The 72,089-nt window shown below is 34.5% G+C and overlaps 1 protein-coding gene across 1 annotated transcript; it reads left to right on the top strand.

The window, feature by feature from the left end:
• The first annotated feature begins 21,070 nt into the window (after nt 1-21,070).
• LOC120636154 (dipeptidase 1-like) lies at nt 21,071-67,955 on the top strand. The gene is made up of 12 exons (XM_039907485.1): nt 21,071-21,141; nt 49,161-49,208; nt 54,462-54,603; nt 55,339-55,495; nt 59,583-59,715; nt 59,930-60,086; nt 61,618-61,672; nt 65,166-65,342; nt 65,775-65,859; nt 66,665-66,740; nt 66,903-67,041; nt 67,452-67,955. The coding sequence occupies exons 1-12, from the start codon at nt 21,102-21,104 to the stop codon at nt 67,557-67,559; spliced, it is 1,317 nt and encodes a 438-aa protein (XP_039763419.1). The 5' UTR covers nt 21,071-21,101; the 3' UTR covers nt 67,560-67,955.
• The last annotated feature ends 4,134 nt before the right edge of the window (nt 67,956-72,089 follow it).

Genomic DNA, 72,089 nt, shown 5'->3' with positions numbered 1-72,089 from the left:
AACAGAGAATATTGTCTTTTGTAGGGAGTTCCGACATTTACGATCCAGGGCCGCTTATTTCCAGCGGGTCCCCGCGACTCGCTTGAAGACGCTTGCCCACCTCTTTGGGAGCTGAACTACGCTGCGTTTACCGATGCGTGTCGCCATTCCAGCACGTTAGGACCACAACATCTATGTGTTCTCCGAGCTATTTGCCCCGTCCATTGTCAATTCAGCTTCGCGACTCACTGAGCGATATCGGTGACTCTAGTTCTTCTACGGATCTCCTCTAGTTTTTCATCTGAACACGTAGACATACTCATACAATAGCTCTCTTCATGAGGCACATCGTAAAAGATCACGTTTCGTTACGTATTAATGTAATGTTAACTGATCTCATCTGATATTAGCAGACAGAAGCAGAAGATTGACTTATTTTATTATTGTTGCAAAATTAAAATATAACGTTTCTAACAAAGAATATTGCCTTTATACAATACCGAGAATATGAAATTGAATATGGATCCGATCATTCTCATTGTGATTCGGATATCTGAGAAACGTGAAATGAAAAGGGAATAGCCATAACGAAATAAGGAAATTCGGAATCGATTCTAACAGAAAGGTTTGCGTGTTAAGATTTATTATTTCCGAGAAGTGGCCTCGTATTCCAGCACCTATCTAATATTATTCTGATGTAATTTATGACGCAGTTGTCAGTTAAAGAACAACTTTTAAATAAATAAAAAATTTCTACAACTTTTTTTGTCAGTGTCTGTAAAATTTATAGTTCCTAAAAAGAAAAGTACCTAGTTATTTTTTACAATTAATTTGGCACCGAGTTAATAATGTTGTAGAAAATATTTGATTCTTGCCTTTTAGTTCGTGAACAAATTTGGTTTTTTTGTCAATAAATTTTATTTCTAGCTTTTCAGTGGATAGTTTAGCATTTACCTAAGTTATAATTGTAACATGTCAACTGCTCATAACCCTTTACAAGATATTGCTTTTCCAGAGGCCGGGGCTATAATGGTTGAGGAGTTCTCCCAGCACTTCACCATCAGCTTTATTATTGTGACGAGTATAAATTGCTTAGCAGCCATATACCATAATCGCAACCAACCTCGCAGTAATATAACCTGCGAAGTATAATGCACCAAACAAAAGAAAATTGGTTTATAATTGTCGGAGTGATAGAGTAACAAATATACAAAAAAAATTACATGTAGGCGAATTGAGAACCTCCTCCTTTTTTTTAAGTTGTTTCAAAACGCGTTTGCCAGTTCCAAAGTATTGTCAAACTACTGACAGTGACCCCCTAACCTGAAAAGACCGATACAGGTGGAATCAGGAGGTTTAGCCAGGGCTATATGGCGGATGCATTTACCTTGCAGCTTAACTGTCTTAATTCGTGTCTTTATGAAAGACCACCCGGCTGGTTCTGTTTAGGATGGTGGAATAACGGTCACATATTATTAACGTTCACACTCATCGAGGCACGGTTGCTGTCGATTCCAATTAAACACCGGCCAGGATAGTCAGTTTAATTTAGGGATAGATTTTTTGCTATCGTTTGTTAAAAGGATTATTTTAAAACTATAGTAGCCAAATCATTACCTATTAAAGTCCTTTACCTTCTTACACGAGCAATAAGTTTACAAATATAAGAAAAGGTTAAACATCTAATACGAATTTTATAATATCAATTATGCACTGAAAATAAAGCTTTTGTGAAAAAAGAGAACTGAATCATGTAAACAACATCTGCTGGCCACATAAATTTGTTCGTGCGTGCTCAATAGAGTGCACTGAATCAATAGCCTCCATGAGAATATTGTAGAGCGTTGCTGGAAATTGACTCTTGAGTTAATACGTGAATAGAGCAACACATTCATGATTGAACAAGTTTGCTGGGTGAATATATGAGAATAATAAGTAAGTCACGTATACCTACAACCACTTAACCACACAACTTTATGCGATGGTTTATTAGTGCCAGTACTAATACTAATAATTCTTTATTTGCCAACTCTGACCCATCTACACTATTATATAACAGAATAATTAAAAGCAGAAATAATCAAAAATAAATCAAAAACCTTACTTCAGGTATTAATATTACATATACAAAATAGTTACAAATTAGATTGCCTCCACGGAGCCCTTCATGGAGTTTAATATGTAGCTTGTAGAAGGCATTGATAAAAAGAGTCGTATCTTTTTATCAATGCCTTCAGAATGCTGTTACTGCTTCTTCACGTTCTTTTCATCAAGGATGCTAATCGTTTTCTTCTGATGGCAAAAAAGTCATCAGTATGAGCCCATATAAAAAAATAAAAGTTTATTTGGGTAAATAAAATTACTGTAAACACTAATGGCTGGAGCCTTCTTTTAAGGGTAGTATTACTAACCCTGTGTCAGAAGACACCGAAATAATATGAACAGCAATAATGTGGTAAGCCCAACAGCATTCTGAAACCATCATTATACTGAACTAATAGGGCGTTTAGCGATGCCTGTGTATAGCTGGTCCACAGGGATCCCGTCTAAAAGGTTTGACAAAAGTCTTGAACAGACTAACTTTTGCTTCCTAGCTACAACAGGTAAACCTGTCGACCAACATATTACAGGGCACCGCCTAAGCCCTGGTTCTATGTCAATCAATCATCCTTAAGGTCATCGGGAACAACATGGATATTTGAAATGCTTAACAAATTTAAGCGGGTGACCACTCAGTATGATACTTTATTTCACACTATTTCGTCGTCTGAAATTAATATTGACCTTTGGCTGTAAAAATCATGTATTAGCTCTTTTATAGATAAGTTATATAGAATGAGAAAAATTATAAATAAACTAGCTGTTGCCTTCGACTTCGTCCGCGTATGATTTTGTTTTTTGATGTGGCATTCAATTTAGTTCTAAAAACATTTAAAGTATTCAGTATCGCTTAGCCTTCAGGGGTTGCTATGAGGGGTTTGTTGCTGTCCGCTGAGGATTTCTGTCCTCTATCTCCAACTACAGTTTGGGCAAAATTAAACACATATTATAACTCACAAAAATAATTATTTAAATCGGTTATAATTTGTCAGAGTTATGGTGTAAAATCGTCAAACACTCATTCCCTCTCCCAAGGGAACCGAGCTTAATGTCGGGAGAAAAAGTATCCTATATTACTTCTAACACTTTCAAGAATATGTGTACAAAGTTTCATGAGGATCGGTTAAGTAGTTTTTGCGTGAAAGCGTAACAAACAAACTTACATTGACATTTATCATATTAAGTAGGGATTTCAAATACTGTTGTATACAATACGTTAAATTAAATTGAAATATGAGGTTTATGCGCTCGCTGGATATAAGCTTAAACTACTTGTATTCTTTTGTTTAGTTTAAAGATAATAGTACTACATATTTTTGTAGAGTAATATCTGATGGGTTACGCAGATGGCCAACCTGTTGTAAGTGGAAATTCATCGCTTAAAACACCTCGTGTTTTGAAAAGTTTTATTAGTCAGTTACATATTATTATACCAACCGTCAGAGCCCGCCAAACATTTGAGCAGCGTGATGGAGCTTGTTATCTCTTTACATTATGGAAGAGGAGATGTTTACTCGACAATAGTATTTTAATTCTTTGAGCGACAATTGTCATTGCCCTGGGAAGATAAATGTCTGCTGCTTATGCTAGTCGTGTTGGCCTAAGACAATTTCGAAGTAAAGGGGTCATACCCCCTTTACCCCACGAGCCTTATAAAACCACTGCGCACTATTCTTTAAGAAAAAAAAAACTATATATCTTTTGATCTGACTCTCCCGTTGCAATTAATTTCAAACTATAAGTATAATAAAAAAAAACCTTGCCATGGTGGCTTCAGCTTACGAACTTTTACCCGTTAAAAACAAAAAGTATACAGCGCTTTTGTAACCGTGCCACAGTAGGAACAATTCGTTTTACTTTTAATCGCATTCGAAGGCACGCCGAGTTGAACTTTTAACTTCAAATTAAAAAGAAAATTCAAATGTAATACCTGGATTCTCATTCTTTATGGAAAACCGTAACTTAGTGCAATGCATGTTTAAAAGTAACACTATTGTTCGCACACCACTGAAAATAGTAAAAGAATAACGGCACTAATAATGAAATAGACACAAAAAAAGCAGTGTTACAAGCAGATGTTAAAAATGTGAACAGTAATTGTAGGTGGTATTTACAAAACTAAAACATAGTGGTTAGCTTGTTGGTCACTGGGTCCTGGATTCGTACCCGGGTCGGGCCAAAAATGTTATAAATTAGGAAAAAGGTAGTTAGGAAATTGGCGGAGTCAACCCGTACCTTGGAGAGTACGTCAAGCCGACTTTCTCTTTTATTATCAATCAATTGTGGTAACAGTTGTTAAAATCTACCAACCCGCATTAGAACAGCATGGTGGGTTGAACCTCTAAAACCGTATCTCCTATGAGAGACGCCTGTTGATTTAAACATGTCAACAGTACGATGCTAATAGGCTTCGAATTAATAATGTATAAATATTAATTTTTGGTATGATTTTTTTCTTTCCAATGACGAATCATGAGTAATACTTTTTTGAATGATAAATTGTTTAATTTTATGTCCCGAATTATAAATTGTTCTGAGGAGGATTACTCAGAACAATGCAGGAACTCGGGTAGGTACTGAGGGAAGGTACAATGGATAGGAGTATGGTATGATTTGAATATCAGAAAATCCGGAAGCCGACACAATTTGACGGCCTTGTCAATAACAATCACGACCCCATCAATCTTGTGGCGAATAAAAAGCAAAAGACCAAAGTTGCGGCTATACCTACACCCATTTTAAAGTTTTATAATCTTTATTTTAAATGCAGAGTGGTGATAACACATGGAGTACGAGTTCGACAACCGGCACGCCTTTAGCTTTTCCAAGCTATTTTCGTTTTAAGCAATTGAATATAATTTGCTTTAACAGTGGAGGCAAACGCCATGAGGAAATTTGCATGGTCTCCATAATATTGTAAAATTTCTGTGAGTTCGCTATGCTGGCCAAAGGTGGACATTGCCTAGCATGGTGGATGACCCTTATCTCAGTAATTGGCTCCCGCTTCATTACAACTTCCATATTAAAATCATCTTACATTACTGAAATTTGCAGAACGCCAATATTTAAACTGACGCAAAAAAAGGCTAAGTACTCGTAAGAGATGGATTTGCGCTCAAAGGGCTCCGTACCGAAGTGCGATATGAAACATAACATAATATCAAACAATCCGATATTTCAACCGTCTTCTCTGTACGGGTCATAAGACACAAAACGCTGACAGACAGACTGACAGACGGATATATGAACAAAGGAGGCTTGGTAATTGGTACTCTTCGGGTATGGAACCCTTAAAATATTGGTGACACAAATATGTTCGTATTCATTAATATTTTTCCTTTGTTATGAGTTGATGGTTTTGATGGTGATTGACGGCCGACTGGCGCAGTGGGCAGCGACCCTGCTTTCTGAGTCCAAGGCCGTGGGTTCGATTCCCACAACTGGAAAATGTTTGTGTGATGAGCAATAAGTGTTTTTCAGTGTTTGGGTGTTTATATGTATTTTCTAAGTATTTATGTATATATAATTCATAAAAATATTCATCAGTCATCTTAGTACCCATAACACAAGCTACGCTTACTTTGGGGCTAGGTGGCGATGTGTGTATTGTCGTAGTATATTTATTTATTATTTTACTTATAATTATTTTGAAGTCCGCGACTGCAATCTCACCTTGTAGTAAATGATGATACAGTCAAAGATGGATGGTTTGAGGTATGAAACCCCATTCGGTTTCTATGCGGCTTCAAAACGGAACGCTATAGCTTGGTGGCACGTTCTTTATAGCCACGGCCGAAGTCTTCCACCAGACCAGACCAGAGGAAATTCTTAGTTTCAAAGTAATTCCCGCCGGAGATTGAACGGCAATCTCCACTAATAAGACTACAGCACTCACTTCTGTGCCAGGAAGATCTTCAAAAGTATCCATACAAGCTTCTTATTCTGCATGATGCAAACGTGTTTTGTTATGATTTGCGATAAAAGATTCACACGGAATTGTAATATGAAAGCGTAGGAGAATAGACGATGTAGACAGAAAACGTACTGTGAATATTCTCTTGTTCGACCTTAGTGACTTTAGACGACCTCTGCGCGGCTTTATGAGCAACGACCTTGTCCGGCACAAACAAGTGGGTCAGTCCTGCGTTCTATTCCCGACAGGGACTGAGCTAATGTTATTATTTATCACCTTGCCGGAAAAGCTGTAACGCAAAGCAATCTAGCGTTCTCAGTACGATATAAAATTAATAACAATTTCTTGAATGTTACAAAATAAGATGAGATTGCAGAGTGCTTACAATGATCTCTTAAAAAAATTGAAACCTAAAATATTTATTAACTTATTTCTTTCTCTTCTTGCTGTTACTTATTTGTATGCATTTTGTATATATTATTAAGCTTTATTTTTATCTCCATTATTTTATAAACCTAATATCTAGTATGAAGTTATAAGTGTGTTTATTTGCTCTCTCCCAAGTTTCACACTAGCTCCGTTTGCAAAGGAAGCCTAAGAACAGATAAAGCGTTTTTCTAGTTACGCAATTTTTCGTCTTCATCATTGGAATGCAAAATCACTTATGACGCATAGAGAGAAAACGTTATAGAGAAGAGTTATGAATATATTCTGAATATAACAGCAAGATTGTATGTCTAGAACGATTACCTACATTTCAACCCTCATTCCGACAAGATTCTATTGTAATTTCCCCCTATAAATACCCTTGATAAAGCTATCTATTAAAACAGTATGTATTATACCGAGCAGACAAGCCGGAGCCACTTAGGGTTCATGGATAAAATGAATATACCTTATATACCTACTTCTTGGATAAAATGCTATGTTCTGTTTTCTAGTTACTACCAATAAAAATTACCATCATCACATCAACCGATAGACTGTGGGGTATACTCGTTGGTCATTAATAGGGAGTCTCAAATTCTGTGCCGCTGGACGCCGCGCTTGACATCGTCGGTTCACCTCGTTGGGGGTCGACAGTGTGGGGTCGCCATTCTAGCAGCTTGGCTAGGCTATGTAGAGATACTCCGAGCATAGCCCTCTCCATCACCCGCTGAGTGACTCTGGGCCTTCTTATAAGGCCAACAGTTAGCGACCATATTCAAAACCATATGTCATGTGGCAACACGCACTGATAAGTCTTCGAACAGTGCATTTTTGAAGATATAGTTGTGAAAATTCGCCGATAGACGATACCGTGCGCTAAATAACAAAACCCCAACCGACAGATAAACGGACCAATGCCGAAAGACAGATTGCTGAAGGACAGGAAACAAAAGGAAAATAATGTAATACATGTTTCACCCGTTTGTCAGAATTGTATTGTCGTCCACTTTGTTTTTATAGATCACAACTATAATACATCAGACTATCGGTACCTTTTGATGTCAGCGATAAAATATTCTAGTCACAGTAGCGCACTAAGCAAATTTCAGGCAATATGCATATGAAAGTGTCGATTTGCCAGCTTTTAAAAAGTGCTTTAGGTATTGGCTTTAAAATTCGCAGTTCTAGCCCGGAAATAGGTTTAGCGCTATTCATCCCCGTGCTTCGTTAAATTCGTTGTCATCGATCCCGGTTATTATCACTCATCATCCGACTCACTCATGTCCCGCTGCTATGCACAGGGCTCCTCTCTCATAGTTGAAACGTTTTTAGTACCCACCACGCTGCTCCAATACGGATTGCGGTTAGTAACTCCTATTATCACAGGTTCTTGGGAAAGGCCTATGTTCAGCAGTGGACGTCAACAGGCAGATATGATGAATGATGAATGATGATCACTTGTTACTGATAATACCCGGCGGCTTAACGCGCTCTCCGAGGCACTCGGTTGATACCAACAATTTTCCAACTCCAAAATTCTACGAAAAAAAAAAACACAAAGTCTAACGATTTTGGGAGTGTGCCGGGTCGAACCTAGGACGGTAATTGAACATACTAAACATTAGACAAACGAGGCAGTTTAATATCATTAATAAGTGATAGAAACTGTAAATTTTCCGATAAAATGCAAAGATTTAAAAATAGGCCTTTTTAGTTTGGACCGCATTCTAATAAATAAACTTTCGACCCCCAAAAAAACCCCTCGAGGGCTGGAATTTTTAAAAATCATTATAAATAAATCCAAGCCTAGTATAAGCGAGGATTCTTCACTAACTTTTCTGAAGTGCGTTTTAAGCAATTAAAACATCACTTGCTTCAGAGGTGAAGTTGAGTTGCATGCCTGAGAGTTATCTATAATGTTCTCAAAGGTGTGTAGAGTCCATGAATCTGCACTGGGAAAGCATGTTAGACTACGGCCTTAAACCTTCTCATGAGGTAGATCCGTGCCTACTTGGAATGCCTACTAGGCCAGTAATGGCTTCATATAATGCAGTAAATACTGCAATAAATAATTTATACCATTTTGACAGTCAGACTTTATTATATCAGTTGTAATCTGTTGTTTAATTTGTTGTTTATGGTTATCAATATAACAAGCAAACCATTTATCAAAGGTCAAAGGTTGTTTGGACTCGCTGCTGTGAGTGATAAGAACACGAATTGAACAAAATTTTATTGTTAAAATGCTGTGTAGTAGCATCACTATATAGCTTAAAACAAAGTAGCTTTCCGCGTATATCTGTTTAACGTTAAAGCAGTTTTAAGGATTTTCCGTCGTGTTTATATTTTTTCAAGGATTGTTTATACAATGTGTAAATGAAAGTTGAAATATTACTTCGCAATCTTTAGAGGTACGTTATTTACTGTCTCTGAGACTTATTTATCAAACCAAAATGCTTATCGTTTTTGAGTAAACCACTGCTATAGTTTTCTTTGAAAGAAATCAAATGCAGCCCTAACATCACATGCAAAATTAAATTAGTGACTCTTGTCACTTTGTTAGGTAAGATTACGTGTTGTGTAGCGTAGGTACTATGCACGTGTCTTATTTATCTTCAATAGGGTTGTTATAAGTTAACACTTAGAATGCTTTGAATTTGTTTGAATGTACTTATGCACCCTTCAACTACCTTCTAGTTAACCCCTAGTATTTCTTGATTCGGTTACACGTTGTAAAAGAATATTTTGCAAAAAAAAAAATTATATAAGTTTTACCCTTTTTTCTACTAAACATATGCAAAGAAGGGCGGGTCGCTAGTCAAATATAAAGTAGTAATATTTTTATTAGGTTCTTAGAAACAAATTGTTTGGATTGCAACTATTGCTGACGAATTCTATCAATCATAATCAAATCCTTATTAGAAGTAACATATGAAACAAAACTATCAATATTGATATAATCGTCCTCGGCGAACCCTCCTAGCTTTAGGTTTAAGTTTGCGAACGAAGTTATCAGCATCCCCTTACAATTATGTAAACATATATGTATGAACGCTTCATAAGTGCCTGTAATAGGCCTACATGAATAAAACAATTTTGGATTTGAATTTGAAATGTGAGTTTATATAAAACGTAAGCTTACAGAAAAATCCTATTATGATTAACCGGCTGCTCCCTTGAATTTTTTCTAATTTCCTTTTTTTTAAAGCACCCAGCCAGCAAGGGCACCTAAGGGGAAATAAAATGTGCATGCAATCATCATCATCACCTCCCCACTACGCAATTTCAGGCCTCTCTTTCATAGAATAAAGTAACCCATTTGATGGGCTTTAACATATTCTATGGAATAATAATATGAATTTCGGAATAAAATGACGTTTCGGATTTCGCGCCAGTTTTCACCAAACACAATATGAAAGCCAGACAGTTGAAGTGGCACCAAGTAAACGGAACTAAACTGCGCCTTTTGTGACTCAATTTCCTGCACATCTGTGTTCAATTAAATGATAAAAAAACAATATCCCTGTCACACAGTTCTAACTGGTCCAAATTGTGCCCGTTAATCATTTGAATATCAATTGCTTTATCCAAGATAACTTTGCTTTATTAACAGAAAACTGAATGACTAAGAGCTCTCTAAAATGTTCTCAATGGCTTGTGAATTACACAAATCCGCACTTGCTCAGTGTGACGGAATACGGCCCAAACTCATCTCATTCTTTGATATTCATATACAAATCAAACCGAAGTGCCTCTGATTTTGAAATAATTGTTTCTTATTATGGCATAATAAATGAGATTATTTTAATGCTAGCATAAATTAATTATCTTTCTGTTTGTAGCGCTCATCTTCAGAACCATATAACTGATATGGATCAGAATCTCACAGGCCAGTAGTTGATGATATAATCCCTATCCCTATCCATATCCCTATCCCTACTAATATTATAAATGTGAATGTAAGTTTGTTTGTTAAGCTTTCACGCAAAAACTACTAAACCGATCATCACGAAACTTTGTACACATATTCCTGAAGGTATTAGAAGTAATATAGGATGATTTTTATCCCGAAATAAAGCTCAGTTCTGTCGGAAGAGGGGACCAAAGTGTTTGACGATTTTACACAAGGCTTAGCTATCTTAAATACATAAATTGCTGCCACATTTATAAGGCACATGTCTTTCGAAAAACAAAAAAAAAGGCGGACGAAGTCGCGGGCAACAGCTAGTAAGTAATAAAATGTGATTTTTGGATGCGTTTCAAAAATTCCTGTTAATAACAATTGGTAACTCAACCGTAAATTTAATTGTACCTAATGCTGTTTACTACACTAACAACAATCGATTATGTAATTACTACGGTTCTTTCCCATGGCAGGAAGTTAATGACAGGCTCTCTGCTGTCAAAAGCTTGTATAGCTTTGTGTGTTGATCGAGATTTGGGCAGTGCGCGTCGTACAACGTGTGCGTGCTACGAATAAAAAGTATATTCGTTATGTAGTTATAGCTCAGTGTTTATGGCTTATGCTTCCCTATCGGGGGTACTGAGCTCAATATTTTTAGGAGTAACAATTTTAATTGCCTTTAGTTTATGGTGAAGCGAAAGATCGTGAGGCATGCATGCCTGAGAATTCTCTATAATGTTCTCAAAAGGTGTGTGAAGTCTACCAATCTGAACTTGGCCATCGCCGTCTACGGCCTAAACCCAATGCCTACATGTCATAGGAAAGTACTACATGGTTTATTCTTAACAGTGTGACATTATCGTCTCTTTATTAGGACCAACAAAGCAGCAAAAATTTGACGCAGAAATGGTGAAATATTGCCAAAAGGCGAATGCTTGTTTAAATTGAAATACAGAGTAGATGTAATTTAACACATACAGTGTTGAGAGTCTATATACAAAATCTTCAGATCTTCATAAAATTAGAATAAGATCGATCCCCATATCGGAAAGAATAAATAGATAAAACAAGATAAAGATAAAATAATTTTACTTTATTCTGAGGTAGAAGGAGGTTTTAATCGATCAATACCTAATATTAGTTTTTGGTATTAATATTGAATAAACATCATTATTTATTCTATAAAGGCCGTTAGCTGACAGCTTACATTTATCAAACTCTGCCAGCAGACCATGGTAGATTTAATTAAAATGTTCATTTATCGGTGTCGGATATTCGCTGAGTACAATATCCGTCGCGAGGTTCATGATTGACAGTATCGTAGTCGTCCGGATGCAGAGTAGTTCTGCACAAAGCAGTTATGTTCTTAATTAATTAATTTATACCTTTATCTGTGCTTTAACAACTTTTTTGCTCCAGAGGTTAGCTTGGTTGACTAGGAAGTAAAGTTCTTGGGTACAATTCATGGGTTAGGCGTTACATTTAATTATTTCATTGCTCGAACAAACCGCAGTAAAAGCCCGCAGTAAAAAAAGGGCACTGTCCACAGAGTGTAATAACGTTATCATGATCATTAAGAGCGTTATAGCCTAGTAGTTAGAACTACGGCATGATTTTCCCAGAATCCCAGCAAGTAACCCTCTAACTTTTCCAAATTGTGTGCGTTTTAAGCAATTGAAATCACTTGCTTCATCGGTTATGGAAAACATCGTGAGGAATCCTGCATGCCTGAGAGTTCTCCATATTTTTTTCAAAGGCGTGTGCAGTTTTTAGTATAGCACGCACTGGGCTAGCTTGGTGGACTACTGCCTAATCCGGTCAAGGTGCGAAAAGACCCGTCGTACCCAGTAGTGGGCCGGTAATGGGTTGATAAGATGAATAGTTAAAACCCGAGAAAGGTCAAAGGTCTTAATACTGTCTCCGAATTATAGACAGTATTAAGACCTAAGATTTCTGAAAGTAGCCGAGTTACCAGAGGGGCATTAATGTAAATAAATAATAAATAAAATTTTGTCAAAGTTTATGCATAAGTGTTTTCATGTCGTAAATAAAATTTTCAAACGTGCCGTTATATATTTTGACACAGGCTTTGAGGTGAATAAATTGATATTTAAATGTAATTTGGAGAGCATGTTTATGCATCTATAGTTGAGAAAGGATCGGTTTTACATTTTATCGATGCATCAAGAATTAAAATTTTACTACAAAATGTGGCGGTGGTGTGGTGGTGGTGATAATATGTCTTGAATAATTACACAAACTACATCGTACGACCTAGGACGATTAGATAGCAGTTATAGGATCGAATAATTTATTTTCTTAAGTTTGCTACCAAAACTACAAGCAAGGCAAGGTTAGCAATAAAGGTACTCTTACCTAAGTTAAGGGTAACCTATGAACCTCCTTCGACCCCCGGGACGTTGGCAAGTTGTTGTGGCATATGTTGCTGCCTGCCAGCCAGGCACATAAGGTCGGGGGACCGTTCCTCCCGGGACACCGGTGTGTTCCTAGGAGATCCCGGGGCTATAAGTATGTTACATTGAGTAGGTATCAACAAAAAGCGCAAGTTTTATTGTGTTACGGTCTAATTGTGAAAAAACACCTTTATTTAGTTTGGATATTGAGGATTGCTAATTAATGTTTTTCACGATGCGCTTCTTTTGAATTTATCTTGTAGGTATGTTTTGCAAAAATTCGACGTATGTAATTTGTTCTATGACAGACAAAAGAAAAACATCATATAGCGAAATGTTATAAACCATAAGTTTGGTTTAAAAAAACGGTTCGATGGGACGTGAGGACACTCCGTCGAATATTAAAGATAATCACCATTTACGACTTCCCTGGAGTAGCGGTAGCGCAGTTTAAAGTGGGAGGTCCCAAGTCCCATGCCTGGCATACGCAATATGGGAATTAATAATTTCAGCATTTTCTCTGGTCCCTTCTGGTTGGAGCCTCTGGCCGTGGCTAGTTGCCTTTAAGACGTGCCGCTAAGCGATTTAGCGTACCTGTACAATGTCGCGTAGAAACCGATTATGTTTACAGGTTTAAGATAACTGCCATACCCCTAACACATTTGCCCGTTACCATCTTAGACTGCATCATCACTTACCAGCAAGTGAGAATTCAGTTCAGGGTTAACTTTTAGAGGAATACAAAAAAAATTAATTGATCTTTTCGCCAATGAAAAATGTGAAAAGATAGGTTTTTATGGCATGGATATCTCTGGAAAAATCAACACACCGATGACGATACAACTACTAGGAAATCCAAAATTTAACATTATATAAAAAACTAGCTGTTGCCCGCAACTTCGTCTGCGTTTATTTGTTTTTTAAAGTATTCAGTATCGCTAAGCCTTAAATGAGTATAGTAGTATATATATATATAACATGTGACTGTCAATTAATTATAGACAAATAATTTGCAATAAAATAAAATTGTGACTATAATTAAAGATCTAAGCTATCCTATCTCTTAAGTTGGACCAGACTGCTCATGGTGTGCCAATTTAATTTAAAATCGGTTAAGTAGTTTAGGAGTCCATCGCGGACAAACATCGTGACAGGAGATTTTTATATATTAAGATTAAACATTATATAAAAAAGACAAATAAGTTTCATATTTCAAAAAGTTTTAATTTACTTTTGAAATAACAGCCATAAATTTAATACCATGTTCACTCTAGCTACTGTTGAGGCTGCGTCGCTCGCTCAACGCCGTAATATTGTTATTGTTAGTAGGTACTGATGTGAAAATCCATCTTCATTAGGAATAATGGATCGCTATTTTTAATCCCCCTAGGAGATAATTTTCATTATTAGTTTTAAGTTAAGTTTAATGCTTATTACGCTTTTATTTTATTTTTTAAACTGTTTACTGTATGCGCATTAATATTTAATAACTTCCATCAATAGGTATTTGTAAACTTATCAGGCTAACCGTGCATCAAATAACAAGTGCGTCAATAAAACTATGAAATGTAGTTAGGCATGGCTTTAAGCTTTTATCGTTTAAAGTAACCTTTGTTTTCTTTGTATGTAAAAATAACGCTCAACGCTTGCTCACTCGAGGCTATTTCAGGATAGGAAATTAAATAAACTTTTTGGTTGTTTATTTTCTACCTCATCGCTATTGAGAATCGATTTATTCAATAAGGTTGACAGGAACTTTTGTATTATTCATTGATACCTTCTTTTGTTGTAATACAACGTGTATAATGTATTGCACATTCTCCAGCATAAAAACTAAATCATCTTTCACATTTATCGGAACTAGGTATGAGTGGTCTAATATTGCATGATTTATATTAACAAGGCTATCTACACGCAGGCATTGCGGTCATCGTTTTGACAAATACGTGGTAATGTATGGCAACCCGTCACGTTCTTGCATTGGGGGCTCGTTAGGGGAGCCCTGAATGATGAGAGTATCTTGTGACGCAGTAAATTGAATTTACTACGTATATCCCTATCCCTATCCTATCCTATCCTATCCTAGTAATCCTACTGATATTATAAAAGTCAAAGTAAGTTTGTTAGTTACGCTTTCACGCAAAAACTACTAAACCGATTCTCATGAAACTTTGTACACATATTCGTGGAAGTGTTAGAAGTAATATAGGAAACTTTTTATCCCGACATTGAGCTCGGTTTCTTTGAGAGAGGGGATGAAAGTGATTGATGATTTTACACCATAATTAACGACAAATTATTTTTGTACTATAGAGGTTATATATGTTTAATATGTATAATATGTGTTTAATTTTGCCCAAACTGTGGTTGGAGATAGAGGACAGAACTCCTCAGCGGACAGCAGCAAACCCCTCATTTAAGGCTTAGCGATACTGAATACTTTAATTTTTTTTAGAACTGCAACTAAATTTAATGCCACATTTAAAATCAAAATCATACGCAGACGAAGTCGCGGGCAACAGCTAGTTTTATATATAAACGTATAGATTAGCGCGTGGCTGCTATCCTACCTTATAATAAAGTCTAAGATCATTGAAGGAGCTCGCTTGAAGACCGTTACTTATTTTAAAAGTTAGTAGGTAACTGACTTTTAAGGCCCGAATTTCACCTTTCTATTTACTGCCTATATTGACGAACGTATGCCATCTGTCTCCGTCATTATCATTGTTATCATTACATTAGGTATCAATATATAAAAATAAAAATTGCTGTTCGTTAGTCTCGCTTAAACTGGATCGATTTGGCTATTGTAGGTCTTGCAATACTCGGGAAAGCCTAGATAAACGGTGAGAAAAACACTAATAAATATCATTCTTCTGTCCTTTCTGTACGGGTTTGTCAACTAGCTCCTCCTACGAAGCTGGACCAATATTGAAAAAAATTGTGTATATATTGCAACGGGTTCCTGGTAGGTTTGAAACACAATTGGACCCTGTGGGTTCTGCCTTAACGTCTGCCGGGTCCGCTAGTTATCAATATAACCTGGTAATTATTCAAGAGGAAATCTATACCTAATAGATACATGCATCTTGGCCCTTCTGCGATGTTATTGACAATAACTGGGGCCGATATCTTGATGAACTAATTCGTGACACGGGAGCAAAACATAGCCAATTTACAAACTTTCGACTTTTCAGTATCCTAGAAGCTCTAATTTTGTGTAAATAAATAATTAAATACTAAGTACTAGAACAACGACACAGTCTCACAATCCAATGAAGACAATCTCAACACAATTTTAATCCAAATTCCCCTAGTAGATGAATGAATGAATGTATATACTTTTATTTCACACCACAAAAAGTACATAAAAAAAACATGTACTTTATAACAAAACAACGTATACAATTTATTGAATGCGGATGAAGTTGTCACGAAGCATTTACGTTAGTGGAGAATACGTAGCTAGCGGCTTGTCTCTTAATGGAGCTCAGGGAGTTTACCCTAACTCCACCTACCAGCAATCAATAATAGTTTTTACTTATGAAGGGGGAGATACGACTTAATAGGCCTACGCGCGGTACACAATACGAGCCTATTTGCAGCTCCATTGTTACCTTTGACACCTTTGATTTACCGCGTTACGTTATCGTGCTATGCCCCAAGAAGGTACTGTTTATACTTTTTCTTTGCATGTAAATAAAAAAGTTATTATAATAGCCTTTATTATTCTTCGTTACTTTATAGCATGCTATTTTTAGCAGTCTACTTTTGTTTGCATGTTTGTTTTTGGGACATTGTGTATTCTTGTTCGTAGTTCGTGTCAAAAACTGGTCGTTATATGACGCTTCATTTCCATTTGAATGTGGATAGGACTTTGCTAGAACACTTTATTACCCCGGTTAACGGAAAATAAAATTTCGTGGAATAATTCGCATATTAATTATATTAATAAATGCAATGCTTTCTTGTCGTTACTTAGGCAAGTACTTAGTTTATATTTTGTAATGTTTTAGATATACTATCGTGATTATAATATTGGTCTTCTTTTGCCGAACGCCCTGGGCGAGGAGCTAATTTATCGGGATCACTTGTTTTTCTCCCTTAAAGTTGATCGCAGACCGTGAGGGACCGTAACAGCTTCTTTATGCTTTCAACCAGGGCTTAGAGTTTTGCAAACATTTACTGGCAGAAGAATTTAACTGACTTTAAATGGCAAGGGGAATTACAAAATTGGAATATTGTGGATAGAAGCAGGCGTTATTGTATTTTATTTAAATCTGTTAAACTATTATATGTTGTAAAGTAGGCTCTAGTGTTCATACTAAAGGGAAATACACTTATATAAAAATTTGGTTCGATAAGCCACTAAGTATAAAAAAATAGTAAGTGTGACATGAATTATTCTGATAAGAAATTTCATTCGGTTTGAATTATAAAAGACACCAAAGATCTTATTTTGCAAGTGGGAGTAATAGACGTAAAGCTATAACCCATTAGACACTCTGTTAGTACCACGGAGTTCAAAGTGAGTTTGTAACGTGTAATGCTACCAGATTTGCCAAACAAGTGTTCCTATCCAATTCCCCAACCTGTATAACATTATTTATATCAAATTACCTTCAGCGCGAAGGCTAAATTGCATCTGCTTATGTCATTAGCATGGGTGTGCGATCTCTTTTAAGGGCTGTGGCTGGAGGCGTTCCAATGTTATTATTTGTAAGGGTTTCTTTTTAGCCTATCCCCTAAAGCGCATTGTTTTAATCAGTAGGCTTTTAATATAACTTAGTTATATCTAAATTAATCACGTAAAACTCTTGTAAATTTATAAAAGTTATCTGCCAATCAACAAAATGTTAAAGTAACGTCTATTATCGGATAAAGGTATAAGGAAGGGATTTCCACACCGGAAATTCTTGTGCTATATTTGTATCTAGCGGCAACCACGCCCTCCAGACCAGATCTCAGCAATGTAGCTTGGAGGTAAAAATAAGCATGACTACATGGCGGTACTACGCCGGACGACCTCTTTCAAAAAAAATCGTAAAAGTACCCGAACTTAACTCTTTAGACCCTTCTCTACATGGTCGAAACTTACTATCACTATTTTTAACCTAAAGGGTAACTTGAAAATCGATAGAAACATAACCTTGTAACTATGACAGCCTTGGTCCCAGCTATAAAATTAATTTAGGCACAACCTATAAGTATCCAGCTATCACTACCAGGCGTTCTGACGTTACGGTTCTGAATGCTCGCCTCTTCGAAATTTCCAATAAATTGAAACGACTCAAGACTCTAGGGAGTATCTACTCCGTTTGAGCCTCTATTCAAGAAAACGGGAGTCTATCGTAAATTCAACCATATTTAGCTAAACTAACTGTAATCTACACAGTTACATAACGAATATTACTGTAACCATAGATTTATCTATTTTAGTTAGACTTGACGCGTTATGAATATAAGATGAGAGTGAATTTTTCTGAATATAACACATGATTTATGCGACCAAATTAAATATCTGCACTCGAACAATACCGAACATTAAGAAGAATAGAGAACATTTTAAAGAATTTATAATTTGCCCGACTTATATTTCCACAAAAGCTGCAAAATATCGTGAACGCGATTTGCAATTTTAGATTTTATTTCTTAAATTATTCTTTCAAATTCTTTGAGATATAATTTTATTTGCCAGTGTTAATTACAAAGCAAAACACAAAACTATTTGGGATGTGATATTTTTTTTACAAGATTTTATTTTATCACATAAACCCATTATCGGCCCACTACAGGGCACGTGTAATCTCCTCCCACAATGATAAGGGGTTAATCTGTGGTCCACCAAGCTGGCCCAGTGCGGATTTGTGAACTTTTTGGGCAGCTTTTATTTATTATTTACCATATTTTTTTATTGGAGACGAGATTTCTCTCTTCGTGAGTAAAGTTGACACAGTTGGTATTTGAAAAATAGGAATGGGGTGTGAACTAAATGCATTTATTATCATATTACTTGATATCGTATATTGCATTAGTCAGCACAAATTTATTTGAATGCTCTAAAAACCTTTTGTCATTATCATTAAAGAAGTGTTAATTATCAGAAATCTTTTTTTTAAGTAAGTCTAAATCCTTTAACTCATATTGGCCTTACGAAACGACAATAAATATTGAATACGACACCTCACCCGCATTAGAGCAATATGGTGCTTACTGTGGGGCATTCGTTGGCTGATATAAGTGCAATTAGGAATTAGAAACACTAATAACGAAGACCTACGATAACACGTCATAATCATTAACGATCAAATGAGACTAATAAATATGACTGATATAATTAAAAAGGGTACCTAAAGCATGAGCACGGATACTATACTATACTACTATACTAGTTTAGTTACTACAATACGTGTATTGTAGTAACCACATCTAGCCCCAAAGTATGTGTCCCTTGTGTTATGGGTACTAAGATGAATGATGAATATTTTTATGAATAAAAACTGACTATTTTTGAAAAAAAATAAAGAAAAAATTTTTTTATTAAAAAAAATCTGAGCCAGAAATACCCAGACACTGAAAACCATTCATGTTCATCACACAAACATTTTCCAGTTGTGGGAATCGAACCCAAGGCCTTGGCTTCAGAAAGCAGGGTCGCTGCCTACAGCGCAGATCGGCCGTCAAATACCGGACATAAATACACTAACAAACGGTATAATGTCTGTGACGAGAACATAAATCTTTTATTGAATTGGATATACGGTAAAACAATGCCAATGGCAATTTTAGACCTGCACTAGTATACGTTTATTAGTAAATGTTTGAAAACAGAATACGGGTCTCAGTCAAAAGGTGTACTCGGTAATCTGATCTGATTGATATCAGACCAGACTAACGGTGTACCTACCTCGTCGGGACCGGGAGGCATCGTTGACATGGCTAAATCTAGTAAGCGGCGCGAGTATTTATTTCACCACCTTAGGGCCATGAAATTTCAAGGCAAACAAGGTAATGAGATGAGTTCCAGAAAATATTCTAGCACTATCTTGTACCAAGAAGGCTAGTTTCGTTTGCAGCACAGAAGGCTTGTTTCGCGGGGACATCCAGATATTTTCAGATTTTATTGCACTATTTACGCGGGATTGGTTTGTCCACCTAATGTTGAGGTTTTTGGTTTATACCAAGTAAACTTTGAATATTTTAGTAAGTCTTTCAATGCAAAATAAGCTGTGAATTCGATTTATAAATTTTATTCGATCTTGTGGCTAGCGGCCAAGTTGAACGATCAAGAAAATTTCAACTAAGCTGCCGCAATTCTTGCGATGAGAATACTTAAAATATTTGCTCTCTATTTCCTGGAACAATGTTTGAGACATTGTATAAGGTTGCATCTCATAATGGAAATTTTCTATTAAGTGCAAAACTTAAAGTAAAACTTAAATTCAATTGAAGTGTTGAATAACTCAAACTTGAATGAAGCTCGAAAGTAGGTTATGAAGTAAATTATCATTTTAATAACTAAAATTATGATTTAATAAATTATTGTTACTAAATAACTGCTTAAACTTTTTGCAAGGAATATTTGATAAACTTGAAAGCCGGTCTAAGTTGGAATTTTTAACATATAACGTGTCTTTTTAAATTAAGTATGCAGCTCAAAGGAGCCGGGGGGATTTTTCATGGGAAAGAGGTTTCGGCCGGCACGAATTTTCTAGGGAAAATTGTGGCAAGGAGACCTTTGAGGTTGGAAGTGCGTTACTTAAGGCACGTGTCGGGTGAGTTAACCTGCGCACAACTTCGTGAATCAATCAACGTGGTAAGTCTACCCGGCAATCGTTTTATTTCGTTTTACGCATGCGCCGACAGCTAGGGATGAGACATCACAAAATTCTTAAAGGAGTTTTATTTCGGTTTAAATTTTTCGGAAGTTCGCAATTTTCTTATTTTTATAACGCACGCATAGCTTTTAATTATTCTACAACTGTAAAAAAAGAAATCAACATTTTAATTTAAACAACTGTACTTTTTTAAATTTTATTGTTAAACTTATATATGACAAATATTAAATAATAATTATCATTGTTCAATAGACATTATAACGTAATTAAATTTTTCAAATTGTCCAGTATGATAATGTGGTAATAGTATTCATTCATATGCCATTTAACAAGTTATTTTATGAAAAGGCTGTATATATAATAAGAATATTTTTAAATTATCGATAATGGCAATAGGCTCCTTTTTGCGGGACATCACTTGTACAGTGAAAATCCCGCCTAAAGTCGTATGTCGGTTTCGCAGGCGGAATACTCTTTGGCCGTCAGTATCCGCGCGCAACCGGTGTGTGACAAACGCTAACCACATGTCGCTCGCGGCCGCTAGTGCTCGTAAACACGACCCAGGTATGTACTTCAGAAACTTAAAATAATGACATAAAACTATTATAAAAAATTACAATAATTTTTATTAGGACCTCTAAATACCTATTTTATTTTATCGAATAGGAAACATTAAAGTACCTTTTCGTGTTATTTAGCGCGACGTCTATAAAGTTACCGCTTGAAATTCTTTTCTGTAAATTGGTGTGGTTTGTTTTCGTTAGGCGGAAATTATTTTTTGTGGATTTTATTTTACGTTGTTTATTTTTTAAATTATTGTATCGTTATGGATATAATTTTTCTTATCGGTTTTTAATATAATTGTTTGCGGTTGCGCCAAATGTGAATACCTAATATTATTCGGCCAAAAATATATTTATATGGTAAATATTTATTGTAATTAATTTATGTAATTTTTTTTTATCATCCTATAATGTTTATTAGTTGTTTCGCAGCGCGGAGTTAATAAAACTCATTGAAATAACTATGACTTTTATAGTAAATGAATTAAACGAGAAATTATATCTAATTTAAAGGGTAGAAACCTGGAAAAATAAGTCAATATAAATATAATATTAACTTGTTTTAAAAATCTTAGGCTTAGCAAGTTAAATGTAGAATTTGAAACGGTAAACCTGATATGCATCAGATATTAAACAAGATAAAATCAAAGAACCTAATATGGTTCAATTTCAATGTTTTATTCTGTTATACGCAGACCGTGAGACATACTGAGATCTGTTATTTGATAGCTACACAGGACAATTACATATTTGTATCATTTCTTTTTGCCCTTTTATCTCCGTATGCCCCTAAAAATATATGTTTAACTAGATTCCGATATAGCCACGATATAGACGTAAAACTAAATTATTCATAGAAATACGAAGAACAAATGATCTTCACACAAAGATACGGCTGTAATGATAACGTTTTCGTGGTAATAGTACGATAGGTTAGATAATTAGAATATACTTGTCTATGACATTTCGAATTTTATTATTACTTATAAAACATGGGATTTTAAAGATTTATCTCTAGTGGAGCCAATTTTGTTACATACAAAACTTTAAATTAAACTACTAGTTACTACTAACTCTAGTTAAAATTTCCATAGGATCCAACTCGTTACAGTACTAAGCTAATAATTATTTCATATTAAGTCAAAAAGTCAGACTTTAACAATTAACATAAGTTGAGTAGTTATAATTACACCTCTTACGATCACTCCGTTTTTCCACTAAGAAAGGATCTTTTAAACTCAAGTTCTGAAGGGTCATAAGGTTTGTAATGATCTCTCTGTGCTGGGAAGAAAGATGTATGTTTTTACGATATTTCTTCTTACTCGTCGTTCGGTCGTTCTCGTCACTTCAGCTCCCTTCCTTTTAAATTATTTTAGGGAACGAATGCCGCACTTTTACTTGGTCCGTCCATCTTATGGACATATTTCGCGTGCTCTTCCTCGATTAGACCTCTCTGCTTTTTTTAAACAAGCAATCATATTTCTCTGTGTGTAATAAAATTAGTATTACTTTAATATATTAGTTGAAACGGTGCGGTCGAATGAAATATATAGCAACCCGTAATTTTTTTATTGTTTTTTCATTTGAAATTATTTAAAAAAACATTTTAAAACATAAAAAATCTATCTGCCTTCTGTGTTAACTGCAAATCATACATGAAACAATTAAATTGGCGTTAAATGGTTATTTTTTACTGAATTAACATAAAAATGACGTAAATATAAAATTACAACTGACTTTAAATAATAATTGAATTGTGGTTGGAGCGTGATAGGCCTAATTAAGCTATGACCAATGTAACTAAAAAAATTGTAACTTCTAGTTCTATTCCGCGCTGCCGAATGGTGCTCATTTATTGGTGGTTTGGTTGAAACTGTCTTGTCAATCTAGAGATTAGCATGTTCGGTTTTGCAACACGAGGTGAAGGGCCAAAATTCTGGATCGGGTGGTATATGTAGTTTCTGAAGTTCATTGAAGTTTTTCTTATGATTTTTCGGTACCTGCAGAGTTACAGAATTGGTAACACCCGCGTCCCTCGGAGAACACTTTAAGCTATATGCCCTAGTTATTTTCACTGACAAGTAATAATTATCGTTCAAGTGCGCTGGCGTGTATCGGAGCAACTTATTTAGTTTAATGCTTTAATTAGCTCTGTCCTATGAGAGTCTTAAGGCTGCTCCTATCAGTGGGGCAATAAGGATGAGACTTCTGATTTATAATCAGAAGTCTCATCCTTATTGATATGTTTGGTACTATCTCCAGACCGTTTTAGGGAACTAATTACCATTTGTCATATTTTTGTCTATATTTATCTTGCTTTGTGGTTAGGTGTATTAAGTATAATTGTAAACCTAGTTCTATAAAGTTCTAACAAGGTGTAGTCAAGCTATACCATGAACAAGTTCTGGATCTAAGATAGAAAATGTTTAGAAAATTGCAATATAGGAACTAATCAAAACAAAATACTCGTATAATAATCGTGATTCAAACATGTATCCCACACAAGTTAAAATTTCGTGCAAGGCTTTAGGGTTGCTAAAATGGAGACGAGTAAATTCTTTGGAAGCATTATTATGACCCTATTGGAGTTAGATAGCAACAAAGGGGCAGGAAAGAAACCTTGTTATTAATTGTGCACTAAACTACCGAGAATAATTAATAATACAACGAAGTAACTAAATAAACAAACTACAAATTTGTTTTTTTTTTTTAATAAACGGTATTATATGCATTGATACTAATTTTATGAGGATCTATGAAATAGTAATGCAGGCGTGCACTTAACAAAAATATCAATTCTACGAGAGCCAACCCAAAAGCTGAAGCTGAATATTGAAGAACGGTTTAACAAAACTTCATATTTTAAATCAGTGTAATTTTTTATTTTTATTTGTTTCTTTAGAAATCCAAAATTTGCGATAATTTTGATGTATCGCTTTATTATTTTGCTACTCAACTACAAATGTTTGTGTCTAATTCTCGCAGTGGCACTCCTCCCACTGGGGTTGTCTTTCAACTAATTTATGTATCGAACAATAAGATTCGGCTGTTGTACCCAGCCTACTATTTAGATTGATTATCTCAAGAATCTACGTTTTGGACCCACGAAAGCTTAAATAGGTTTACTCAAGTATATCGGCAGAGTAAAGAAAACTTCCCAATCAACATAAAACTATTAGTAACGTAATACAGCGTATGAGGTTTATATTTTATTTCAGTGGCAAAACTGTTTTCAAGAACATAATTTTTAAAATTTCCTATTGTACGTGAAGCACAATAGTCCATTGTTCGTACCTACTTCCTAGTGGTATGACCGACATATGTGACACTTGCGAAATACAAATGAATTCAGAAGAAAAGCTGCTTATATAAATTGGTGAATGAGGAATAATACGTTTAATATCTACGTGAGCTTGTGAGCGATATCATCATCATAATCCTACTATTATTATAAATTTGAAAGTGTGGATGCTTGTTACTCAATCACGCAAAAACGGCTGAACGGATTTTGATGATATTTGGCATGCATGTAGCTTTGACCTGGAAAAGAACGTAGGCTACCTGTTTGCCGATTCCTTAAGTAGTTCCCGAGGGAAAATTAAAAATTATTTACGAGCTATACCGCGGGCAGACAGCTTTGAAAATTGGTATGCATTCCACCTATGCTATGGAAAAGGACATGTACTTTCTATATCTATCTCTCAAATAGTTCCAATTCTGACGCTCTCAATTTTTCAAATGGTTAGTAATTTACAACTCAACTATATTTAATAAGTAATAGCTGATACGCAAAACTGTAGTTATTTTTCTCTATTACAGCGTAAGCGATAAAACGGGTGTAAATTTGATTCAATTTTTTATTACTTTCACATTATTCATTTATTTTTGGACCGTATTCTAAAGTCCACGCAGACGAAGTCGCGCACAGAAGCTAGTATAATATAAACCGATAGATGACTACTGCTGGACAAAGATCTTACGGGATTTTCCACGGAATACCGGCTGTTGGTGTTCAGCGTTTCACTGGTACTTGTAGGCAATAAAGTCATCATCAACATCAGAGTAATATATGATACCACATTTCAACAGAATGCCCATTGCTGGACATAGATCTTTTATAAGGGATTTCAAATCCCACGCTCTTGTTCAGCTGGTGTCTGGACTTTTAGCAAATATTTTCATAATTATCATATTAATGGATATATGTCCATTGGTCTTCAAAATTAAAAAAAAAAAAAATCAGAATTCATTTATTTCAAGTAGGCCTAGTTTAAAACACTTTTGAAACGTCATGTCAGTCTGTTTGTAGTGACTCTACAACCGGTTCCACTGAGAAGAGCCATTAAGCAGCAATTTACTCTTTTCCTAAGTCTTTTAATAGTTTAACAATCTTTAGAATTTTTCTGCGTATTTGTGAGAGATGAGAGCGGAGTGGCCTGCTTACAAGCAGCCTTGTCGTTAAGGAATTCATCAAGCGTGTAGTAACCACGATTGTTTAAAAGTGTTTTAATATATTGTTTAAATTTAGGTAAAGGTATTACATTCGGTATCATGTTATAAAAGCATATACCCACAAAGGATTTCTGTACTTTTCACAGAAGATTAAAAGTAACTTCCAAAAGTATTTCTAAATTCCACGGTGTCCAGCTTCCCACTTCGACTTCTACCTATATAACACTATTAACACAGGAATATTTTCCCTCTACTTTAGCCTTTAGAATATCTAATTTCCCATGAGTTTAAAAAAATTCTCGTCAGATTTAATAGCTCATAATAAATAAAGAATTTTTTCAATATACTAAAACTTTGAATCTAAATATCGGTTTTCATTTTCATTGTTATAAAATCCTTTGTTAGAAGATACCTTCGCTTTAAAATGAATTTACCTTTCGAATTTAAAATTTTTAGTATGTCGAAATTATTCAACGAGTAAGTGGTAAAACTGAGACATTCGTTCTGACCCGAGTCAACTATAGGTATAACATTATATTACATGACAGCCGACTGGCGCAGTGAGCAACGACCCTGCTTTCTGAGTTCAAAGCCGTGGGTTCGATTCCCACAACTGGGAAATGTTTGTGTGATGAGCAATAAGTGTTTTTCAGTGTCTGGGTGAATTTACGAGTATGTATATTATTCATAAAAATATTCATCAGTTATCTTAATACCCATAACACAAGCTACGCTTACTTTGGGGCAAGATTCATCCTCACGGGTTCCCGTATACATGATATCGACCCATAACCGGCCCACTACAGGGTATGGGTTTCCTTCCATATATAAAGGGGTAAAGGACGTAGTCCACCACATTGTGTGTGAATTTTCAGGCATGCAGGTATTTTCACGATGTTTTCCTTCACCGTTGAAGCAAGTGATATTTAAATTGCTTAGTAAATTAGAGGTGCATTAGAAGTAAGCCCCCCGAAAGTGAAGTCGAAGTCCTGCCCACTGGGCTATCACCGCTTTTTAGCTTTAGTTAGTGCTAATTCAGTGGGTGAACATATAAAAAAAAGGTTAATCTTTATCATATTACTGTAAGTAGCGAAAATTCAAATATAAAAATTCCCTCACTCACTCTCACTCACTAAATAGCCCTCACCGAGGATCTAGCCCAAGACCTCCCAATTATAAGACCATAGCGTCCATAACTGCGCCAGGGAGGTCGTAAGAAACAATAATAACCTTCTTCAGTAAACGGGCTGACAGTAAACGACAGTGATTAGCGTGTTAAATCATATAAAACAGCACACAAATTATCTCTATTCCTTACCTGTCTTATATATGTATAAGACACGATTTCATAAATACTTTTTAGTGCAAAAATTTTTTTTTTAAATAATAAAAACATACATATAAATAGGAAAAATATTTTCATTCTGTTTATCTTTAGATGTTTGAAACCTATTTAAAAGTTATTCAATAAATAATCAAGGTAGGGAATGGTTTCACGATTATCTACAGGACGTAATATGTTAGGTAGCACTTATATGTAATAAAAAGTCTCTATCGCATAACCCATAATTAAAATGCGACTGATAGTTGCTTAAATAAGTTATTAATCATTTAAACCAATACATTTATACCTTACATAAAATAAAAACTTCAGTTCTACTGTAAATATTAGGTTCAGATTATCCATACTTCCAAACTATGAATAAATTTAAACTAAATTAAACTAGCTGTTGCCCGCGCATCCCGTAGGAATAATTTATTTGAGAAACGTGTGGCATTAAATTTAGTTGTAGTTCTTCAGTTATATTTAAGTTGTGTATTCTTGTAAAAATATCGGGTGTAGTTCTAAAAAAATAATAAAATAATCATATGAATACTGTATTTTTTAGGTGTGGCCTGTGGATATATCCTATATTTAATTCTACACCAATCGGCGGAGTGACAGAATTTTACTGCTATAACTTTACTTATGTTTATCTTTCTTTTGGCGAAATGGTTAAAATTGGTCCAGTACTTTCGGAGCCTTTTCGGTACAAATAAAGAAACAAAAAAAATCTTTTGGCTTTATAATATTAGTATAAATATTATATTATATATTATTATAAATGTGAAAGTGTATCTGTTTGGGTTTTTGATAATAAACACCAGCTAATAGCTCCGATTTTGTCGTAACTGACATAAAGACAGTTAGCACATCCTGAAAAAGTCTATAGAATACATTTTTAGCCGAGGAAACTAATTGCCTCCCAGGGACTTTTGCAAAACTCAAAAAACACTGCCACGTTCGCAGACAAGAGCTAGTTTTCAATAAACTTTAATAACCCTATAGATTGCAACTATTTGTAATTGGAAAAAGTGCCTTTCAGCACTAACACGCCTGAATAGCAAGCATGCCGGTTTATGAGCGCTCTTCAACTTTGCACATTTGCTTGTGTGTTAAGCAAACTTGTTCAGATACTAGCATGCTCATTAACAAACCTATTCATCCATGCTTAGATGCTAAAAGCAAACCTAATTCCACACTTCAGGAAGCACGCTCGAAAATCAAACAGGTTTCGTTTTTCGAGCCTGCTTTATATGTTCGTTTTCGGTTTTCCGTTTTCGCAATGGCTAATTACATGCGTTTCCACATGTTCAAACCACATTTACATTATCACTAAATCTATGAAGCTCTTCCTAACGAAAGAGAATATATTATGTTATTGATGAGTATATTTCCCGCTCAAACTTTTGTCCGATGTATACCAATAAAAACAACCTACAAAAAAAAAGGTAACTTAATCTCTAACTCACATTCGCAGCAAGTTTCTCTCTGCGAGCCGCTGGTCCCGAGCAGAAAAAGACCCTAGCAACTCCCTATAAAACACTTATTTCCAGCAGTGGACGACATGATGATGATGATTATTTCATAATTGGGATGTAATAGAATATATTATGTATAGATAATTGGTTATTTTTGTTATGTTTAATTTAGTAAAACAATAATTTAAAAAAAAAAAACGGTTGTCTGTAACGTCAGTTTACGGACAATAGTTGAACGTGACAACGCCATAAGTAAATACTGATGGAATGGTTGCATTTTTCAAAAGAAAATTTAAATTTTATTTGTTTGATAGATATTTTGTATGGATAGAGAAGTAGGTAAATTGAAATCACAATTGAATTGATCAAGTTACATTTATTTGTACGCTTAAATATAATTATGTCAATTTTTCATCACAATTGACACCACATTCACTTTTCACTGCACTTCTTACTTGACGAAAACATGTAGATGAATGATTGTATAGCAGCTGTTCACGCGGACGCATCGCTCACTCAAGTAGGAGAGGGACAGATGTCGAACGCAGAGGCCGATTGTGCCTCTTTGTCGCTCGATCCACGCTCTCGGTTACACTTCAAGCCTTGGATGGAACGCCTCAAAGCGAGGTAACGCCGCATGAGTCATGTTTTTTCGTGTGTGCAGCTGGCTCCATCGAATTATAAGACGTTGTCACGTCAAAAACGATGGAAATAGACAAGTGTCCGGAGCCGACGCGTAACATGTTAGTTATCAATTTAAATGCCTAAGATGCGTTTTGAAATCAAATCTGGTAATGCCACGCCCTTAAGTAGCAATTGCTTAATCACAGTAGTTTTCACATTTTACCCGTGATTTCCCTTAGCAAGTTAAGGAAGACCATAAAATATGAATTTTGGACGAAGAAGGTACCCACCTACCTACTAATGTAAATCCCTAAGGGAACCCTGTTTTTACAACTGACCCAGTTTTTATTCGTCTATTTTTTGAATTTGATTGTACAAATAGGAACTCATCTGAATCTAGGGCAGCATCGTTAATGTAAGTAGTGTAGTATTTCGAACAGTCTATCTAGTTGTACACAGTCAAACGATTTCCGAAGCAGTTTTTACCTATTCCTTCTTTGCCTTCTTAAAGTATTGATAGTAAAATATTTTATTTACTGGATTTCTTTTTAATTATGTTCGAAATAAAATCAGACATTGTGGCTTTTTTTTATTGGATAAATATTTATTTATATCGAATATCAAAATTTTTGTAACACATAGTATTCACGTATGACGGACCATTGAGGCAGCGCACACTGATAAATCAGTTCGTTTGTGCTTTTTCTTGTGACTTTCCGAAATAAAATGTAGCCAAGTTGGCTTGATGGACTTTATGGAACACGAGCTTTCTACTGTATTCAGTAGTTTACAGAATACACTAGAAATATATAAAGAAATATAGGTATGTTTTTTACTGTAGTCAGTACACACAAACATTCAAAAAACTAAATCGTTTCTCTTTTTATATTGGTATAGATGTAAAGATAAACCCTAAACTACTTCTTAATATCCGTTTGTGGTCATCTAATTTATACTCTTCTGAACTGATCTTAAGTAAATTAATGGGCGTATTTACTTACCTGAGGGCCAGAAGGGCCATGGCTCGAGGCGGCAGGCTACGAGGGGCGGCGCAAGCAGAAGTTAGAGTGAATGTACTTTCTATCCCGCATAATGGCTTGTTCCTATATTGACATTAACATTTAAGGGGAAAAAAAGATATAGTAAATGCGAATAGTAGGTAGGTACAGCGGACGAAGCCACCTGCATTTCTTGTTTTGAACAAATGGTGTTTCCGTGCTTGGTGTTCTTTCCTTATATAATGCCTTTTTAGTTTCGATATCCATTATCTTCATTCAAATCAAAAAGTGCCGGAAATTATTTATTTTTGCCATTAATTTATGTGGCGGCCAATTTTATCGGCCCAATCGGGCCCGATGAATGTTAGAATACGCCACTATGTAAAATATGATACTTAACCAATGCTTATGACACTAAATAAATATTTATTTTGCAACGCACTTAACTGCATGCAATTAAAATCTAAAGCGTACTGGTAGATTGGGGAAGGTATTTTTACGTGTCTCAACTTATATCTAGATAAGCAAACTTTGGACCGTAGTAAATGTCGTGTCAAAAACATTATGACTGCCAATCGACTGGCAAGCGTGTCTATCTTAATTTAAATATTATGTTTTTATGTACCTATGATTATTGAATAAGTAAACACATTTATTTTATCGCAATGAGCAGCGTATATAGTATTAAAAAAAAATACAATTTTGCTAAGTCTATATATTTTTCAAACAGGGATCAACATCGTCTTTAATTTATTTTAATTTCATACCCGGTTAAGTTTATTGAAATTGTATAAAATTTTACAGTAAATTACCAGTTGATATCTTGGAGATGTGTCTGAAAAAGTTCAAAGTTTGTATAAAACGTAAGCGTATAGAAAAGTCCATTTATAGTATTAAGGACTACGTCAACTATAAAAATGCTTGGGTGTAAATTATTGCTCTAACCATGTTTCTTTAATAGTTTTTAAATGAAAAATGTGAGATGGTGATAACAAAAAAAATAACAACCGGCTAAGTTTGTTGTTAGACCATTCTTCTTCTTAGACCAGGGCGCGTTTGGAACAAACGTAGCTTTAGTTTTAAGTTGACGAATTTATTTATCGCCATCAACTCACTCATATGTCATATTTTACATGTAATGTACGCATCAAAAGTGCTATCTATGTGCCTATTTGAATAAAGAAATATTTGACTTTGACTATTGTGGGTTTCTTCTTAGACCAGGGCGTGCTAGTATCGCTCAGAAATATCCCTCAGCTGTTTCAAGTAAAAGACATTTTATAGCCAACATGAATTGTTGTTGTGACAAAAACAACCACTGTTGGTTAAAGTTTCACCTTCTGTGTTATTTATGTTATCTATTAAAAAACATCCTAAATTTATTGTATATTATGTTGTAGGAGATATATATATGTACTCACCATAAACTTAAAGTTCATAGGATAATAACTGATGATATAATATAATGTTTTACTCCATTTCGCTTGTAAATTTTTAAATGAACACCTATCCAGAAAAGGATCCAGGCAATATTTCACTCCATTTCGCTTGTAAATGGTTTAAATGAACACATATCATGTCTAACAAATAAATGTAGCATATCGACGTAAAGCAGTGTTTTCATAATTTCAGCTAAACAGCAACTTTTAAATGATAGATCGTCAAAAACAGTGTATAATAATAACGATGTTATGCCACATTTGTTTTTAATGTCTGATACATCTTTCCTCTGTGTTTGATCTATGTCCAATTGTTCAAAGTTTTCATAAAATTACGCGGTGACAACCATATTAAATGTATGAGGTCTAGTGGACCACATATCAAATAAAGTAAAAATAAAGGAAAGGAACAGTCCGAATGGTTATTTAGCCGCGAAGAAAAATATTGTAAAACAGACGAATTTTTATATGAGATTTTATCCGCAACGAGTTTCGATTTACCACATTAACTACAGCAGGGTTTAAATAGTAGACATTTCTAGTAAGTATGTAACAGTCAGTATAATATAGTTTTGTTTTTAGGTAATCACTTTTCTAAACTTTCTGAAGTCTCGAGATATCTGAACATTTCTGAAAGCATTAACATAATTGAAATTGTTTTAAGGCTACGGAGAGAAAAAGATTTTTTGTTTCCCCTTAATTTCTTATCTTAACGGAAAAATCCCTGGCTTTTATCAATGTCACGATAAGTTCCAAACTTAGACCTTTATATTGAAGCAGAGATAAATACAGTAGATTATTTATTCGAGATAATAATTATTTATTTCGACTTCAGATCACTTTATAAACGTTCCATTACATTTTCAGTAATTTTGTAGCTATAAGTGGAATAAACATCATTCAAAATTTTAGTGTTTTGATTTGTTGATCAACATTGTTCATTATTCTATAATCTATTCAAAAAAGTTAGTTTATGGACGTTAATTGTATTTATAGGCGATTGATATTTCGTATTAAAGCTAAAAATAATTAACTAGTATTCATTTGTAACACTCAAATTCAATGAAGACATACCATTAACTAACATTGAATAATGAGTTCAACGTGAAAAGCGGACTTTTTTGTGTTATATATTCTGATAAGTAAATTGTGTTTTAATTTATTATTTTTACACTAAAAACAACGTCAAATTTAATGCTGTCGAAATGATACACTAGCTTTTCCTGTGCGTAGTTTTTCACACTGAAATTTAAATATTGCTTTGAAGGACCTTTAAAACATCTACACGGGTAAAATAAAGTAGTACATGTGAAGTAAAGTTGTGTTTAAGACGTTTGCTTAACGTAGGTATACGAGTATTACGAGTACGTGGGATGTCGCCCTCATTTAAATTTTAAAGTGGTTTCAAAGTTTATATCTCTACATATGAATGTTACAATAACGCATATTGCTAAAACTAAATTAAACTTTTATAGTTTGATAGAATCTATTAACAATAGTCTCGTTACTAGATTCTATAAAACTACAATGGTTTCATTTAAGCACTCATTAAATTCAGCTCTAACTTTAATTGAAAACATATATTCAACTTGACCTATCCGTCGCCATAGAATAAAATAATGTTACTCGCTAGATACGTACATAAGCTTATATACTGTGCTATTAAGAAAGACGCTAAGTCGTCTAAAGTCGTCGTAGCCGTTGGCCGGGATCCGCACAGAAAGCTTTGGCAAAATTTGGGGCTGTTGACTTTTACACAAACATTGTTTTCTATAAGAAGAGAAATGTTTCATTTTGCATGTGCCTACTTGTATTTGTATACCTTTACAGATTTATTTTTACTAAGTATACTTCGGTGATTTTTCATTTTTAATCAAGACATTATTTTTTTATTAAAAAATGGAGTTTACAAGTCAATTTCTTCTTACCAGAGACAGATATTTATTTCAAAATTTTGTCCTGTACTTTGTGTTCAAACGTTTTGTTTTCCTTTAAATCTAAATACGTTCAACAGTATCCCTACGAAAATTATACCACCTATTGAATTATAAAATAAATTAATAGTTCAAAGAATAAAATAAAAAACAAGCTTGGTATAAAAAAGCAAACTAATTTGTATGCTTTACTTTAGTTTATGTATAAAAGCGTGTATTTTATTTTTTTTTCTTAAACTATTATTTTTGTTAGAGCAAAATAAATCTGTAACCCATGCGCCTAAAGATAACGGTTGAAAATTAAAAATAACATCATCCTTGCCTTTTCGACTATAGATGAAAAATATAAAAATTGACAAAAAGTCGAAAGAAGTCGATTACAAACATTTGAAGCTAATAAAGAGCGTGAAAAAATACTGCAACAATGTTGTACAAAGCATTGAGTAAAGCTTGGACAATCTAGCCATCATATCGGCGCAAGTAATAAAATATGAATAGGTGTTATTATCCCTAAGGAACCCCTTTGCACCTGCGTTACAGCGCCCCCATAACTGTTGCCACGTCGTTGTTATATAAAATAAATATTGGCTCGGATCCCTCTACTCTGACCTTTTTAAATATTTACATTAGTAGTACCTACAATATCGCGATAGCTACAGTTATATATATGGGATATACGAGTATATTTGTAATACAATAAGCCACGATGGTCTCGTTCAGTACAATACCTTTAGTATCTAATTAAATGCGTATGGAAATGTTTGTATGTGTGCGGGCGAATTTTAGATCCAGAATTGGATTTTTTTTTTAATTTTTAGTGCATCTCTCGCTAGTATCAAATTAAGATATTCGATAAGGTGGAAAGACGTACGGTCTACATTACCGAATTTTTTACACGAAATAAATAAATTGTTGTTTTGAAACTCGATTCGAAAAGCAAGGGCCATTATGTCTATTTAACACAGACGTGGTGTTAGGGTACTCGAAAACAATCTTACTCAGAGAGTTCGGAGAAAGCACCACCAACCTGCTTTTACATTTGTTTTTATGCTACGTAGTAATATTCCAGACTATTCATATTTACAATTTATAATTATAATAATTTATTACAAATTAAAAACCTATGTCCACTCCATTTGTTTGACATGATGATGATGACTTTAAAGTCATCAATTTTTGGTTTTAACAACAGTATTTTAAATGGTCACTAATATATTAAAAGCCGTGCATTGGTACCATAAGCTTTTGTTTTAATACCTTGGGAAATCTGTAAGAATAGTAGTAGTTGTTTCAGTAGTAGTAGATTTTGATGACCTCCTTGGTGCAACGGTAAGCACTGTGAATTTAAGTAGGAGGACCCGGGTTCGATTCCCGGCGGGGGATATTTGGGAATTTATTATTTCAGAATTTTCTCTGGTCTAGTCTGGGCGGCTTTGGCCGTGGCTAGTTACCACCAGACCGACAAAGACGTGCCGCTAAGTGATTTAGTGTTCTGGTGCTATGTCGCGTAAAAACCGATTAGGGCTATATATATATGGTATGGCTACCATACTCCCTAACAGGTCAGCCCGCTACCATCTTAGACTGCATCAGCACCATATGCCGACTCACCACCAGGTGAGATTGCAGTTAATTGTATTTATAGGCGATTGATATTTCGTTTTAGAGCTAAAAATAATTAACTAATACTCATTTGTAACACTCAAATTCAATAAAGACATTATTTTGAGAAAAGCGGATTATTTTGTGTTATATATTCTGATAAGTAAATTGTGTTTTAATTTATTATTTTTGCACTAAAAACAACGTTAAATTTTATGCTGATGAAATGTTACACTAGCTTTTCCTATGCATCATCACCATCTATCTACCGACTCACCACCAGGTGAGACTGCAGTCAAGAGCTAACTTGCTGTGGAACCAAAAAAAAAGTTAAGCTTTTCGTGACAGAGATCGTAGAAGTAATATTTTTGCCGCTAAGCAGCATTGTTAGAACGCTGTGTTATGCTCTTAAAGGTGTGGTTGCCGCTGTAATTGTAGGCGCATGAGGCTTAACACCTACCTACTCCTCAAATTGATGGACACAGGGCGGCATGTTGCAGAACGTGCTCCTTGCTTGCCTGGTGAAGTGCCGCTGTTTTTAATAATAATAATAATAATAACGTTTAATTCAGATAAAAATCCATAGCTGCAACAATAACAATTATCTTATTTACTATATTCTAAACTAAAATTGGTCAAACCTATAAATAAAAAAAAATAGGAATCTCCTAACTAAGTTAAGTACCATCTTGAGCACTTGGTGTGTGAGTGTGTATCAACCCTGTGCTCCATAAAGGGATTTTCCCATTTTTTTTTTCCATTAAAAGTTATTTAGTTACACACCGTTGCCGCTGTCTCCGCCATCTGAGGAGCGTGCTTGCCTTTATAGACGATGGCTTTCTATTTACCATCAGGTGGGTTATTACCTTGATACGACAATGAGTACAATAAAAAAATGACCATTTCCAGGATGCAAGCTATGTATATATGAGCTAAATTTCATGGCAACATTTGGTAAAGAACAGCTTTGTTACTTGGGAGTGATATGTGATACTTTCGTCATGTATGCGACATTTGAACTACTAAAGCATACTTTTAAAGACTAAGTCCATGCAAGTGAAGTGACGAGCCGAGCTAGTATCAAAATAATACTGGTTAATAATTAAGTATTAATAAACGCATTTATCAGTGTTACCGTGTATTTAATAAAATCTTTTGGTGTTATTATTGAGATATTATATGACTTTTATAAGAAAGAAAAGGTCAACGTCGAGAATAACATTTTTTATCTTATCTTTCTTCTATTTTGGAACATATTTAATCAATACATCGATTTCTTGACTTTGTGGAAACAACTTAACATAAAGTAATAGCGTCTCGCCCCGGCTTCGCACGGGTGCTATGTTTGAAAGTGTGTATGTTATTTGATTGGTTTTCGTTTTAGAGCTTGAATGACGCGACCGCCACCCACCCTGCCCCTTCTTATTGAATCTCGGAAATCCTTTAAGATATTCATTTAAATCATATGCTGTTTAAAATATTTTGTAAATAACCCATATTTTTATTATATAAAGTTAATGATAAAAATAATTTCCGTGGTTTATCCTTTGGAGATAAACATATACCACCGCGGTTCCACAGAGTTTGAAATGTAAACGCAAAAAGTGTTTATTTACGACATCATATTAGAAATTTGTAAAATTATCAGTAGTACTCTACTCTATTTTGCATATATTTTATATTCAAAGCATCATTTTGAATAGCTATGTTAAAGATCTAAATATATATAGGGACATACTATGTACTTAATTCTGTCGTAGTATATTTATTTTATTTATTATTTATTACTTATTCTTAAAGAAGGGTCTTGATGTGGCAGATACTTTCTTTGACATGGTAGTGTGATCAACAACAAGTGATCGTGCTACTTTTTTAAAGTGCTTCTTTGGCTTAGTTTATGCATGTATGTAGGTGTGCACGTTTCGATCTGGAGGACCTTGAGGTCGTTGGTTCAAATCTAGAGTAAGTTATGAATAAGCGTTGTTTCTAATCCATGCCTCAAAGAGTTAGTTAAGATTATCATTGATTTAATATGTTACCATCGTAACGTTAAAGAACTCGCATTGGTGCAAGCTGGAGTTTCTAAGCCCTATAATATTACTCTTTTCTTTCAGACACAAGGCCTGTACCTCATTAGCTGTTTTCTCATTATATCGTATGGCATACGTATGTTCATATATTATAACTAATCGTACCTACTGTCTTCTGGATTTTTTTTTTTTTCAAAAGAAATAAATCTGTATTATCTATGACAAAATAAAGCATTGCAGATTTATTTCCTGAAATCATGATTACCCTAAGATTAAAGCGGATTATAAATACATAATTTATACAGATATACTTTTTCACCCTTAAAGACTTAAGCCTCTTTTAGATATCCGTTTTTTCTACCGGACAACGGACCCTATTTTGTGCCAGGCGATGTACAGGCTATAATGAAAGCACCGGATATCGGCCTGGGGATTAAATTTCGTCGGGTGGGCCTCCACCTCCCCTCCGCGCAATGGACACCGATCCAGCGTAAGAAAGTGCGGTCATCCAAGCTGGTGTATTGATGTGTGTCGATGCTACCGGTCGTATTGCCCGTTTTCGGGAAAATGATTGCCACATACATATATTTTGCTTGAAATTTATAATGGGATATCATAAAATAAATTAATTATTATTGAGAAAATTCTATGCGGATTCTATAGGATATCATTTTTTACCTATTGATAGTCGGTTGTCCGCCTACAAGATGCATAGACGTTAGCATACCATATCGATGAAGCCGACTCTATACCAACTCCACTCAAATAAAAGCATAGAAAATTTAGTTTTAAGTTGTGCGGTATACAGTAAATTGTTATAAAAAGTAAGCAAATATTTACCGAAGAGTGGACCAAGAGTTGCCCTTTCGTGGAAAACTTCCAACCGACTATGCGTTGATTTTGCTTTGAGGTGATTGTAGTGATAGTCGATGCCGAGCTGTAGACTGATTAACAACTCGTACTTGAGCAATCGACGCCGGGTCGACAATCTAGTGCTGTCCCGTTCTCTTGCTGTAAGTCCTATCTACAAAGGTTGCCTGTAAGATATTGCTTGCAGCAATAAGGCCGCCTTTGCATGTCTACATTGTGTACTGTATACACCTTACTGTTTCTTTTCCTGTACGTTATACGTGCAATAAAGTGTTTCTTCTTCTTCTTCTTCTAGTGAAGACTACGTGGTTGATATACCTTGGACACGTACAGAGGGCTTTGCATTATCGCTTCTGATTTGCATTACTAAGATTTGGAATTTCTTTCCAGTTTTCATTTTCCTCACTATCTACAATATGAGTACCTTAAAATTAAGAGTGAATAGGAATAATCTTCTCGGCAAATGCGCTCCACCTTGGGCTGCATCATCAGTCACTAAGAGGTATAATTGCGGTCATGCGCTAGTCTTTCTACACAAAAAAGAATCCTTTGAAAACAAGATATCATTTCTCGGGGTATTAAACTATTTTCCAACTACAATGTCCCACTGGAATGACCTCGAGTTCATATCAGGTGGACCCTGTCCTCTTTACGAGCCACTTTATGACTTATGCTATGTAAAGTTGTAAAATGTCGAAACTTTTATATTAAGGGCGCTTTTATCATTGAAAGCTTTCAAGTCGCGTAGATAGTACGAACGTACAACTTTAAAATTACACAAACATTCCGGGAATATTCTAGTAGGTAAATTTAGATATGTAAGCAAAAGTTCTCAATATACGCTACGCGGTATAACAAATTGATCAGATTTGCTCACAATTATACCTATTATCAAAAGCTCTTCACCAAATATAACCATAAACAAACAACTTAACTGAGTAATTGAAATTCTAATTGGAACCAATAAGGCAAATGTCACCAAAAGTATTAATAAAATATGTTTTACTGATTTTATGCATTCTGCTAAATTAAAATGATATTATCGTAAAGCAAGTAAAGGTAGACCATGTTATCGACTTGGTTAAATGTCTTTAATAAAAAACCCAATTGTATTGACAATTGACAAATTTCGACCTAACCGAACTTTTACGTATATTACGAGTAAAATTTAATTAAAAAAAATATAAGTCAGTTAACAAACGACGTATACGTTTACAATAGTAACAATGGGTGTGTGGATGTTCGGTTAACACGTTCTCATAACAATGGTATATAAGGTTTTTGTTTAAATTGTAATACCAAAACGTAACCCTTGTATTAACACGCCATGTTTTCGTATTCAGAAGACAAAATGAGCGCCCCAATAATTAGAATAAGCTCTAAATAAGCGCTAAAGCTATTATTGAAAGATGTGTGTAAAAAGTCTATAAAACTACTAAATAGACAAATACAATCTAGTTAAGAACACTGCACTTATTATTTGTTTTATTTTCGAATATGGCGCAACCCTTTTAATCATAGTTACGAGTATTATAATCATCTAAAAAGAGTAAAAAATTACGTTTATTTTGTTATAAAATATTAACGGTGTGAAGTGGGAGAAGAAAAAACTAATGTCAGCACAGAATGTATTTGTATGGTAAAAATACAAGGCTGTGGGTAAAAGTAGCCCGTCAATCCAAATGCTTCCTAGTTCTGCAGCGAGTGAGTGGCTTGTGGTCGTGATTGCAGTTTCTTATTCATAAGAGCTTTTATAAAAACTTCCTTTATTATTTATGTAGTTATGGCATCCCGTTGAAAAGGACAGTATATTTAGATCTATTAATTTAGTATACTTCAAAACTTAATTGATTTTGGAAAAGCATGTTTAAACTCGTATTTTATTTAAAATTAAAATTAAGGTATATCTGCCCTAGCTTTTGATATTCATCCATGAAATAATATTGCTTTTTATTGCAATAACAAAATTATGTGTAAGATACATGCAAAATATAATATTCAAAACACTATACGATAGTATATATATATTTCATCGCTTTTGTTCGTAGACTGGCTAAGGAGCGCCTTTTATTTAACCGTCGTCAGAACTACAAACATACAGTTTATATGATTACGGCAGTTAAACCCAGGTATTTTGTGGTACACGTTTTCAACTCGCGTTTAACTTTAATTATAAGATGAAAAATAATTCCCATACGCTTTGGTCGTACAGTGGCTCTTATTTTATTGTCACCATTGTAATAACTTTGGTCTTGCCATATCTACTATGTTACTATGTTGATCATGCGCATAGTAAGGCACACCGGGGAGTACACAAGACGTTGTTTTGGGAGTACCTAGTCACTAAAACTTAAACTAGGTATTACAGATTGAGGAACTTGGCCGACCATGGCATCTATTCTCAAATTCTGAATGACAGGCAGTTTATCCGTAGCTACTAATATTTTAAATGCGAAAGTGTGTCTGTTTCTTTGTTTACTGTGTTCAGCTCAACTCCGATCTTGATTGAATTTCTTTCATCCTAGACATAGGAATATTTATGCTCGCGAGATTTCCTAAAATAAAATATCAGTATCAAACGTAAAATATCAGATTATATTTTTCTGAATATAAATCAAAAGTGTACCGATATTCGAAAATTTATACAGACCGCGTATACGAACCGCATGACTGTATTAGAGGAACGTTCGAACTGCATCCGAATTGATATTTCTCATGCAGTTCGCGTCTATTTAGATACCTACACTTAGGCTGAGACCTATAAAGCTAACTTAGACATTCACTCGAAAAATCCGGCTTAATAAAATGTTTGATTTACAATGTATAGATATATCCCGCTTAAAGCTTGTCCGACTAAATTCTTAAACGTGCCATTTAGGCTATTTAAGCCAAGGTGTCCTTTCGGGTGTACATCTATTTTTTGTAGAGCTGAAAGGTATTTAAGTGTATAATTACTAGTTAGTTAGTAATTTATGAAATTGGCTTTGCAAGCTTGCTCGCAGATGGCTTTATAAATACCGACTTTGTCTTAATTCCAAAGTAAAGTCTGAGCTAGGGCTAAACAAGTTTTATCTCAGCCTCAAGGGTTTATTCTTGCGACTTACCAGGGAATAAAACAAGAACTGTCTCACTAGCATGTGAAAAATTGTGAAGTATAAAAAGTGCAATCCTGATAATTATTGGCAAATATATCCATATAAGGTATATTTGGATCATAAGGTAGGTTAAATTATATGGTTGTCATTGCGTAATTTTAAGGCAATTTGGTACAGTCACTTTTCTAAAAGGAAAAACTCAGGAAAAAATTGTAAAAAGTTTTTCATCATTGTAAATACTGAATATCCTGTTGGCCTAAACCGGAAAGGGAAACGGATTAAAAATACCCCCCGAAAAGGGAAATGGATTAAAAACACCATACCCCCTTTCCATCTTCCCTTGTACTGCCACGCTACAATAACATTGCATGATGTAAATACAGTAATATCACAGTATAAACAAAGTTAGTTGATCATTCAGATGTCTTTATTAAGACAAAAACAATGCTTAGACTATTAAGTGATTCAATTCCCTTTAACGCTCCCTGAGGGAATGGTTCAATACATCAATATTTAACGACGTCGCAAACTATTATCTCTCTAGTAACAGCCAAGCTAATGTAGCTTAGCTTGCGAAATTGCTATTCTCCCTGCAACTGAGTTGCGGCTTTTATTACACGTTCATATTATCGTACGATATTGTTTTACGTTTTAATATATTATTTTTCCATTAATTAAACACAGAAATATATATCATCCCATTACAAGGGGTTAAGGCCGTAGTCCACCACGCTGGCCCAGTGCGGATTGGTGGACTCCACACACCTTTGAGAATATGATGGAGAAATCTCATGCATGCTGGTTTCCTCACGATGTTTTTCCTTCACCGTTGAAGCAAGTAATATTTTTATTACCTGAAATGTATATACGAGTAATATTATAATATCAACTATTACTGCCTCTGTTTGGTTGGTTACCTTGGTCGACTTCAGATCACAAGGTAATGAGTGTGATTCCCGCGTCAAGTCGAAAATAATTAATTATTTGATTTCTCTCGTTAAACATTCTCATTACCAGTCTCGGCACTGTCCACTTATCACTAATCAATGGTGGAGGCGAGCCGTGGGAAGTCGATATGTAGATAATGATAATTCTATTTTTGTATCCATTAAACACAGGCCAATCATCTTTATTATAGAGTAGACGAGTATATATTCTATGAAGGTAAGTTCGTATTTATATATTTTAGAAACAATAAACTAAGTGTCACATTCATGTAAAAAAAGAAAATATTTGTTACGAAATATATTCCTTATTTCTTCAACAAAGGATACATCTGTTGTTAGATATAGTAATATATTAAGGTAAAGGATTGTGGGTTGTGGGATTGAAATTATCGCACGATTTCTCTAATTCGACACATTCATTTAACTCTACTCTTTGTTTACTGAGCAATAGTCTTAGTTTTGTTTTTAAATACAATTAGAATATACGTATTAATACGTACGTCACTTAGTGTGTGTTAACACACTCGTACCTCACCTACACACATAGCACTTTACTTAAATGTTCTTTACTTTCTCTCCAATCGTCACTTAACTCGTTTTTCTACTAGCTAGCCACTTGCCTTTGCGGCGACGCTTTTATACCCAGTCGGATACACTTGTAGAAACCGATGAAAATAAAAACTCCAATTCGCTTCTGTGTTTACTTTACAAACCTTGAAAACTTCTCAGACAGTTCCAATTTCGTCTCTTTGCATGGTATCTGCTAGTACCATCAGTGATAGTGAATGACAGCCGTTAAAGTCAGAGGAATAATAACTACCGTGTAATATTAAACTTCCTACCTCAGAAGAGCTCTGTAATGTTTCGTCAAATAAAAACTGACAGCTACAGCACCTTTCCAATACCGACTTACGCTTAGCCAACGCTACACAACGTTTATTAATAAGAAGGAAAAATGTCTAACGGTATAATGGCTTTTGCACTATTTTTACTTACGCATATCTTCTTGTTACAATAAGTGGTTTCTGCATGTTATCCGAGCATGTACATGAGCAAAGAAAGTTAGACCTAAATGTAAATTGTATTCAGGATGACTTTAACACATACACAATAAAGGGATCCCCTTTCATTTTTCAAATCAAAAGTACCTCTAGTCACTTATTTTTTAACTGTGGAATAGCTGTGTTCAGCCGTAATGAAGACTGACCGACAGACGAAAAATAAATAAATCATATCATACTAACTAAACACGCTCACAACTAATAATGAACTGTACAAATAATTTGAGTAAACCACCTTAAGCTATATTCAATCTACTATTAATGCACGCCTGAATATTAAATTAACGACTTTAATTTTGTTAGTAGCTAAGATTTAAATATCATAGATAATATATACTTAGCATAGCATACAACTAATCATTGACCAGACTAGCTTGCAAATAACATTTTACAGCAGCAATACTTTGAGTATACCACCTATAACCACTATTGAATTCGATCTAGTAATGCATATAAGCTATATATCAGAGGCTCCGGCTATTTCCAGTTAAATGTGTTCTAGGAAATGCAGTAGACGTTGGTATCCACTTAACTTGATGCTGATAGATTTTATCACACGTTGGATGACTAAAGGGGTGTGTGGAAGAGAGATGGTTGTCGTAACCACTCAACCAAAGGGCTTTACACAAGTGATATAATAATAATTCGTTTATTTGCATTGTACGTGGATGGGTTATAATAATAATAATAATATAATAAATGATACTACCTCGTAGGTGGTTTCCATTTTCCTGATCAATCTTTAATTAAAAAGAAAATTAGAAAAAAAAAATGTGTAGCTCTTTTTTTAATTTAAAATTAAGATGATAACCAAAGAATACCTGCCCGCAGCCTATTAACGTCCAGTGTGCTTGGCACGTCTCTCAAAAGAAGTTTTTAGAGTATATAATGCGATTTTAAAGAATACCTTATAGAATGTCAAATTAACATCTAATAATGCTTACCTTATATATAAAGAAATCTTGGAAAGAGGTCACGGTTTCTATTCCTTGATTTGGTCAGTTTGAAACTACTTAATTTCAAAATAAGGTGAAGTAAAAAAATCTAGGGACACTTTGTTCTTGGTTGCCTCACAAAAGGATAAATATGTGTTACATTGCCATTACGAGGCCGTGTAAAAACCGATTCATAAGTATTGTGCTTTCATCTTTAATAACCTCATCACTGCCAACGAGATAAGTCGTTTATAAACATCAAAACCTCAGTTCCGAAAATATGGACTTTATATGAGGAAATGAAAGTAAAATAAAGAGTAATTGAAGTAAACGCTTGCTACTAGACTGTAGTAGGTAGGTACATGAGCTAAAATGTTGAATTTGGACGCGATCATAAGCACAAAAGTTCCCCATGCTCATAGCTTACAACTTTTAATGCAGCTCAATTAACTTTAAAGTAGCTTCCATAATTTGTTCGTGCAGTCGTTTTGCATAAATCAACTTTTGTATTACTCTTTCTTTTGTATAGCAGTTGAATAGATTTCCATATCAAGACTGCAGTAACTCGGAAACTAGACATCATTGTTTAAAGTAAGTAGTGGATTTTAAGGTTTTTTATTTTTCATAGAGTTACGAGCTACGTTTAAGGTTTGGAATAATAAAAAGCACGGCTGCTTTAATTTAGTGCTTTTGTTTACACGTGAAATGTATACTCGTATGGTGTGCACTTTTTAGCTTCGATTTTTAGCACTTTTGAGTAGACGGTTTGGTTATCGCTGAACATGGTAGTAGTACCACAGAAAACGCTGCTGCCTATTCATCGTTATATTCCCTTGGTCATCTCGATACTTGGTGACAAATTAATACTGTCACCATAGTCATAACTACTCCCATTGCTTAAAGCAGTATTTTGGTATTATTTTGAAATAGCCGTTAACATAACTAAGAAATATTAAATCATTTTAATAAAACATATTTGAAGTTCCAAAATAACGATTATAAAAACTCAAAAACAAAACGTCAACAATATTAAAAAAGAAACAAAGTTCGGTAGAACTTTTTTCCTTTCTTCCAAAAGGCATCCCTGTTCCATATGGCTTTGTTAACTTGATTGGTTGTATCAAATTTTGACTCGCAGAATTTTTTTTTTAGGCTAAGCACTGGAAGGATTTCTCAGAGAGCAGGGGGCAGTAATCATATTTTTCCTAAACAAGCAAAGAACCCTCCAAACTTCTCCTAGTAAGAGGAAAGAGATAAACAAGGAAATTTCTAAAACTATTTCATGGATTAAACTTGTCAATTTTTGCTCTAACATTTGTCCTCGACAAACCCAAACATTATTGAAGATTTGTAATCTGATTTCAAGCACACTATTCCTCTAATTCTACGTACAGTAAAAAACAATCAGATGCCCTATCAGATATTTAAAGGACATGTGTAAGTCAGTGGAATTTGTTTTTATTTACATTCAGCAATCTAAGGAGACATAAAAAGACATCAATTATATCCTTCTAGGGCTTTGTGCAAGTTTTAGGTCTCATCAGATCTCCCATTAAAAAAGATGAAAAATAAGATAAGCAAGTTGGCCTCTATATAAAAGGTTTTAATTTATAAATGGTACCTACTTTACACTTTTCTTTCATTTTATATTATTTGTGCGACCTCAATTGCGCGCCATAATCCCAAAGCTCGCAGCCATTTTTCATACTTTCAGACCTTGTATTCATATTTGAGGTATTCGTCAAGTTAAGCTTAATAGGATATTTACACACTTTTATATTATTTGTATTTTATAACGTTTTCGTGGTGAGCATAAATGAAAATCAGAGCATTAAATTCGCTTAGAACATATAAAATATGTATTTTATTAGATTTATTTATTCTAGTTAAAACGCATATTTATGGAAACATAGGTTATTTATTTCTAGATTAAATAGAAATACTACATCTATGTACAGTGGCTTGCATAGAGGGTATGCAGATAATATAAATTAAAGAAAATGTCCATATGTGTTATAAATACTTAAGGGTATGCTTTTTAAAACTCTTACAATGCCTATCCTTAAGTTTTTTAGAACTCGTACTGAGGATTTTCTTACTTTTTATATGATCTGCATACCCTGTGCGTACCCTCTATGCAATATTTGATGATCGTATTTTTTTTGCAAATGCAGAAATATTATGTCTGTCATAAACTGTGGCGTAATAAATAAAAATCTTAGATCAAAATAGCTAGCAAACGTCTTGGCTACATTCCAATATTGTCACAGAAATGGACGAACAAAAACCGCTTTGTTAGCTACTATGTCGGTAAAGTCTTGACAAGATCTGATCTGATCTACGACTGTGATATTATAATGAAATTATAAATTACATATTTATATACAATGTAGTTGGATTCGTTAATTAAAACGTATATCAAACAATTGCTACTTTTTACGTTTAAATAAACTAGTATCAATCACTCACTCAATAAACAAACCGCACAAAAACTTTTTAGTTTATAAAACCTTTCCCAATTTTATAAAACACCTAGTAAAAATATTTTATTTAACTAGACATCAAGTAATTAATACCTTAGTATCACTTTTTTTTTAAATTCAATCAATTTAATAGTATTCTTTACAGGTGTGTCATAATATTCTCAAATGCTTTTGAAATCTACCAGCCCGCACTGGGCTACCGTGATATAAGGCCTAAACCCTTCTCATTCTAAGAGCCCATGCTTTTAAGTGGCTTGTAATTTGTTGATAATGGTGATGCACAAGGTACCGGTAAACTTAATTATGACATCTATTTTAAGCAGGATGCATTCTACGAATTTTGTGTTTATTTTACCTCATACTGCGGTTTGTTCTCAGACGCCAAGCCGTCTACATGTTTTGAGAAATTCTCAAATTATCCATTGTTATATTGGGTGTAGCTAAAGTTATTTTTGGCGATATGTACTGACATATCGCGGAGAATAGTATTATAGAAGACGACGTTTAATGGGTGTGCTAAATATTTTTTATCTCATTGCCAAAAAAAAACACAATATTAAATCAGGATCTGTCTTAGAGTGTCTTATACACATACGTGCTATAATAGAGGAATAAATGCATCATAGGTTTTTATCAACAAACGAATATAAAATACTATGACAAAAATTCACATAAGCAGATATATATTCCATATACTATGTAGCTACCACCAATATTGCAGAACCTATTGTTACGCAGCAGGAGTCAAACTAATATAAATTTTTATTTGAGGCAACTTTGACTTTACAACGCTGGCGTATGCTTACTCCAAAACAAAACAACGAACTTGTTTGTTTACGTTTGGGTAAAAATGGATCAAATCGATTCCATAAGCTCGTTAGCGTTCTTTCTTCCGGTTTGCTTTATAAATACAATTCTATTATTACAGGGATAAAATATATAAAGCCTCGCCCCATAAGTAACTCGCTGAGAATTTAACTTTATACAGCGTGTAAATGAAAACCGAAATAATACTTCACAGGCTATAGTATCTACTGTCTCTGAGACTTATCTGTAAAACCGAAAACCTCATAGTTTTTACTCAAAGAAATCAGATGCAGCCCTAACATCACATGCAAAATTAAAATCATGTGACTCGTGTCACTTTGTTAGGTACGCGTCGCGTAGCGTAGGTACTATGTGCGTATCGGTATTTTATCATCAATAGGGTTGTCATAAGTTAACATTAAGGATGTTTTGAATTCGTTTGTACCGAAAAATAAATATGCTTCTTTTGACTTCATATTTTTACAGGGTGATTCCTTATGAAATATACTTTACATCCTTCAATATTATTTCATGATGCTGTTACATGTTGTATAGGTGAATGATTTATTATAATTTTCTGTTCTAGATTTGTGTGTGTTACTTATCTATTACATACAAATAAATGTGAAAGCGTGTTTGTTTGCCTTTCCTTCACGCCCTAATTAAGAAACCAATTAAATAAAAATACCATATTAGCATATAGATTTAGGCATAGAGTTAGTTGAAAGGACGGAAAGTAACAAGCTACTTTTTATCCCAGGAAAACAAACCGGTTCAACGGGTTTTGTAAGAAACCGTTATAAACGCGCAAGAAGAATGCGGACCACAGTTAGGACTGAATAAAAGTTTTAATTAACCTTTACTAACGCAAACGTCTCACAAATTAGCGCCTATACGCAGACTGTGTGAGTATTAGTGCTGTATTTGTTGGACAGTTATAAATCTACTCTATTCAATTAGGGCTTTTAAAGTTTCACGGAACCAACCGTGATGCAATTTATGCAGACTGCACTAAACTTTCGTACGTCAGCTTTCCGCATTGTTCCTAATGCATTTCTCTATTTAGTATATCTAATACATTACTATTTTACACGGTCTTGCGTTCGCTTGATTTAGTCGGGTAAAGCGGATGTTTGAATTTGTTTCCTGTATGTTGTTTGAACCTTATTTAGAAATACGCAACGTCTTAATGCATACTTTGAAGCATAACCTGTCTAAATATTCAATAATAATAATAACACTGAACTTCTTTATTGCACACCAAATAATACAAAGATAGGCGAAAACCTTAAGAACTAAAAGAGCGGAAAAAGATTCTTCCAGTTCTTGAATCTATTTTAAAACGGCGCAACGATTGTAATCTAGTTGATATATATTACACGCAAATTTTATCCAAATGGGAAATGGTTTTTGTCTTGCTACGTATGCAATGGCGTCTTAGTAGAAGTTAATTTGTGACCTCAGTGCGTTAAACTGTAACCTTCGTCAAGAATTAGGATAAACGTTCCAGAGATAAGCATATTCAAACATGCTCAATAGTTTAATTACATTAAGTATAGATTTGGACATTATAAAAAAAGCTTGGTCACGATTGCAGGTTGAAAATAATTTGGGATTAGTTATGAAGATTCCATGGAAAAGGCATTCAATGTCACATTTTTAAGGAAATAAATTATATTCCTTAATACCATCTTGTTAGTGTAATTTGTAATAAAAAATGATGGTTATTAAATATAAAAGAAAATTGTAATGAGATAATTCATTATTTTTACTTGTAAAATATTATTATCATAAATATAAAGTTATTAATAGATATAAAGCTTATATTATCTCTCATTAAACATTTTTGATATTCAGTCTTTTTCGAAGTCTTCAAATAGATAAATTACTTTGTTATGTACCTTTTTTCAAAGTAAATTTCATTATATTGTTTTTTTTCAGGTCAAAACCCAAGAAGAATCCTCAGGTTACCTAACTTCTTCACAAGAGGTAAGATTTTTTTTTATCTACTGGAATCTAGTGGAAGTCGTGATACTAAGGCTTCGGCTTTGATTTCATGGAGACAGAGTTCGATCCCTGGCACGCAACACTGACGTTTTAAAGTTATGTGTGTTTGTGACTTGCTTTAAACGGTGAACGGTGATGGTGAGTGTAAGGCGGAGGATGTGAGTGGCATTGTGAGGAAACCTGCATGCCTGAGAGTTTTCCATAATGTTGGTAAACTACGGCCTCAACTCTTTCTTATTTTGGGAGCAGACCCGTGTACCCGTGACCCCTAAAGTAGGCGGGCGGTGGTGATGATGATAATTTCGAAGATTTCTAATCAATCTTTTACTTACTATACTAATTTAACTTTTTTTGAATGTAAGATAAAAAATAAAGTCGTAAAGTCGTATCCACAAAGGAAATAATACTTTTAATATCCACACTTGATACGAATTGGGTTGATTATTTTAAACGCCACTGGAATTAAATAAAATATGACATTGAAATTGTAAATAGGTATGAGCATAATTTGAAATTTAAATTAGCCATTAACCACATACAACTCCACTACCCCACGGTTGGTCACTAGGCTGGCTCCTATTTCATGGGATGCACGTACATATTTTGCGAAATAAAATTCGATACACTCTTTCATTATAAGACTCACCGCGTCGCATCGCCCACCCGTAACTGTACTCCTAAGGATCATTACGTGTTTTTCATAGCTTACATTTTTTCTTTACAATTGGGCTATCAAATCCAAAAGAGATTTTTCAAATCTCAATTTTTCAGTTTCAATTGCGTTTTTTTTTGTATTTGGTGTACAATAAAGTGTATTTGATTGATTGATTGATAGTTCCAGAGATAAGCCGGTCCAAACAAAAAAGAAATTCTTAGGTTTTAATGATTAGTTTAGATTTATCCTACTGTATCAAGCTAAAAGATATTAAAATGTTTGCGATGTAAAATCTCTGAAGTCAGAGCTTTAATGAATAAGCAAAGAGCATTGTCTATTGTGCAATTAATGCAGTCGTCTAGGAGTCCTTCAATCACTGCATTGCACTTTCACAATACCCTATTAAATGCCAACTCGATTACACGGGAACTCTGAAGTGTGGATTCATATTAAAAGCTCTTACTTACGCTGCCGTTTTACTGGCGTTCTATCAAAATAGGCTACAGCCTATCCTTAAAATTAAAGTATTATCCGTAAAAGCATACATATTATATTTTCAATTCGGACTGGTTCTGCTACTTATCGAGTTACCTGAATTTCAGTTGAAAACTTTATGTAAAAGGTAATGACAAATAGATTTATAGCTATAAGTACACATTATTATTCAAATCTAATCCGATTAAAGTTCGAGTTATGAATTTATAAACGAATTTATATTAACGTTCTTTATCAACACAATACCCAAATTCAAATATAGAATTATATTGAAATACTCTGATAAAAAGGGTTATACTATTTTTACTACGATTACTGCGATACAGTACATTCCTAAAGTTTATATCTCCAAAGAGGTTCGATAATTTTTTGTTAATGTTAGCATAATAGGACCGTATCTAGCAACCTCCCATGGTTAACGCTCCGTTCGTCTATGTATCGGGTATTGTCGTCAACCTACCGTGAAATAGGGGTTAATTGGCTTATAATTTCCCGGCTTTGATGAAAACGGGAGATGATAATAAGTCTCTCATTTTCCGTTATAGTTCTTGTTATGTTCATTGTCCTCGGTCAGCTCATTATTCTGACCCAGTTTTAACAAGCTTCTAACGTTTACATGGATCGATTGTCACCCGTTTATTTAAAAAAAAAATAATAATAGCGAGTCAACGAAGCGACAGGTTACCTGAGTCCCTAGTATAATTTTTCAAGCGAAGAAACAGGATAGCGCCCTTAATATGCAAATTTTAAAGGGTTTTTATAGTCATACTAGTAATTGCCCGCAATTTCGCCTGCGTACAATTTCTAATCGGTAAAGTTTTAAAAGGCGAACGAAAGTCTACCCATTCTCACTTTACCAACGTTGTGGACGTTTTTAGCATGAAAGAAAGAAACATTTATTTTTTACATTGCGCCACACATTACAATATTCACAACACCACATATGTTATGTGTGGCACAACCTAGAAAAAAGGTGCCAGCTCAGCATTGTGCTGCATGCGCCAGTGGGAGCATACAGCGCTGATTTTCAGTTGGCACCTTGTACCAGGTAACACCACGGAAATACGTAGCCATCTACTGACCACATTTTAAGCTTAGTTTAAAAAAAAAAACTAACTAAATAAATCCACAACAATAATAATAATAAACTAAAGTAACATATATTTATATAAACTTGAAAATAAAAACGTACATATATCATAAACTTATTAAGATACACAGTGTAATATAATAGTGATAAAATTATTAAGTGGTAAAGTAAAGTATAGTAAAGTATACAGACTGTCTCTAGAGAAAAGATGACTCCGCCACATGTTCTTGGAATTCCACCTGTTTGGCCAATAAATATTGTTTAATTTGGTTCTTAAATCCAAACTTACTTTTAAAGTTCTTGATTGGCGGAGGAATATTATTCCAACACTTCGTGGCGGAGTACGTGAACGAGCCCCTAAACGCAGCAGTACGATGAAGTGGGATGCGAAGCTGGTTCCGACTGCTTCGAAGCTTCCTTTCATCGTCACTAACCCAATTCAGTTTATTTATTAAATACAAAGGCTTACCTTGCTTTATTACGCCATAGAGAAGACCTGCAAGATGCAACTTCCTTCTAGAACCCATTTTTAACAAGTGATGATTGTTTAAGAAAGGAGTTACATGGGTTCTAGGAGGTATGTCGAAACAAAACCTCGCACATGCATTCTGCACTCTCTGGATGAGACGCTTCGTACGGCACAGCAATCGAGGACCGAACACAACATCCGCGTAGTTTAGTTTAGACAGCACCAAAGCCTCTACTAGCTGTAAGCGCACTTCTACTGAAAGATACTGACGGACCTTGTAGAGTATCTTTAGCATGAGTTGTTTAGGTTAAAAAAAACCACTACGGGCTCAGATGTGATTACCGATTTTAACTACATAGGTGCTGTAGTTAAAATCGGTAATCACATCTGAGCAAGATACGTCAGAATACTAACGTAGAAACAGCAAGACTTGTTTACTTTGTGAAAATTCATAGTGTGATGTCTTACGGGATCTTATTATGGGGCAAAGCTGCTAATATTGAAACTATATTCATATTGCAGAAAAGAGCTGTACGGTCAATATATAAACTTAAATCACGTGAATCCCTCCGTGAAAAATTTAAAGAAATAGGTATACTCACATAGGTAAACACATCCTATAGGTAGCATCACAGTATATTTATAACAATATCGTATTTTTAAGACAACATATTGGTCTATATAAAAAAAAGTGGATATAAACAGTCGACTTACAAGAAATGGTCATAAATTAGTGACATCTGCATATTGTCTGAGAAAGGTGCAGAAGTCATTTGTGGGATTGAGTATACGCTTTTATAATATGATTCCTAAGGTAATTTTCAACCTAGAAATGCATAAGTTTAAAGACTGTGTTAAAACACATTTATTACGGCGATGTTATTATACAATTGATGAATTTCTTAATGACAAGGTTGCTTGGAAGCATCCGGCTCCACTTTCATCTCTCACAAGATAGAAAAATTAATTTTAAAATGTAAAATGTAAATTTTTGATATTGGAAACGAGCAACTGCTGAGTTTCTTGACGGACTCTTCTCGGTAGAATCTGCCTTCCGGAACGTTGGTAGAGTCAATACACACAGACAGACTTGACGTTTCAAAAGTGCTTATATTAATTAGGCCTACTTGAAATAAATGTATTTTAATTTTTTTTTTTTTTAATATTCTTTTCCTGGTTAACCTTTCTGGCGCAGTGAGTAGTGCGGTTGTTGTTGATTCCAAGAAACTCCAAGTTCAATCCCGGAAGTAGTCATTCGAGAAGAGAATTCATAATTACTGATTTTTATTTGGTCTGTTCTGGTGGTAGGCTTCGACCTCGGTAAGTTGTCAGAAGAAAGAAGACGACCAAGAAGACGGTTCTTTCTACAATTAGTATATGAAGAAGAGTCTTTCGCCTATTTCTCAATCAGTTCGGTCACCCTTCTTCTGGCTAGGGTGCGGGCCATGTAGAAAAAAAAGAGTAAAATGTATAGAAGCTAAAACGGTATATTATTAAGTTTATGTAGATAGATTCATTAAGTTTATGTAGATTTTTTCAGCGACATTTAATTCAAACATCTCAAAAAAATCTCATTTATAGAAACAATAAAGAAGTACTCAACGATGTATCTGTGTTATTTAAAAGTTTTCCTAGTCCTCATTACTTGGGATAAGAAGCTACAAGTCGAACAACCCGATTTTGAATTCGGTTAAATGGAAGTTGGTAGGTATTGCTTTAACCTACTCTTAGGTGCAAGCGGTACTTCATGGGACGCCGAACTTGCGCTTTATGTGCAGACTGCCTGTGCTTGACAGGCTGTCGAGTTACAAAAATATCCCTATGAAAAAGTCTTTCTGGACCTGGATCGAAATGTTTTTGTCATCATTAATTGCTTGTTCATGTTGTGGGCGCAAGGGTGAAAGTATTTCAACACCGTTTAATTGTTTTTCATTCTTTTCATTTATATCAATGTCCTCAGTTTAATATAGACACCAAAATATAACTAAGCTTGTGTAATATTAAGAGGCAATTAAAAAAAAAAATACAATATCAGGTATTCTTTCAACGTATACCTTTTGTCTGTTTTCTGTTAGGTTTACCGCAAACGGCCTCGTAGCAGTGAAAAGCGGTTCACCGCAACCACTATTTGAGTCTGCTTAAATAAAACCCAGCAAATATAGCTTTGATAACATTAAGCTTAAATGTAATAAATAAATGATGTTTTTAGGGTTCTACTACCAAAATTCTTAAAACTAAATCATATACGTAAAGCAATTAGCATGTTTAAATTAGGGAGCCCGAGTTCTTAGAAAAATTGCTGTTTTTGGTTTTTTTGGCAATTAATTCTTAATACAAGAAAGCGGCCTAGCTGCCGTTTTATTATCACTATGGTATAACGGTCTCCGTTTTGGATCAGCGCGGGGCATCTAATGTCAAATCTCCAATGAGAGAAGTGGGCCATGCCATGCAGTGTGCCGTTTTATAAGATGAAAATAATGTTGATGATAGTTCATAGTTAAATGGATACATGTTTGTTGGCAATAGTGAGGATGGTGAACCGTAACGAACGACGCGCAGTGGCGTGTGTTTTGCTGGCGGTGACAGCGGTGGTCGCAGCAGCATCATACGATCGAGAACGCCTTGAGATAGCCAAGCAGATACTTGAAGAAGTGCCACTTACTGATGGGTTAGCATTTATATATAAAAAAAAAAATCTTTACTGTTTGTCAAATAACACGATCTTAGTTGGCCGGCCTAAAGATGCCTCGAATATGTTCTTGAATGCCAAACCAATTCACCAATACCAAACAATGAATTCCTTACTATGTCTGCAGCCATGAGCTTTTCCAGTCTTGCCAATTAAGATCGCGTCTTGTCATGTTAAAAAACTTTTTTTTCTAGTGTAGCGTATGATTGTAAAACCCATTCTAGTTAATACGTGTTTTTACAGTTAAGAAAGAATTATTTAAAAACTACAATTTACTGCTACTCAGGAATGGGAAGATGGGGTAAAATCGGGTTTAACTGTGACGTGTTACTGGTAAGTAATTAGATTTGTTTGATGAAAAAATGTAAATTTATATTCTAACGTAACATAAGGTTCAAAGTTAGAACTACGCTCAAATATATTTTATTTATAATAGCAGTTCATTGCAGCTTTAAATAGGAAATTCTAGTTATAACAAAGGCAATCAGTAAAAACTCATTTTAACAATACTGTAACGAGTTTAAAAGCTCGTAACTGTTGAAACAGAATTGTTAAATCTCTGACCGTCAGCAGTAAACAATTAATAAATAATGTTTTTGAATTTTTTGTTTACAAAAGCAATAAATAATTTGCAAGTTTGGGCATGACTGCAAATTTAATATGCGCTCTCCGTTTCATAATATTTGTATAATTCATATTTTAATTATTTAACAGGCATAACGATCTGCCATGGAATATTCGCAAGTTCCTCCGTAATCAAATCAACGAGTTTGAACTGGACACAGACCTCACGCTGGTGGAACCATGGTCTAAGTCGAAGTACTCGCATACAGACCTGCCACGGCTGAGAGTGGGCATGGTTGGAGCTCAGGTAACATATTATATAAATATAATATTTATAACTAGAATAAGTTGATACCTCGATTAAATTATAATAAAAATAATTGACAAACTCCCTGGCGCAGGGGTGAACGCTGTCGTTTTAAGAGGGAGGTCACGGGATCGACCCCCGGTAGAGGCATTTTGGATATTCATAATTTATTTATTTATTTATTTATATCCTTAGTACAGTTACAGCTAGCGAGAACGTATAAGTCAGATACCGGTCTGGGGCTTCAGCCTTGGCTAGTTACCATTATAACGACAAAAACGTGTCGCTTAGCAATTTAGCGTACAATGTCGCTTAGAAACGGATTGATTTTAACATAACTGCCAGATTGCAATAAACTAAGTTTCATAGTATATTCAAATTTGCCTATCACTTTATAACTTAGCAGTCTTTATAACCATTTAGCCGAATAGTATACCCTTAAGCAATATATAACTTCACTAGAAACTGTATAACTTATTAACTAACTGCTGAGTAAATAAGAAACACTAGACAAAGAACTATTCAACCAACACAACATAAACGCTATATCCCGATCATAATCAAACTGGCACTACTACTGGAACTTCAAGTACCTACGGGTATCACTGTGGCAAATTAAACTCGTCTAACTCTCAAGGTTATTATTATATATTAGGTTATTATTCAGTCGAGTATCCTTCTTTAGCACCGATGATCCAAAAGCTAAAATACTACTCTGAATTGTAACAACCCGGTCGAAACCTCATCATCATCATCATCATCATCTCAACCAATTGACGTCCACTGCTGGACATAGGTCTTTTGTAGGGAGTTCCACAATGCACGGTCCTGGGCCGCTTGCCTCCAACGGCTCCCAGCTACTCGCCTGATGTCATCTGTCCACCGACCGATGACAGGGGCCGACCTACGCTGCGTTTACCGGTGCGGGGTCGCCATTCCAGCACCTTAAGACCTCAACGTCCATCGGTTCTCCGAGCTATGTGCCCCGCCCATTGCCACTTCAGCTTCGCAACTCGCTGAGCTATGTCGGTAACTCTAGTTCTTCTACGGATCTCCTCATTTCTGATTTGATCACGTAGAGATACTCCTAACATAGCTCTCTCCATCGCCCGCTGAGTGACTCTGAGCCTTCTTATGAGGTCGAAACCTCATAATAGTCCAAATGGTTTTAAAATTACACGCTAACGTTAAGAATATATAGAACCAGGCATATTATTCCTCCTACTATACTATAACTAACGTGCAGGCAGAAGTTTCTTGGCACTGTTGCTGCCGCATACTTGTTAATGTAACCTAATTTTGTAAAAGTCTTTGACATCAAGTACCTACTCGTATAGTTTAGTAAAGACTAGAGGAAGTTAGTCAATATGTGGTAATATTGTGTTTCGCGATTCTTGTTGATACCTAATTATGTAACTAGCGGATGCCCGGAACTTTGTCTAACTACATAGAATTTCTGGTTTGCGATGCGATTTAGGAATGTTAGAAGTAGCCCATGACCGTCTGTAAAAATCAAGCTTCGGACACACTGAATAGGCATTTGCCAATTCAGTTGGTATATCTAAGGTCGCAAATAAACCGAAATATATAGTTTTAGTGTGCAGCGAAGTTTCTAACAATACCGTCATAAAAACCCCACCAAATTTAAAATCTTAATAGGTACAACCTTACCCGTACAAACTTAAAAACACGTTACTATTCTTTAAATGTCGGTTTGTAAAATAAGAAACTACACTTATATATAAATATTTGATAACAGTTATTAATAAAACTAGAAACTTTGTTTTGAAGTTTAATATCCACCTGAAGTACTTATTAATTATGCGGATCATTGCGCGTTGCTTGCTACCCGTGATATGTTTTGTACATATCCATAAATTGGTTTTAGTAGCTAGAATGCTAAACATTATGTAGCCTGTTCACTGCTCGACTTAATGCCTCTCCCAACGGGAGGTTTTGCCCATAACCATCACGCTAGGCAGACGGGTTGGTGATCGCAGTAGATGGTAGTAGCACCAATCACAGAAGACCCTGCTGCCCGTTTTCTGTTGTTTTGCCACCACGTGCAACACCCGCGGGAAGGTGAGGGATGGTGACAACTTTATTCTGTTTTCTGATCTGCCACAAATACATTAATTCTTTTTCTTTCATTCAATTTCTGATCAATCACGGCACAAATGTAAAATTCGAACACGTAATAAATAATTTTAGACGGCCGATTGGCGCAGTGGGCAGCGACCCTGCTTTCTGAGTCCAATGCCGTGGGTTCGATTCCCACAACTGGAAAATGTTTGTGTGAAGAACATGAATGTTTTTCAGTTGTTTTTCAGGGGTTTATATGTATATTATAAGTATTTATGTATATTACTCATAAAAATAATCATCAGTTATATTAGCCTGATTTATCTTTATTTTACTATACATAGTCGACGAAGATAACGAGAAATTACATACTTAATCAAATCGTATAAGTCGGAGAGAAAAATCAAATACCTAACAATAGCTTTGTTGAGACGAATTATTATAAGAATGACTGGCATTTCTTGCGTATTTTATTTACCACGCACTCACGCGGAAAATAATTACCGTTGGCATTTTTCTCAATATTAAATAGAAATAAATTGGTCAAGTGCGTGTCGGAAAACATTTGAAAAAGCATTTTTTTGAAGTAATCTTCTTACCGTTAAATAATAAAGAATCGTTATAAACAAGTTGTTATTGCGGCAGACTTTGCTCTCTCACTGTAGAGTTTCTTAAAAAAAGTTGTTGAGGCACTTACTTATTATGCTGGTCGAGTAAAGATTGTTAGTTAATTTACTCTTTAAGAAGTGTTAAGTTGTATTTACCTAACCTGTACATGAAAATATTAATTCAATGTGGGTATGGATTTTTATCGATTCACACTTTAATAAATATTAGGTAGATTTTTCATTTTTCAAACTTAAATAGTGGTAACATATTATATAACTGTGCTGAATTTTACTATAACCAATTTCATTATTTATTACTGTTTAAATATCATAATTTGGAAGGTAACCCTATAAATCATCAGCGTCAACTTTAAGTTTTCTCTTTTTAATGATTCCGAAAATTTGAGAATGCGGCCGGCTTAAACGGCTTCTCTATTCAAAGAGATATCTTTGAAGAGATTTTCCCTTTTACTTTCTCGTAAATTTTGCATGTTCAAAATTCTTTTCCTTACCTTGAAAATTTTCAGGTAAAGCGTCTCGGATAGCTTCTCCGTATTGTTTCAGATTTCAAATACAAGTTTTAACCATTCGAAATAATCGTTACTCTTAAGGTTTACTTATATACTTCCAAAAATGTGTGACATTAAATAATACCGTCATAAAAACTAAAATAAATTATGTTAATCACTCATTTCGTCAAGAATGCTTAGTGCCGTAGGACTGCAAGTTTTGCATAAGAAGGCCGCAATGCATTTTAGATAAGGCACTTTAAATATAAACAGAAGCGCGAATCGATCGCTTTTTACGCTGATTAGGCACTCGATTATCCCTTCCCGTTCATAAATAGTACCCGGTCAAAAGCCAAGACGGCAGGCCATCTTATCGCTATTATGAAATAGGTCGTTAAGAGCAATTGGGATAGTTTTTATAAATAGGCATTACCTTAATGCTCGGTTCCATTATTAATCAAACGATTGGTTTCAGGAGACTCACATTCTTACTGCTCAGAAATATGCGTACTTGGGCTTTCAACTCTCGACCCTCTTGCGGTATTCGTGGCAATGTGCGACTTATTTAAGCATTGCGTATGGTTCCATATCACAAGTACAACGTGCTTTCCTTTGCTACAATGGAAGCTACGCTATTCCCTCTATAAGCTACAAGCGCTAGGGCGATGTGCTAACAACCCCCCGCCGAGCTTTTAGTGCTTCATTGCATAGTGAATAATCTTCTAATCCTTTCCACACGTACATTCCGCTACCCTCAGTCATTGGAAAGATGTGTACCTACATATTGTCACAGTAATAATGAATTAAAAATAATTGTGGGTAAATTATTTAGATACCTTTATATGCAAGGTTAAAGAATTGAGGTATTTAAGTACCATTTATTTTCAGTTCTGGTCAGCCTTTGTCCCTTGTGCGGCACAAAATAAAGACGCAGTGCAGCTAACCCTGGAGCAGATTGATGTTATCCGACGTCTTGTTGCTAAATACCCTCAGTACATGAAACTCGCTACTTCGGTTACAGGTAAATATGAAGATCCGGTAATAATATGATTTTAGTATCACATATTACATTATTCTTAAAGAACTTTCCTCATTTATTGATCCCTGTATGCATGCTTACGGCAAGATTATGTATAATTCGTATTTGTCAATAAAAAAAAAAAACTATTTTTGAGGTACGTATGAAGTTATCTATAATATTAGTTGCCTTAAGCTAATTTTATTGTGATGAATAGACATCCTGGAGGCTCACAGTGCCAGGCCGCGGAAGATTGCATCTCTAATCGGAATCGAAGGTGGACACTCCATCGGCAACTCCCTGGGGGTGCTTCGCAGTTTCTACCAGCTCGGTGTACGCTACATGACACTGACTCACACGTGCAATACACCATGGTAAATAAAGTTATCTAGGGCTCATACAATCTTACTTTACCGGACTTTGAAGTTAGCTCGCGGAGTTTGTCGCGGAACAACCATGTATACCATTTCCACCTCACGCTAATATTTAATGCTCAGATACGCGACCTTTATCTGCACGGCTAGCATATACAGGAGATAAAAAATTTATCGACTGACAAGTATGTACATAAAAATATATAATATGTACAAGTATGCATATAAAATGTAAGCACATAAAAAGGAAAAATAATTAAAATATGAAGTGTTGCTTAAACGATAAAAAAGCTCTGGTGTGAATTTTAACTTCATGGCTAAATACTAATTGAATGAGAGTTGGTGATGACACAAAAAAGGTTCAAATTAAAGCTAGCTTTATGTTTAAGTTGGCGAAAGAAGTTATCACCATTACCTTACAATTATGTAAACATATGTATGAACGAAGTACCTTCATAAGTGCCTGTGATAGGCCTACATGAATAACGAATATTTGAAAATTTAAATTAACGTATGCCGCTGCCAAAGCACGCTAACGGTTTACCCCCGTTCATTAAGACACGTACTCGTATATTATTTCTACACGTGCGCCGATGCTCGGAGAGTTGATAAAGATGTAGGAGGGGATTCAATTTTGTATTTTTCCCCTGGTAGAAAATTGTCTCCTGGCCATGCTAGCCATGTTAAGGTTGAATTCTTTGAACCAAATGACGGTGTTTCTACTTGAGACTGTCCTTAGTCCGGAAATTAAAAATTGCGTGTGCTTTATAGTTAGTTACAGCGAATCTAACAGCGAGTGTGTTCGTGATCATATTTAGAACTCAAAAATTACCGAAATTGTTGCATGCGTGTTGCGAAAAATGCGAAACATCTTTGGAATACATTCATCTGATTGCAACCTATAAAACACAAGTTCGATACTAAGTTTGTCAAAAACTCATATATTAATGGTATAATTAATACCTTACGATTCATTAAAGGTAATTATTGCAGAGTCTTTGAATTCAAAAGTATTTAGATTCAGTCTATAGTGTTCATAACTTCATAATTATGCTCGTTCTTAGCGCCTAATATATTTAACTTAAAACTTTAACATTAGAAGTTAAGAACACCACGAATATCGGAGGTTGGAAGTGTATAAGGACTTAATATTAATCTAGCCTACAACCATACAATGTCGTCAGGTACGCACCCTCTATACCTATTAATTCCCTCCCCGTGTTTAAATAATTTCAATTAAATGTAGTTATTCAATATCGCGCCTGAATCACTTAAAAAATCCATTAATATGAAACGATCAGTAGCATCATTATGCTTATCCAAATATCGAATATTGGATAGGTAGGATTCAATTCCATCATAATAATTAAGTTTATTTATGCGAAAGAGAAATATAATGTTATACCCTACTGATGAATTAAATACAAAGTGCACGCGAAATTGAGCGAAGGGAAAAAAACATTATGCGAATGTAAGCTTTTCATAAATTGTAAACTTTGTAGCGACATTTATTTGTGTTGTTATTCCGTAGGGCTGATTCTTCCAACGAACCACCTGCTATGAACGGACTCTCGGAATTCGGAGAGGTAAGTGGGCTAATACTGTCTTGTCTCAAACAAAGCGTAAATATTTTTGTTTTAGAATCAGAATTTTTTTTGCTTACTATCTCATACACTTGTTAGACTAGCAATAACAAGATGGCGATGAAACATTAAACATAATAACTTGAAATGCACCTGAGATTGTTTATTTAGGAAAAACTCTTGAAGAATAACATAATATCTTACTGGGTCGGAAGTCCCTGAGACCAAATTTGTTTATTGCTTACCAGATATATAACCACGATTTATCTCAGTTACTGAGCAAAGGATCAGCCTAGGTTTTTAATGCGTTTCAATAAGTGGAAGGTTTGGTTTTAGGCTTCAGTCTCGGCTAGTTACCACCATAACAAATAATGAAAGACGTTCCGCTACGATATTGCGTAGAAGCCGATAAAAGGGATCACTTTAAAATAACTGGTCACCCTCAACAAGTTAGCCGGCTACAATCTTAGAATGCATAAACACTTACCATCAGATGGTATTGTAGTCAAGGTATCAACTTTGTATAATTAGCATTAAGCTTGTAATGAAAAATTAAATTTGCAAATAAAAAATTAAAAATTCAATAAAACTTGTACTGGAATAAATTATAATTTTTCATGAAAACTTTAATTTCACTCGTTTGTTTGGTTAATACAAGTATAATATAGGGTTTATTTTAAATTAGTTTTTAGTTTTATTGTAACATTTTCATTATGTTATCAAATGCCAAAACGAACCAATAATTAAGAATATCAATAAAACCATGCAAATAAATATAACTGCGTGTATGCGATTTAGAATCGTGATTTAGACACCAACAAATCCAATTATTTATGTAATTATGTTATAGTAGGTATTAATGTAACTTGAGTATTCTGCTTGCTTTGAGATAATACTGCTGTCTACGGTCGCCTAATACCATTGTGGTAATATAATTGTGTAATCATTCCAAGCTTCTACTGGGCTGGTCTACCGAACTATTACTTCAAATAAGAATATCCGAGTATTCATATGCGCTTCAGTTTTTAAACAAGTATCAAAAGTAAAAGGAAGATTCAGGCAAAGCCGTGCTTTGATCATAAACGTAGCAATATTTACTTAGGAAAGTTTACAGTTTTGAATCAAAAACATGCCAATATTGTGTCTATGCCTGTACTAAAACATCAAATGCATACCTAATATAATACCTAATATTTACAAACGTAATTCTGCAGTTGCGTTAACAGTTTCGCATTAGTTGCAGATCAGAAATTGTTAGATATGCTCGAAAACAAAAACTAGTTTGAATTTACACAACAAATACGTGAGATGTACTTAACGTAGAAATATTCTTACTTGAATATTAAATGGACATCGGCAGCGACCCTGCTTTCCGGCCCAGGCTTCCCACAAGTGGAAAATGTTTGGGTGATTGACACAAATGTTTTTCAATGTTTATATGTGTATATATTCTCTCTTTTTAATACTTGTACATCTTTCTATATTTAAAGTTTTATTTTAATTCTGGCTGAAACGCAGAAGGAGGAGCATAGTAAGCCTACTATTTTTTTTTCATATCGTTATTCGACATACAGAATAAAAGATTTATGACGCGTGTCGTTCCAATCTTCAGAAAGTTTGATTTATATTTCTCGTTCGGAAACAACCAAGGAATAACAGTAGAATTCATTATGTTCCTAGTGGCGGATGAGATGGGAAATCTGACATATAAATAGGATGAAAACTTTATACAAGCGAGAAAATATCTTCCATAACAAGATAAATTATTTAATTTACTAAGTAAATACACTGACGTTGTATAAAACTGAAACGTAGTTTAAAAAAGTATTTAATTAAAATGATGAAGCCTCCGCTTAATAGCTTAACAATTTTGGAGTTAACAATATCGGAGGTATTCTCGTTAAAAAATGCCATGATTATGATCTCTTTAAATAAACGCGACTAGTTGGAAACATAGCTGATAGTGTACTTCAGTATTAAGAATACTGGAAACCTTTAGTTGATTATTTTTTATTCTTAAATCTATACTAGTTCTGAAATATTTGTGCAAATTTGTAATACAAACTATGCAGTGACAATCATAACATTAGCTATGTTTACTTTTAATAAAACAATGATTCACACACTAGTTCATGCACACGACTGTAAATATAAGTGAAAACAAGTCAGATGGGGCTGTAAATTCTCGATTGGTTCCTACATATTAAATATTTTCAGATTTTATGAAAGCTGGCATAATTTACCTTTTTTTATTTGAATTCACAGTTTTTTTTCCTATAAATCGTGTATTAGTTATATATTTTATGGGTTTTATCTTAGTTGTTTCTTTCCAGCAAGCCTTCTATATATTGGATATATCTAATAAAAAATATCCACGATTTCTCGATTTAGAGCTCTTGAATGCAAGATATACGCCGTACAAGGTTGCGTTAATCTAAATATGCGTATTAAAATTGCGGTAAAGCAGAATTTAAATAATAATAATATACGATAGCGTTTAAAATAAACAATATGTATTTTATTTGTATTTGTCCAATATTGTCAAATGCAGCATTTACGTTCCCGGTGATATTATTCTAGTCGAGGGAAGCCTTTAAGGCGACTAACACAGATGTGTCTACTTGAGTTATATTTGCTTTTGCGCCCGCAGTTTGCAAATGCGTTAGTGTTTATTGTGCATAAACATGTTTAGTCAGTACATTGCACATATGCTAAATAAGCTCATTTGTCATGTAGTTGTATGTACGCATTTTTCTTTGAACTTGAGAAAAAAAAGTGTGCACTCAGGGACCTTACCCTCGTCATGAAGTTCCTCACGCTCTTTTTTCAACTACCAATGTAATTTGATGTTTGTTCATTGTCTGTATTTATTTTCGTGACTCGACGAAAACATAAAATTTCACCAAAACTACTTTGATCGTAACATGCATAATCGTAAAAATTAAATGCAAGTTTCAGACATGTGACAAAAAGTATTTATTGCCCGTTACTTATATCATTTACATCCATTTTGAATGCGGAGTATAACTCTCATCGAGCACGCGCAAAACAACTAAATTTCCGAAGTATCCCTGGAAAAGTTAAAAATTCAGAAACTTTAGTTAAAAACATAACCAAATTCCTTTAGAAATTGATGGTGCCTGGACGGTTCAGATTTACAATTTGACCCTTTAACTGCTATGAATCTTTTAGACGTAGTAGTTCTTGTGACAGAGCGCGTCCGCGGAAGGAGGTACTATAGCCGTGCTTATTTCTGCCGCCAAGCAGAATTGCTGTGTCAGTTCTGAAGAGCGTCGTTGCTTCATTGAAACATGAAGCTGTATACCCACCCCTTAGGTTGATGGACAGGGTTGGCGGCACTTTGTAGAACGTGTCCTGCATGATCTGTTTATAGACGATAGTTTTCCACTTACAGACATAGATTGATCATCTGCTTAATCAATTATAACGGAAAAAAAATGAGATAATCTGATTTTTATTCTTCAATTGTCAACAGAAAGTAGTGCGGGAGATGAATCGTCTGGGCATGTTGATTGATGTGTCGCACGTCGGTGAGAACAGCACTCGTGCTGCGATCCGTCTGTCCAAAGCACCGGTTATCTTTAGCCACTCGTCCGTTTACAGCCTGTGTCCGCATAACAGAAATGTTCCTGATGATATAATTCAGTCAATGGTAAATAATATGTTTGATGTTAACTAATCATTTATTTTAAGGATATTTTACTCGCTTAATAATCACTTAAAGATGCCTATACCTAGTAGTAGACACTTATGAGTCGTGGATGCGGATGTTGATGATGATGGTGTTGGTCAGGAATAAATTGAGGTGTTTACACTTTTTATAGGAAAACTGTAATGTTTATTAGTTAGATTGTTTGGTAATTTAAAACCAGTCCAGATTTGATTCAAACCAATCCTAATAATTAATATAAAGACAGAATATAATAATAATAATAATAATAATTTAGTTTCTGATTGGTTTGTCGGTAATCAGATTTTTTAATATAGTGAGCTTTTGTTAAAAAACAGATAGGAAATCTGTGTACTATGAGTGTACTAACACTTAATAGAACAGCTAAAACACACATTGTACATATATTTGTAGAAGGACAACGGAGGGATAATTATGGTGAACTTCTTTCCGGACTTTGTCAAGTGTGCTCCAAATGCTACTCTATCTGATGTCGCTGGTGAGTTATTTGCGATAGTAAATTTAATTATACATATTTTGTTCTAATTCATATTTGGTATTCTTTGGTAGATTAGAATTTTAATTCGTAAACAACTAGGTGATTCGTCTGATATCAATCGCTCTTTCCATACATCAGATCGAATGTATTTTTAGGATATATTCACAATGTGTCAATTTTCTTACACTACCTACTGATGATAAATAAAAAAAAACATTAAATGCATTGTTAAATTAGTAAGTAGGCCCTGAGATCGATTTAAAGATCTTGTTCGGTAAAGTGCTGAAGTAAAGTTTCGACCAGTGCTAGGCACCGCTGCTGCACCACGTCGCCCACACCCTTATAGGGTGTTTCTTAGTTTACGAAATTAATTTTTTAAACCATTGATGTTCGCACATTAACTGCCTCCTATTTTTTTATTACAAATAATAAATTACAGTGTGTATACCCAATATCTCAACTACAAACAACATGAACATGATGAATAACTAAAGTTCTCGTATCTGAAGTTTATGACGAACTCAAACTATGAATGAATACATTGATTGCTTAATTTATGTAGTTCAATATTCCACTTCGCTTGTATCAACTTGTTAACTTCAGACGCTATTCTATTGAACTGAGCTGTAATTAAATCAATTCGGTAAAACGTGAACAAGCACCATTATATTCCAAAAACTGGGGACGTTCATTGTTCCTGAGTTATACTGTAATATAAATATTAACTTTAATATATAAGAATACCTTATATATTAAACTTAATACCACAGTAAATATTATTTATTTATTTTTTTGTATTTCTTAGAACATTTTCATTACATCAAGAGGATGATTGGTGCGGACCACGTCGGAATAGGCGGTGACTTTGATGGCGTTAACAGGTAAAAATTCTCGTTATGCACTTCTATTTTTACATTTAACTATCATATTAATAGTAGTTGTTTACCAAATGCTTACAACATTCATGATAGAGTTCCTCGAAGTAAAGCTTGCGGCGATATACAGGAGTAATTAAGTTCTTACAATTCATATTATACTTACAGAGTCCCACGTGGATTGGAAGACGTTTCCAGGTATCCCGAATTGTTTGCTGAATTACTTCGAAGTGGCCAGTGGACAGTGCAAGAATTGAAAAACTTAGCCGGTCTAAACATTTTACGTGTAATGAGACAAGTAGAAAAGGTAAAAGAATCATCATACTAATTAACTTTTATTACGTTTACTCTTTTGTTTTACAGTCATTATTATTAGCTAGTTATATATTATTTATTTTTGCGTTTTTTTTTAATCGGTGGTTTTATATCTTCCTGAAGGCATGAGAGTGAAACATATTAATGTGGTAGAGATCTTCACAACTGCAGGATAAAAGCCCTTATCACAGTTTACAATAAGCACTCTTATGCAGTTCTACCTTGTATTAATAACGCGAGTGTGTATGTTTGTTAATTTTTCATATACAAACAACTCAAAGATTGAAACTGCTTTAATGAAATTAATTATATCTTGGAGATGGACTTAGGATGCTAACTGAAATATTAAAGGTATGGGCCAGAATAAGATGAAACGTTTTCTCTTTTATTTTGTTGGGTTAGATTCGCGATGATATGCGCACAAATGGAGTGGAACCCGAAGAGCATCCAGACTCACCCACCGACAACGGCAACTGTACCAGTAACGCTTTCTACATTGAATACGTCTAAAATGTAAATTTCTTACTTTGTATGTAGCTGCCAATAATTTAACTATCGACCTTAAAGAACTATTACTTTTTTCGAAACAAAACATATTCGATCTGAACATCGCACTTGTAAAGTGATCTCTATTGGCAGCTATGTAGAAAGAGTTAATTGACATTGCGACTGGAATCTGAATCAAAACCATTGATATAGATATTAAGTATGTGTAAATGTAGTCCATTCCTGTTTTTTCCAATAAGTCTGTTTTATAAAAGTGTCATCAAGAGAGACTACGAAATCAGTTCGGCGTCTCGGGAGCGTACTTATTTAGGGAGCGATAATATAAAGCTATCTTATTCTTTAATTTAATATACTTAAGTATGCACAGAACGAAGAACAGTTCACATATTTCAGTAAAATATGTAAAGTGGTATGCATTATATTGATGTAATCAAGTTGAAAGTTTAATATTACTCAATTTTGTGCAATGAACACTCTTTTGGGATGAGCGTATAATTATATTAATTAAATGTATACAGTCAAATGCGCCTGAATTTCATGCATAATGAGTATAAATAAATAAAATAATGAGTATAACGATAAATTTTATCGCTTTTGAGTTTTATTATCAAATAGTAAATAGCACAGTAGGATTAAAATCCCGTATATCCTGCACAACCTGTGCGCGTGTGTGTGTGTTTGTGTCTAGTGTTAAATAATAAAGGTCAGGAATAGTAATTGTAACTCATGGACCCTAATAAAAAAGCAGATAAATTCCCGGATATAACTTTTTATTACCAAGTCCGTTTTTATACGCGACGTGTGTTGGCTGGAAAAATATTTCATTCATTGTTGTGTCAATACAATGACGTATTTATTATAAAGAACAAATCATGATAATGGTTTCAACATATTTTATATCACTATTAATGTTGAGATTTTATTAAGTGATGTGCTTGTATTTTCATGCGTAAATCCTTTGTTTTTAATGTACATTATTTAGATTCTTCCATTAATTTATTTTATAAAAAATTAATTTTATATGACTTTATTGCGTCTATAAAATAAAGATTTATATTTCTGAAACAATAAGTCAGCAAAATTCTGAGCATGCTGCGTTCAGAATTCGTAGTGGGTAAGCCCCGTGTTTGAAGTTCAGTCAAATCTTTCTTTTCGAAGTAAAATTTCATTTTAACCCGGATTGAAATTGTTTGAGCCAGCCTTAAATGGATGGAGACGGTTTTGGGCAGCCTTAAGCTTTCGATAGAGCGCAGAGTAAGAATACTCCACTGCTTTGTCTGACCGGAAATTTAATATGGTAGGGAAGCTTGGATTCTAAAAGCGGATACTCAGAAACATCTTGAAGCCATCGAGAACATATGTGGTGCTCCGTAAATTGCTCCACAACACTGCATTAGCCTCTGCATTAGCTGAACACAGAAAGTTTCTAACGTGAGAGTACTCCAACGCGTCGCCAGAAGTCGGGAGTTACTGCCAATCATTAAAAAAAGAAAATTCAAATATTCAAAATTCAAAATTCATTTATTTCAAGTAGGCCTAATATAAGCACTTTTGAAACGTCAAGTCTGTCTATTTGTAGTGATTCTACCACCGGTTGGGAAGGCAGATTCTACCGAGAAGAAGCCGGCAAGAAACTCAGCATCTGTCCATCAAATATCTGGGCCACGTCCTAAGATATGAGCGATTCCAACTGCTCCAGCTCATAAGGATGGGCAAAATAGAGGGCAAACGACATGTTGGAAGAAGGAAGAAGTCATGGTTGCGCAACATCCGTGAATGGACCAATATCGTTAGCGTGGAAACATTGTTTCGGTTGGCGCAAGACCGCGAGTAGTTCGCTGAGCAGACGGCCAATCTCCAGTATTGGCACAAAAAAAAGAAGTTATATCTAATGTATAAGTTTAATTAGAAATCAATCGTATATGATTTAGAAGCCGAGATATTGATATTATCCTAATACTTCGATACAACTGACGTAGCTGGTTTCAATCAACAATAAAAAGCTTAGTCAACAATAAAAAACTATTCCACGGAAAAATGGTGCTTTCATCCGGTGGGTCCACTTTCGTTTAAACGGGTGTAGTCTCTGTTTTTAGGACCTGTACAACAATTTTGAATATTAATGACAAATAGTTCCGATTCCAAACATTCCTAATTCGTAAGGCTGATGTTTTTTGTACATGTGAAGATACTATGCTGTCGTATAAATAGGCGATAAAGTTGTAATAATATCCGAGTGCCTACATATTTTTTTTTGAGACGGCGTGAATATATAGATTCGCTTTTAAATTAAAGCTCAGTAAATGTATTGCATTGCAAAATTAGAACACTTTTTATTTTAACATTATCAATAAAAAAAAGGATATGTTTTTCAGTAAAAGTTGTCTGCGATGAATAGAGTATAGAAATAGAAATAGATTTAGATCTGTATCTAAATAGAATAGAATAGAATAAAAAGTTGAGGATAAAACCAATGGTTTATCTGTATAAACCATTGGTTTTATCCTCAACTTTTTATTCTGAGCTACATCAATGAGACGCCTGGCGCTGACGTGGCACATTTAGCCTGCCGTTTTATTCGAATTGAATACAAACAAGTTTTTGAAATAGGAAAACAATAATTGTTGTGTGACACGGACCGCGCGGTCTGCGTTAAATAAGTACTTATTGTGCATGTTTTACACATAAAATAATTTTCGTATTGCTTGAGCTGTGTCACTCAAGCTGATTTATTTTTAAGCTTATTTTCATGGGTAAAGCGCAAATGTTTATTAAATCATCATCATCATATCAACCCATTACCGGTCCAAAACAGGGGCACGGGTCTCTTCCCACAACGAGAAGGGTTTAGGCCGTATTTCACCACACTGGCCTAGTGAGGATTGGTGGAATCCTCTCGTCTTTTAGAACATAAGGGAGAGTTTCCAAAATGCAGATTTCCTCACGAGCTTTTCCTTCAACATTGAAACAAGTGATATTTTAAATACTTTAAACGTAACTTAGAAAATTTAGATGTGCGTGCTGGGATTCGAACTCGGTGTCCTGAAAAATAACCTGGAATCTTAACTACTAGGCTATTACCTCTTCTTTTATTAGGTAAAGGAGCACTTTCTAGTAGATAGACTGTAAGGCTATTTTCGATATGATTATGTAAAATGTATGTATAAAAGTTTGTCAGTTTCTACATAACTAAATTCATACCTTTCATTTTATTTATTTAGCAACTTTGGTAGCGAAATGTTCCAATTATGAATTTGACAGGTAACTGTATCAAAATGCGAATATAGACTAAGATCTATACCATGAATAACGCCTATATATCCTTTGTATATCGTATGTGCCGTAAACATCGCTATAATGAGTTTTAATGCATTATAAAGAATTAAATAAAAAAATTTAAATTTTTTCACTATGGAAGACTAACCGACGATGTTGTAGATATAATCTTCTTGCTCTCTAAATGCAACTTTACGTAATTATCCATTTTAACTCTCATGCATTTCGATGACTTGGCAAGCCTCGTATCAAAGAGTGGCACTAGAATTAAAATGACCCTCATTACGTAATAGTTGCATAAATAGCTATTCTTATATTGTTGTTTGTGAAAGAAAATCGTTTAAAAAAGAGCCACATACACAAAAGTTTGTTGAATGAGTCAACAATGTAACAGCAATAATTACACTAACATACAAAGTACAGATAGTGTTTTAACTTTCTAAACACGTGGGGATATACGGAATACTAAATCTCGAATGTTGATTAAACTTTAATCGACCACGACGTCAGTTCCTATAGCGTCATTTGCAAAACAGAGCTACACGTACTAACTTCCTAAATTATAAATTGCAAAACCGCGTCGTAACATGACATTATGCAACTCTCATCAATGCGTCAGTGTTATCATTTCCGTATCAATATGAGAACGTACAAATATCGATAAAACTTAATCTATATTCTAAAATTCTGTATAATCGTCTTTCATTAAAGTACTCAACGTTGTAGCTGAAATTCGCAAACTGTGGGCATTTAAGAAGGCATAGTAAAATAGCAGGTATCATTGGGCAATACAGAGAGAGTATGTTTGTAGTTCGCCACGTGATCAAATAAGAAATGAGAGAATCGGTAATATAACCAGAGTTTCTTATATAGCTCAGCGTCACAGAGTTACAGGTTTGGCAGGGCACATAGCTCAGAGAACTGATTGTGTGGGGTCCCAAGTAGCTGAAAGCGCAGTTTTAGTATATTAACAGGATACTTAGAATGCAGCAGTTAGAGTTACTAAAAGTAGTCTTAAATCTTTCAAAAGGGTTTATAAAGAAAGCCTTCTTTGAATAAATTAATTCAGAATTTAAATTTGGTATCAATAACTTACAAAAGACCTCTATCAGCAGTCGGTGTCCATCAGATAACGACGATGGTATATAACCAGCATGCAACTACATCCGGTGCAAAGGTGCTCTTTATAAGTCAGACCAAATCCCAGTATTTCCATTTTGTATGCTGAGAAACACATTACCAACAACCTACAACTTG

The sequence above is a fragment of the Pararge aegeria genome, chromosome Z (assembly GCF_905163445.1).
Source record: "Pararge aegeria chromosome Z, ilParAegt1.1, whole genome shotgun sequence".
NCBI classification, from domain to species: Eukaryota; Metazoa; Arthropoda; class Insecta; order Lepidoptera; family Nymphalidae; genus Pararge; species Pararge aegeria.
The sequence above is the reverse complement of the archived record's forward strand: the minus strand, read 5'-3'. Positions and strand labels throughout refer to the sequence as shown.

Excerpts from the sequence above, each read along its gene's own strand:
- LOC120636154 (XM_039907485.1), top strand. The coding sequence starts at position 21,102 with ATGTCGCTCGCGGCCGCTAGTGCTCGTAAACACGACCCAG. Across the intron at positions 60,087-61,617 it reads CACACGTGCAATACACCATG|GGCTGATTCTTCCAACGAAC; the intron begins GTAAATAAAGTT and ends GTTATTCCGTAG. Across the intron at positions 61,673-65,165 it reads GACTCTCGGAATTCGGAGAG|AAAGTAGTGCGGGAGATGAA; the intron begins GTAAGTGGGCTA and ends AATTGTCAACAG.